The sequence below is a fragment of the Salvia miltiorrhiza genome, chromosome 4 (genome assembly GCF_028751815.1).
Source record: "Salvia miltiorrhiza cultivar Shanhuang (shh) chromosome 4, IMPLAD_Smil_shh, whole genome shotgun sequence".
Classification (NCBI taxonomy): Eukaryota; Viridiplantae; Streptophyta; class Magnoliopsida; order Lamiales; family Lamiaceae; genus Salvia; species Salvia miltiorrhiza.
Genome location: NC_080390.1, coordinates 46,631,583 through 46,687,744, shown reverse-complemented (window position 1 = coordinate 46,687,744; position 56,162 = coordinate 46,631,583). Strand labels below are relative to the sequence as shown.

General features: G+C 34.0%; 3 protein-coding genes, 1 long non-coding RNA gene and 1 other non-coding gene across 5 annotated transcripts; 3 read left to right on the top strand and 2 right to left on the bottom strand.

The window, feature by feature from the left end:
* Window positions 1-1,204: 1,204 nt before the first annotated feature.
* On the top strand, window positions 1,205-1,311 carry LOC131023989 (small nucleolar RNA R71). Its single transcript, XR_009101587.1, has one exon. It is a non-coding gene; the product is annotated as a small nucleolar RNA R71 (small nucleolar RNA).
* A 13,458-nt stretch (window positions 1,312-14,769) lies between these two features.
* On the top strand, window positions 14,770-15,194 carry LOC131023829 (non-specific lipid-transfer protein 2-like). Its single transcript, XM_057953438.1, has one exon. The coding sequence runs from the start codon at window positions 14,818-14,820 to the stop codon at window positions 15,094-15,096; it is 279 nt and encodes a 92-aa protein (XP_057809421.1). The 5' UTR covers window positions 14,770-14,817; the 3' UTR covers window positions 15,097-15,194.
* Window positions 15,195-26,457: 11,263 nt separating this feature from the next.
* Window positions 26,458-26,969, bottom strand: LOC131023828 (non-specific lipid-transfer protein 2-like). Its single transcript, XM_057953437.1, has one exon. It carries the CDS (start codon window positions 26,854-26,856, stop codon window positions 26,578-26,580), a length of 279 nt encoding a protein of 92 aa, XP_057809420.1. The 5' UTR covers window positions 26,857-26,969; the 3' UTR covers window positions 26,458-26,577.
* A 5,180-nt stretch (window positions 26,970-32,149) lies between these two features.
* On the top strand, window positions 32,150-32,604 carry LOC131023827 (uncharacterized). The gene is made up of 2 exons (XR_009101534.1): window positions 32,150-32,300; window positions 32,399-32,604. It is a non-coding gene; the product is annotated as an uncharacterized LOC131023827 (long non-coding RNA).
* A 9,727-nt stretch (window positions 32,605-42,331) lies between these two features.
* Window positions 42,332-42,842, bottom strand: LOC131023826 (non-specific lipid-transfer protein 2-like). The gene has a single exon (XM_057953436.1). The coding sequence runs from the start codon at window positions 42,766-42,768 to the stop codon at window positions 42,487-42,489; it is 282 nt and encodes a 93-aa protein (XP_057809419.1). The 5' UTR covers window positions 42,769-42,842; the 3' UTR covers window positions 42,332-42,486.
* Between the last annotated feature and the right edge of the window lie 13,320 nt (window positions 42,843-56,162).

Below are 56,162 nucleotides of genomic sequence, written 5' to 3'. Positions count from 1 at the left end.
TGCTCCCAAATCACACAAGGCCTTTCCAAAACGACCATTTCCAACATCACATGGGATAGTAAAGCTCCCGGGATCCTTGATCTTGATAGGTAGCTTCTTTTGAAGAACGGCACAACATTCTTCGGTGAGGTTGACCGTTTCAAATTCTTCCAATTTCTTCTTCTTGGATAGAACTTCCTTGAGAAATTTTGCATACTTGGGCATTTGTTGCAAAGCTTCAACAAGGGGGATGTTGACATTCACCTTCCGAAAGATTTCAAGAAATTTGGAGAACTCACTCTCCACATTCTTCTTGGGAAGCCTTTGAGGAAAGGGGATTGGTGGGCAATAAGGAGGTGGAGCTTTGTACACTTCCTTCTTCTTTTCTTTATCATTTTGCATTTTTGAAGAAATGCCTCCATCATTGCTCTTCTCTATTTCAACCATGTCCTCCTCTCCCAAGCACATCTTGGACTCTTCAAAGGTTGTCTCACCTAGTATGTTAATAGCTTTGCAATGCTCCTTAGGGTTTACAATTGTGTTGCTTGGAAATTGCCCTTGTTGGCGTTGATTGCTTAAAGATTCGGCAATTTGTCCCACTTTCATCTCAAGCATTTTCAATTGGGTCGCTTGAGACTCCAACCTTTCATCGGTTCTCGTCATGTGGGCTTGAGTGGCCGTCATGAATTTCATTAAAATTTCTTCAAGGTTGAGTTTCTTCTCTTCCTTGATCATACCATCGCTTACCGCAGATCCGGGTGGTGGTTGCAAGAAGTTGTTGGGATTACCATAGGCAAGATTTGGGTGGCGATTTGTTTGAAATCCTTGATTGTATTGCCCTTGCCCTTGATACCCTCCTTGGTGTTGAGGATGAAAGTTTCCAAAGCCTCGATTATTGTTAATGTAGTTCACATCCTCAATATTGGTTCGTTCCTCCACTATAGGCTCCGGCTTTGATGTGGACATAGCATCAATTTTGCTATTCATAGCGGTCAATTGAGCCGTCAAAAGAGCTATCGGATCCGAGCTTGTTGTAGCCGCCACCTTCTTCAAAATAGTCCTCTCCCCCGAAAATTGGTAGCTATTTGCAGCTAAATTTTCAATGATGTGGGCGGCCTCCTCGTGGCTCTTCTCCAACAATGCTCCATTGGCCGATGCATTCATGTCTCTTTGCATCTCACCACTACACCCGGTATAGAATGAGCAAATAATGGTGTTTTGATCCAAACCATGGTTAGGACACTTCCTTATCATCTCTTTGAATCTCTCCCAAGCTTCATAGAAGGTCTCTCCATCGAATTGATGAAATTGGACAATGTCCTTCATCTTCATTGTCTTACTTGGAGGGAAGAACTTGATAAGGAACTTTTGAGCCATTTTCTCCCATGTAGTGATGGAACCAATCTCCAAAGATTGATACCATGTCTTGGCTATGCCCCTTAGTGAGAAGGGAAAGAGTCGGAGTCGAATGGCATCCTCCGGGACTCCATTTATCTTGATAGTATCGCATATCTCCAAGAAATTGCCGAGATGTCCATTCGGGTCATCTTGAGAAAGACCGGCAAATTGATTTTGTTGCACCATGTTGATGAGACTCGCCTTGAGTTCAAAATTGTTGGCATTGATTCTTGGGGCATGCACTCCCCCTTGTTGGACCACGGGTTGGAACATATTGCTAATAGGTGGTGGTGGTGGTGCATTCCTTCGAGCCTCTTGCTCATTGATACGCCCTTGCATAGCCTCCAATTGTCTTTGGAGTTGGAGGATCAATTTTTGATTTTCCATCATGTTTCCCTCCATTTCTTTCTCTCTTCTTGCTCTTGCTTTGTTGTGTCGGCAAAATGCTTCAACCTCAAGGTCAATGGGTATAAGAGGTGCACCCTTAGACCTTGTGTTCATACACTACCTACCAACCAAAAAGAAACAAAGAGTCAAGACACAATCTTAAAATTGAAAATAAAAATAAAGGAAGTAAAATGTCCAAAGTAGTTAAGCACAATGATTCAAAATATCACAAGTAATCAAACTAAACTAATCCCCGGCAACGGCGCCAAAAACTTGTTCGCTATTATTTTTACCACGCCGCAAGTATACGGTGTAGTTGCAACATAGGGAAGCAAGGTCGTATTCCACAAGGATTAGTAGTCAAATTCTAGGGATTACCTTAAGTCATTATGCTAGAGCTATTTAGACTAAACAATGAGGTGAGTGGTTTGATTAACTAACAAATTCAAAGACAAAATAAGAACAATCTAACAAAGTGGATTAATTAAGTGATGAAGGTGGTTTAGGGATTAGGCAACGATGGATTAGCAATGGACTTCAATTTAGCTCAATATTAGTCTTGATACTCCTATTTATCTAGAGTGATCTCCCAACTAGTTCTAGCCCCCTCCCGGACGACTAAAACGGTAGATTACGGGTCATAGTTGCCGTCCCCGGTCAACTTCTAACCTATAACTCCCAAAAGCACAATAAGATCGATAAACTCTCACCCAACTCTCAACCTCCCGATTTATTGAGTCAATATGTTTCAAGCTCCTAATCTATTATGATTATCCTCTCCCGATTCAAATCACAAATGAGAAATGCATAGAAAATGGCCAACAATCCATACAAGAAAGAATACTAGGGCTTGCAAAGATAATGACAAGGAAGTAATTAAGACATATATTAAGCATAATAATCAATCCATTACATCATCCATGAGCCTAACCCCCAAACCAATGGGGGATTTAGCCTATCATGCTTACAATCAAAATACTTAATTCAATGAAATTCATAAATGAAAGAGAGAGAGAGAGTAAAAGGTGACAAATCCTATTTAATTAGCTTCCTTCAATCTTATCTCTTCTTCAATGTCCTTCCAATCTTGGTGGTTGAGTGTAGTTATGGAGGCTAGGGCTTGGGTATGGAGGTAGGAGAGTGTGTTTTTTGTTGGGGGAAGATGAAAGATATGAGAAAAAAGGGGGAAAAGGGGGTTTTGGGGCAAAAATCACGTCTGGGCCCACCAAAGGGGGCAATCCCGCCTTTTTCCCGCGACCACGGCATGAACCGCGGTCAAGAACGCGGCCAAAATGAGAGGAGACCGCGGTCGAGGCCCGCGGCCGCGGCTCTGACCGCGGGTGATTGCCAAAAACGTTCTGGACTGCTCTGGAGCAGAGGCCCACGGTCGTGCTCGCGGCCGCGGCTTACTGGTTAATTTTGGAGCAAAGGCCCGCGGTCGGGCCCGTGGCCGCGGCCCGGACCGAAGAGTCCTGGGCTTTATGCGCAGTCCGCTTGTTCGGCTCCGTTCTCCCTCGTCCGGACTCGGATTTGGTCGCCGTTTGCGCTCACGGATTCCTCTCGAGACGTACTTCAATCTCATGTCTTCAAAATCGTCCAATTAATCTTTTATTTTTCCTGAAATCACTCCAAAAGATACACCAAGCATCAAAACTCAACAAAACTCAAAATTGGGATACAAACACATATTAGCAATCAAAATATGAAGGGAAATGACAACAAATCATGTGGAATTGAGGTACGAAAACCATGTTTGTCAGCAGCGGACCAGAGAAATCTCAAGAAATTGAGAAAACTCAACAAAAGATCTCCATTGATGTGCGACAACATCGATCTTCCAACCGAGATTAGAGCCGAGTTGCTGTATCAAAGGAAGAGCAGAAAGAAACATAGGTATCAACCCTATGAAAGAAAATCAAGAAAGAGTTCTTGGAAGCCAAGAACCATGTGGACAAGACAGAAGGCACGCTCCTACAAATCAGGCCAACGGAGCGGACCATCAAGGAGCCGGTTTTCATCCCAAAAGCGAATCCCGGCAAGAAAAACTTTCAGGCGAACCCAAGCCAAAACAAATTAAAGTTTTAAAGATTGCAACTGCTGGACGTGCGGTGCAAAAGGGCATATTTCAACCAATTGCCCAGACAACCAGATGAAAAGATTCGAATCCACACCGGATATCGAAGACGCTATCTATCACCAGGAATTGATACCCGTGTATCAGTTCGAAGATATATCCTCTGACGAGAGTATATACGAACAAGAAGAAGTCTTTAGTTCTGAAGATTCAGGTTCAGATTGGACCAATGGATCAACCGGGATTGAGTCAGACTAAAGAGGAGAACGAGGTTTTCCACACCCAGACGGAGGATCAGAAAGGGTTTACCAGCCATTTTCTGATTCCACAAGAAGAGGTGGTGAAAAAGCTCGTGAAGAAACTCAAGAAGGAAACCGAGGAGGTACAAACATACCAAGGGTTTTCTAGTGGAAGAATGAACCAAGTTTTACATAGCTTGAGTCCATTCAAAAGGAGGCATCATGTTTATTTCGGTGTTACCAACCGAGAAATGGCGCTTCCAATTGAGATTACAAGTAACCAAGTGGAAATCCAACTTGTTCCAGCCGAAGATATACGGAGGGATCTCAAAAGAATGAAGCCAGAAGTCGCCAGTACGATGAAATGGATTCATATTGGAGCAATTCAGTTGGTAATCAAATCTGCCCTTTCACCCGGGACAGATCAACCGATTGATGTTGCACTCTGCGACAAAAGAATTAGGGATGCCAAAGAATCAGTTCTTGGAGCTTTTTCAGGCAATCTCTATGCCAAAAAGATTATAACCGAGATGTATCCACAAATCGCTTATAATCTACAGGATTCATCCTTCAGTCGAGCCCTGACTCTCTACCAGGACTACAAAAAGAAGGAGCTTATGACGGGAGAAAATAGGCCACACTCACTGACTTATCAAGTCTCGTATGCCTTATCAAATTCCCATCATACAAAATTATTTCTGGGAAAGGAATTTATTGAAATTCCAGAAATATTCAAGGAGGTAGCCAAGGCAGTCAATCCAAACCGAGTGGAGATTCCTCAAATCGGGGAAATCGACATCGACGTAGGAGACAAGCAGGTGCTAAGCCACAATCAGAGTCTCAGATTGGGAGCACCAAGGCTATCATTTCAGGGAAATAGGCTAACTTTCGGGCCTATAACAAGGAGCTTCTCTCATTCGTATGAAAGAAGGGCAATTCAGGAAACACCAGTCCAGGACATGAGAATTAAGCTCAAATGTCCCGAAGGATGGAGAAGGGTCTCCACAAGATTTGATACAATCAAAAGGGAAAACCAGTTTCCTTGTAGCACGTTTTATTATTTGGCAAATCCAGAAAGCAACTGATATATCGAAATTCTGGAAGTCGGAGGCTTTGAAATCCAAGCTGAAGGCCAAGCCGGACAAGAAGCTGACGTCCTGATCTTAGGACGAGATTTCCTTGACAAATATCAGCCATGGTCATGGAAAGCAGGTGGAATGGAGATCACAATCGGACGCAAAAGATTGATGATCCAATGACAAGTCCATTCTCGATATACATCTCTGTAGGGATGTTATACGAGAAATTCAAAGCAGAATATTTTGCTGCTTATGTGGATTCAGGAGCAGGAATCTGTACAGCAAAACGAGGAGTCTTTCCAGCAGAAGTTGAAGAGGAACTGCCTCGAATTGCGGGAAGGGATTTCTCCAAAAAGATTTTGCTCATCTCAAAGGGAGTAAAACAGACGGAAATATTGATTGGCGGTGCAGGACAGACACCTTGGTACAAGGTCAAGACTCCACCAATATATTTCCATGATACCAGAGCAGATATATTATTCGGAAATAATTTTCTGCAAACATTCAAGCGGTATACACAGGACAATGAGGCCAGGAGGCTGGTGTTCACAACCTATTGTGACCACAAGATCATTGTGCAAAGGCTCGAAGGAGCTTTTAATCGCTCGATGCCATTGAAATTCCGCAGCAAGCGTGGTGATGATGGCAGACTCCGGAGACCACAAATGAAAGATCAACGGAGATTCAGAGATGTTCTGCTCAAATGCAGAATCGAGGGATTCCCAGATCTCTCCGAGAAAGAAACTCAAATCCTCAAAGTATCCCTGATATCACACAAAGATATCAAGGAAGAAGAACATGTGTCCATAGCCGACGTCAAAAGGAGAATCCAAAAGTGTTACCACGAGGATCCTTTGGCATGGTGAGACAAGAACCAGCTCAAAGCTACCTTGAAAGTTAAAACTGGAAAGGAGCATGAGTTCGTAAGGTTCAGACCTATCCTGATGAACACTCAAGATCAACAGGATATGAGGAGTATAATCAAGGAACACCTTGATTTGAAGCTGATTGAACCAGGGAATTCGCCTTACAGCAGTCCTGGATTTCTAGTGAGGAATCATGGGGAGATCAAACGAGGAAAGCCAAGATTGGTCATTAATTACAAAGGAATTAATGATATTCTTGAGTTTGACGGATACTTCATCCCGAGCAGAGAACACCTTATCAACTGCATCAGAAGTGCAAGGGTATTCTCAAAGTTCGATTGCAAATCCAGATTTTACCAGATTCGCATGGAGGAAGGGAGTAAGAAGTCAACTCCACAAGGACATTATGTCTGGAATGTCATGCCAATGGGGTTAGCCAACGCGCCTCAGATATTCCAAAGAAAGATGGATAATCTCTTCAAGGATTATTCTTCGTTTATGTTTGTTTATATTGATGACATTCTTATTGCATCAAAAAACATTCATGAACATGTCAGGCATCTGGAAATCTTTGCGGATGTTTGTCAACAAGAAGGACTAGTGCTGTCTGAAAAGAAGGCAGTTATAGCCACCCAGAAGATGGAGTTTCTGGGAATTGAGATCGATGAATCTGGAATAATTCTACAAGACCATATTGTGGAAAAAGTCCAGAATTTCCCGGAGGATCTCAAGGAAAAGAAGCAGCTCCAAAGTTTTCTCGGAGTTGTCAACTTTGCAGGGATTAAAAACCTTGCAGAACAGAGAAAAGTCTTCAGTCCACTACTGAAGAAAGATGTTCCATTCATATGGAAGGAGGAGCATCGGGAGGATTTCTTAACAAGGGATGGAGCCAACTGAGGTTGACTCTATCATGGAGAACCAGAGGCAGCTCCTGGACAACCTGGAGATGCTACAACAAGAATGGCAAGAGTGTTTACTCCATGCCAAACAAGCGGGAAGGATACAAATGGATGATGAATCCAAAGTAACCAACCGAATACGAGAATGTATCAAAAAGATGTTAAATCTTAATGATGCAACCCACAAGCCGCTCCTGCGCGGGATCATGGCTCCCATGATTGAAGCAGGCATTACCGTACAGGCCGGATTACCTGTAGCAGGGGAATCAAATACCCCTAGCACAAGTTCTGAGGCTAAGGTGTCAAAGCCGGATCCTCAAGAAAAAGATGTTGCTAAGGCTTCACCGCCCGAACCAACATGTCAACCCTCCACTTTTGGGGTAAAAGAGGGAGAGATCAGTCTTAGGCCATTGACGGGCAAATCTAAGATTGATATTAACATTATTGAAATTTCTCCTGTTTGGCAGATGTACCAATCTAGGTGGGAGAAACTCAATACCAGAAAGGGACTCAATCCGAATTATTGTCGGGTTGATATCAAAGGAAAATATCCTCGTGTTTGGATGACCACCGGAGCCAATCCACAGGAGGTTAAGGAGTGGTATGAATTTGGGGCGCTAGCCTCAGTTTATACTATTTCGCCAGCATTCAACGAAATCAAGGGTCTACCAAGGTGGATCCAAGAAACAGTTTATGATGCTTGGTCGAACAATCCATCTCTAAACAGGGGAGACGTCCTGGAGTTATATTTTCTTAGTGCAGCTCCAGAACCAGCAGGCAAAGGGAATCATGAAGCTTTCCATTTTATTAAGCTTCGGAGACCCGACACGGAGGCCTTAAATAGAATTAAGGCACCAGATCACGAGATCTCCATCGTCACAACTTTCACGGAGGAACAAATCTCCATAAGACGTGCATGGGGACTATGGGTCTGTCTCACAGAGATGGACAAAGTAAAGTATCAATTCAAGTTCTCTCAAAATGCAGGACTTGGATCTTTCTTGTTAAATTCAATGACAGGAAAAACTACAAGCTTCGCGGAGAAGGCATTCGAAGAAAAAAGGCAGACACTCTGGCGAAACAAAATAGCGGGAAGCAAAGAAACCCGTCACAATTAAGTTCTGCAACATGGCTCATCTAGGCCATTGGGTAGACCATATCTGCGCGGAGTGTCCCACGCAGAAGGAACCGGAGTTCGGAAAAGGCTTCTTTCCAAAGCCTAACAAGAAGAAGTTCCGGTCCGACGAATATGAGGAGCACAAGACTCCACATGGACGAGCACCGCGGGCACCAAAAAAATAAGATGCCCGACAAAGAAAAGGGAGTCATGTGACTCAGGACAAGAAGGCCACTCACTAAAAAAGAAACGACAAAAGTGGGTGAAAGATAAGACGGATCAACTACCCACTAGCAAAAGTGGGTAATTCTACAGAAAATCCACTCATCAAAAGAAGACAAAGGATGGTGGAAAAGTTGCAGGCTGGCCCCTCACAACATTATGGAGCATGGGACCAGAAAAGCACCACTCACCGAAAGCAGGAGACAAAGTTGGGTGGAAGATAAAGTAGCTGGACCTCACCATCCATTATCACAAAAGGATAAAGGGAGGTTCAACTCCATGTGAAGGCATTAACTAGTGTCGGCAATAATGACCGACAAAAGTAGGTGGCTGTCAACATCCAAGTTAGCTGGCCACGAAGAAGGAATCCAAGGCCAACTACCGAGCAATTATAGAGGGGAACAAACCTCTATATAAACCCAAGCTCTGGAGAGGAAGAGTTCATCGAAAATTCTCCACACTTCTCACACACCACACTCTCTCTCTAGAAAACTATCTTCGTAATTTTAATTTATGTATTCAAAGTTTTTCAAATTTTAGTTTTAGTTTCTTTTTATTTTATGTATACAAGAATTAGCTACCAATGAATAGCTAAACAAGTTAGTCTCCTCCCTACGGGAGATATTATGAAATAAATTATATATTTTATAATTCCTCTTTTAAAGATTTGTTTTGTTCCAACTTTCCGGATTAGTAAAAATTATATTTCATTTTTCAACAAAAATATTTGACGTTGGCACTTAGTGAAGGAGGAAGGTTGCAACCATCTCTTGCGAGTGCGTGGTTGGACGAAGCCTGGAGGGCGGACGGTCCGTAAAACGCAACGAGAACCGACTCCTGAAGAAGACCAGTCGACGAAATGTATAATGTTGATTTATGTTTAGATTTATTTTGAAGTGTTACGGAAGCATGTTGGACCCTTTTTAAATTGCATTATAATTTTGGGTAATTTTGCCTTGAATGGTTGCATGTTGGGGTTCCTTGTTGATGCTTAGTTGATGTGGGGGGTCTTTTTTATAATTTGTCTGAATGTTGGGTAGATTTGTAATTATCTTGAAGATGAATGTGGGGAGAATGGACAACCTTGAAAGTATTTGATATTTTGTGGATTTTTTAAAGATGATGGGGGATATGGATTTTCTTCAAAGTTGGTGATATTATATGCAATTATCCCTTTTTTTGGGGGACATTCCATTCATTTTAGGCATTTTCTATTAAAAGACAAGCATAATAGTGATAATAATGTATAATATTTTTATAGATTATATAAATTTAAATAACACAAGTATCCTTAAATTAATTATAAATGGAAGAATATAACAAGCTAGTCAACTTATGTAAAACAAATTTCTTTTATAATATAAACATATAATAATAATAATAATAATAATAATAATAATAATAATAATAATAATAATAATAATAATAAACTCAAAATTTGGGAGGGGGCTTCAGCCCCCCCTCGCCCCCCCCCCCCCCCCCCCCCCCCGGGCTACGCCCCTGTATATATATATGAATTCATTTTTTTTTTGTGTCATATGGGATTAGAATGCAAGATTATGAATTTATTCAATAAAGTCATGAATTCTGAATTCACCATATCTAAATTTTTATGATCTAAAAATTAAAAATGATTCCTAAAAATGATTCCTAATGTATATTTTAAAATCGATATTTATTTAGCACATTGCTCTGGCTTTATACATGAGCTGGAAAGTTCACTTTTTATTTCCTTCAAATTACATTATTTCATTACATTCACGTTCTTCACTTAGATAATTAAATACTAGTACTTACTAGCAACGCGTGGGAGATAGTATAGTACACATTATACATGAACTGGAAATTTCACCAACTGTCGCGTTTCATTAGATAATTAAATACTTACGAGCAACGCGTGGGAGAAAGTATATAGTACACATTAGTTTTAATATCTCTAAATAACAATTTTTCTTAACAAAAAGTTAATTATAGTCATAAAATTAAAAATATAATTACTAACTAAATTAAAATAAGAAAATGGAATTTTAGTAAGAATATTTATAATTAATGGAGTATATTTTTATTTTTGAGATTGCTATTAACTTGTATTTAAGCAAAAATTTTGGTTCCGTCCAAATTATGCTTTGTGAAATAAAGCGTGCGACTATTATGGGAAGTAAAAGCAAAATTATAATATGATTGCTCTTCAGTCAAAGAGCAGTTCCAAAGTTGTGTTGCACATTAAAGATATTTTAAGTGCTAGTTTAGGTAGCATAAGAATTAAAATGCATACTTTTGACATACAAATACGTAGCCCTTGAGGTGAAGGAAGGGGCAAACGAAATAACGCCCCAAATTTTCGGACCACCGCGGCGTGATTTCTCGTGGATTGTAGAAAACCGACGTATGAAGCCAAATTTTCGTGCCACTGCGTGATTTCTCATGGATTGCAGAAAACCGACGTATAAAGACAAATTTTCGTGCCACTGAGTGATTTCTCGTGGATTACATAAAACCGACGTCAGCTACTACACCATATCTTTGTTGTGTTCATGCATTGCATACTATTATCTGTTAATATTTTCGCACGTCGTATTTATCACCAAAATAATAGAAAGGGGAAACATAAATTATACTCCTTCTGTCCCAGCGAATGTGAAGCGTTTATTTTCAGCATGGGATTTAACAAACTAATGTTTATTGAAAAGTAAAATGAAAAAGTGAATGAAAAAGTGAAATGAAAGAGAATGAATGAAGTGATTTATTCCAAAAAAGGGAAACGACTCAACTTTGTTGGGACGACCCAAAAAAAATACGACTCAATTTCGTTGGGACGGAGGAAGTATATAATCTCATCATGCTTAATCTACTGCATGTCTTTTTAGCACTCTTCATTTGAATGTCCCATTTTAATTTGTCACTTCCTAAAATGGAAATTAATGCATCGTATATATATTATTGTAATCCACACAGTCCACACATAATTATCTCTATTTTCATTTTAAAAAAATATCTTAATTTCTCTCTTTTGGATAATTATATATATCCTCATAAAAAAATAATTTATCGCTCATGTTTATTATAGTAAATTATTTATTTCTTAATATTTATATCCAATTTTGTGGGTTATTAAATTGGGACGGGGGAATAAGTGTTAATATCAACGTTGATAGAATTTTGAGGGTTAGTAAGATAAAATAAAGGGTAATGGTAGTCTTTATCCTATTTGAAAGACAAAACTAAAAATATACCCACTATAAATTAAATGTATAAAATATACCCATTTTGAGGTTAAAAGGACTAAGATACCCTTAAGACAAAAAGAAAATACCAAATAAATCCCCTTGCTCGCCACGCTCGACATCTCCGCCTTGCTCGACAGTTCAATGCTCGACGCTCAACTCTTTCGCTTCGCTCGACATGCGACGCTCGAGGTGTCGAGCAATAGTTCAACGCGTTGCTCAACAGTTCAATGTTCAACGCTCGACGCCTCCGCCTCGCTCGACAGTTCTCAGTTGCTCAACACGCGATGTTCGACGCTCGATACTTGAGGTGTCGAGCAATAGTTCAATTTGTACCTATTACTCGACACATCGATATTCGACAGTTGACACTTAAGTGCTCGACGCTTCAGTGTCGAGTAATGCGCGAATTACACATAAGGATAAAAATATCCTAAATGGATAGATTTTATTGTTTTAAAAAAAATAGGTATATTTTATATTTCATCTTTTAAAAATAGTGTATTCCATTTTGCCTCTAAAATAAGTATTTATCGTGGAGTCATCGTTTGATGACCATCAACTTGAATTCTACATATTGGTTTTGTCTATCTTACTGTACAACGTGTCATTATGTGACGGAGTTTGTAAGTTAGATTGTGATAAAAGTAGTAAAATGATATAAAGCTATGGCAGACTTCTTAATTATACATCTTAAATTTTTTAGTTATACCCTTCATCATGTAATTATAGTATTTAATAATTTATTAATTTGCATCATGTGTTCTCTTTAATAATTATCCTACTGGTTTAATAATTATATTAGAGTTCTGCACATATTGATTTCAAATCTTACATATTCACATGCACAAAATTGGTAATGGATCACTTTTTGCGGTAGTTAAAAAATTTGTGGCTTGCAACTACTGTACATTAATATATATAAATATATAGGGAGGAGTTCAAATAAGAACCACTAATAAAATAAGAACGGAGAACCATTTTAAGCCATTCGATCATCAAGATCTACGGTGGATGCATCATCTTGGTGGATGGATGCAGGTGCTGGGTTCGAATCCTGAAGGGAGCAAAAAAATTATTTTTTTCGGATGCATTAAATTTAATAGCGGATGCATTAATTTGTATAGTAGATGCAGTAATTTTATTGGTTCTTATGTTCTCACGATAATTGTGGTTCTCACTATAACCGCACCCTATATATATATATATATATATATATATATATATATATAATTTGAATAATACTAGACATGAATATTGTGTATTTATTTGGTGCGCACCGAAAAAAAAAAATAATGGCAGATTTTTCCTAAAGTACCCCAAAAAAAATGTAGAGTAGTTTACAAAATAGCCCCCTAAGAAGATCTTATAAAATAGAAGTACGTTGAGTTTGAAGATCTCTAAAAAATAATAATTGAAGTTGAAAAAATTTATTCTTAAGTAATTATAAGTTATTGAAATTTATTTTTACAAATTATAAATTATTAAAATACTTATTTATAAATTTATAAATAATTTTTAAATTATTTTAAATTATTTTAAATTATAAACTCAGCTAAACAATCTCTCAAGAAAATTCAACTCTGGTCTTGGTACGCCTCATTCTCCTTTCAAGATGAGAATGGGTTTGAAGTTGTAGACACCTCAAATCCAAATAATGGGACTAAAATAAAGTTTGACATCAATTAAAAAAAATCAAGTTTATTGTTTGTCGAATGTGTCGAATATGGCAAAAAAAAAAAAAAAAATGATTTCATAAAACAATAGGCGTTACTTTATTTTCATCGTAGAACCATCTATTCCCATAAATCACTCTCTCGATATATGTGTATACTTGTTGTTTTCCGGTGTAGGCTCCTCTTGTTCGAATGGGATCTAACTAGGTCTCATTGGTTTGAGAACTCACTAAAAAGTGCTATTTATTATGCTTTTTTTTAATGAAGTGAATACATAAAAATATTTATGCTCCCTTCGTTATATTAATAATGACTTGATATTTGTTTTATAAAATTAAATCATATTCTCTCACAAAAAATTGTGCGATTCACCACTTTCTATGACTTTTATCTTTTAATCACTCTTTTTCTTAATAACTGTGCCGGATAATAATGAATCATTATCAGTTATACCTTATACTATCTTCACTCTTAAATCGCTATGTCCAAAATTGATATTTTCATTCTTAAATTAGTATGGATAAGGGATTTCTCTTTATTTTCTTTATACATTAATCCTTGCTTTAAATTGATATCAGAGCGGATTTTTATTGAAAAATTATATTATATTTAATTTATTTAGTAATTAACCCTACGAGGGAAGAGACTCCAAGTAAAATATGAATTTGTACAATTGTCCGAAATACAATGCACATATTTTATCTCCAGAATTTGAAAAATGGGCACCTGCAATGAAAATTAGATAGAAACCATAGATTATGATAAACTTGAGTTTTTGAGGCAAGCTTTGTTGAAATGACAAAATAGTTTTAGGATTACACCAATATACAAAAAAAGAATGAATTGTTTGTTCAAGAATCTTCCTTGAAGATTATAACGGCGACAACAAATATTATTAAGATACACTTCTTTGGATCCAAATATTTTGAAATTAGATCAGAAGATGAGAAGCGAAGAAAATACAGTTAGGTGTGCTTTATAGTCACTCTCAGTGCCTGATTGTATTGGAGCTAATGGCTCTTAATTAATGAATTCTTACTCCTTTATGTCCTATATTTTACGTATGAGGTTGGTCGATGTGAAGTAACCTTTATATTTTGACACTCACCTTTACCAATTAATGCGTACTTGGAACACTAAATATTAATCCCACTGCTTATCCTCTGCAAAATGTATAATTGTAAATTGATTTAGTAAATGATAACTAGACATCTTTAAAATTTTGAGAAAATTTAATCAACTTTTATAAAAATTTTGTAATTTTAAATCCATTACTTCACGCTTCTCCATTGGTAGCATCCTGCAACTTAACAAAGACAAATTTTGCTGTATGACAGTTCATTAGGCAAGAGCAAACATATAGATGAATGATGTAATTAATTAGACGGTAATCTTAGAAATTAGCGTACAGATTAGGAAGTTAGTTGATTAATTAAAATGAGTAGATGTACACATCATAAATGTGCAGCTCAGCATCTATACGCGAGTAATCCCAGAGGTGAAATCATCACTCCATAAACGTGAACCCAATCCCGTCCACAGTCTCAAAAACAGCGACACTTTTAGCGCAAACTAACCTAGCTCCACTCCTATAAATACCACCATCATCAAAACACACAATATATACATACACTCTTGCTAGCTAGTGTGAATTAAGATGAAGAAGGGTGTTGCAGCCTTGTTTGTGGTGGTTGTGATGGCGGCGCTGGCGCATGAGACGGCGGCCGTGTCGTGCATCCCTACGGAGCTCCTACCGTGCCTGGCGGCGATATCCTCGGGAGGGGCTCCGTCGGCAGAATGCTGCAGTAAGCTCAAGGAGCAGCAGCCGTGCTTCTGCCAGTACATCAAGAACCCTCAGTACAGGCCCTACATCGACACTCCCAACGCCAAGAAAGTTGCTGCCGCCTGCGACGTCACCATTCCGACGACTTGCTGATTCTACTTTCCATATATATTTTCTTATGCTGTTTCATCATCAAGGTTGATGATCCTTGATGTTATGTCACCTTCTTCAAATAAAATAGAGATTTAATATATCATGTGCTTCTTCGAATAAAATATATGATTTTCTGCAATGTTGATTAAATTTGATTAAATTTAACAATTAATCTATGTATATACATAATAGGTAATACATCTAAGGGAAAATGTGCAAATTGACCCCCGAAGTAGTAGCCCCTATAGCGTATAATCCCTCTTACTGTGTGTGCAACTAAACCCCCAAACTCAACAAAACCGTGCAGATTACCCCCTCTGACCTAACGCCGTTTACGACCGTTAGTAGGGATGTCAAAAAAGCCCGAAACCGACGGGTCGACCCGAATAGACCGATAAAAAAGGTGGGTTAAGGCTGAAAATTTTTAGCCCGAAAAAAAATTAGCCCGAATGGCCCGAACTGAAAATAGCCCGAGCCCGATAGGGTTGGCCCGAAAATCGAGTGGGTTGGCTTGATTAACCTTCTTAATAATTGATTTCTAAACTTTAATACTTTACTTTTTAATTTGATAATAACATTTTGATGCTTGTATAATATGTTTTGATTTTTTCTAACGATTAATAATAAATATTTATGATATAAAAGGTCAAAGAAATATAGAAATTTATGTTATATCTATATACAATTTTTATCGGAAACAAAGTTAAAATTAGATATTATGTAAATTTACATTAAAATAACACTAATTTTTGCATTTAAATAAGGCGAAATGTTTTGATTTAAAAAGCACGACATATTTTTATTACAATAATATGATTATCCATATAAAAAAATTATACATATAAAAAAATCATAAATTTGTGGGCTCGAACGGGCTAGCCCAAAACCGAGTAGGTTAGGGTTAGAGTCGAAAAATTTTAGCCCGAAAAATAAAAAAATCGACTAGCCCGAACCAAAAATAACCCGAAACCGAATGGGCTGGCCCGAAACCGAGTGGGTTGGCCCGATTGAGATCCCTAGCCGTTAGTGAACTCTTTTTTTTTTTCTCATTTCTCTCGCTCAGCTCTCTCTCTCTCTCGGCCACTCCACCGCGGTCGCCACCTTCCACCACCATTGCCACCAGCCGCTCCTCCACGACGTAACGGCAACAGCAAAGCAGCCGAACAGAAGCAGCAGCGCACGAACTTGGCCGCGCCGCCCTCGTCGTGCCGCCGCCTCGCGAGGGTTCACGGCGTCGTTGTCACAAGCGGAAAAGACTACAGAGGCAGCGACGAGAGCTTTTAATCACGCACAGCCGTGAGAGAGATCGAGAACGAGAGGAAACGGTGTTGAGATTGTTCTTCGACGTTGCTTCGCCGGAGGATATTGCGGCAGTTGGTTCGGGAGATGTAGAGAGTTTTTGAGCTTTTCGACTCTTGTCGGTGCTAGCCTGAAGATGGGTGAACAGCTACGCGTTGCCGGTTCGTGGCCTAGTGGCAGATCGGTTACGAAATAAACCTGTGAAGAGAGCCCACTTGAGCTCTTGTTCAAGTTTCAGGCGAGAGGGCAGGGAGCTTTTCTAGCGTCTCCCTTGCGATTCCACAGCCTCCTTGGCTGGTTTTGCGAGAGGGCACGGGGGTTTTTCAGATTGGTTTTGCGATTCTAACTTGACCAGCCGTTAGACAACAAGAAACATAATACCTTTCTACATTATAAAGTTCACAAGTTTCATAATCACAATTAAAGCAGCATTACTATCTAAAAGGCAGCAGCTTGAAGTTTCAGCTCGATTAAACTCTAAATACGAAGTTATGTAAGGAAAAGAATAAATTGCAGACCGATTCCTTCAAAATAAAAAATAAAAATTGCAGAACGATTTCATCAAGCTCGAGAATAACAAGTAATAATCTCTACTTTAACCCAGGCTTTTCAATCACTAGTTTCATGTAAGCTTCGCTCAATTCATTTTTAAAAAATGAACAAAAAACAAAATAAAACCTTATATAAATACTGAGCTTGGACCGAAGGCGCGATTGATTCCAAAAACCTCTCCAGATTACACAGAGATGAGGATTCAGCCGCCAGCGCCGGAGACTCCGGCACGGACTTCTCCTGCGGCAATTGATCATGGTTGCGTTGTGGAGGAGCGGCTGGTGGTGATGGTAGTAGAAGGTGGCGGCAGTGGTGGAGTGGCCGAGAGAGAGAGAGCTGAGCGAGAGAAATGAGAAATAACAAAAAAAAAAAAAAAAGAGTTGATTAACGGCCGTAAACGGCGTTAGGTCAGAGGGGGTAATCTGCACTATTTTTTGAGTTCGGGGGTTTAGTTGCACACACAGTGAGTAAGAGGGGTTATACGCTATAGGGGTTACTACTTCGGGGGCCAATCTGCACCTTTTCCCTACATCTAAAATGGATGGATAATATTATTCATCCTTGAAGTGAAAAAAAATAAAAAAGGAAAAATGATAAACTTCTCCTTTGTGTAAAATGTGGGAAAATAAATGAGACATTTAAAGACATAAATTTTTATTATCCTCATTTTTCATTGATAAATTTATCCATCAAAATAAACGCACCCTAAAAGTTAAACCGGTTTGATCCGCGATTTACTCAGATTTAATTATTAATATTTTTTTTATTATGACTTTTCTATCCTAATACAATATTTATGGTAAGTAACTATTTTCATCCAAATCTTATATTTCTACATATACATCAATTTAATCTACCATTTTAAGAGAGCATCTAAATCTAAGTGGATTATTTCCGTCATTCATTTTGATCATAAACACGGCAAAATGTGTTTTAAGCAGAAAATGTAATAACACATGTAATGAAGATATTTTTCTTTTCTCTTCAAAAAAACAAAAGATACATGACTCAACTAGAAACACCTCTAAGTTGACTTGCAATAGAACAAGGACATCCTAGTGATGGTAAGTTGACCCAGTGTCATCTCTCAAGAAAAGTCTTTAAGGGCTTTTAGTAGTATCGTAGGAAAAAGCAATAAAAGAAAGCAGTAAAGAATTTGATTTTAAAAACTTAAACTTAAACTTAAACTTAAATTAAACTTGACTTGAATTTAAACTTAACCTAGGCAAGAATTTAAGCAACTCAAATTAAACCTAACTTAAGAAATTAAATACTTGTAAATTAAAAACCAACTAATCTAGGCGTGAAACTAAAGTGCATAATTTAAATTGCATAATTAAAAAGAAAGCATAAACATGAACGAAAAATGTAAACATGATTAAACGAAAATAAATTGAATTGAAATACGAAAATACCGTAAAATCCTTGAACGTGTAATTGTGTCACTCAATCACAATCCAAGAATTAAAACTAAACAAAACTAAATTGAAACCTAATTAAAAACAATAAAATTCGAAACTATGAAAGCAAGTAAATCCTAAGCTTCGGATGCCAACAGATCTCAAAGATGGCGTCTAAAACTAGGGCAAAGTATGATATTTTACAATGAAAAGTATGGCCCACTACTACAAAAGTTTACATACATAACAGTTCATACATAACGGTTTTTTTTTAAAACCGTTATGTATGAGCGCACTTTTAGGAATAGACAACGGTTTGGCAAAAATCCGTTAAATGATAAAATTAAATTTTTATTATTTTTAAATCGTTCTTTATTCCTGTTGTCACTCTTCTGCCGACACCATATCCACAAGGCTTAGATATTATTTTTGAAATATTCTAAGGGTATGTATGAATGAGACTTTATATTGAGAGTATAAATGAATTGATGGGTGCTTAATTTATCAACAATATGTATCTTTTTATACTGGTGACTACTCGAAAGAAACTTCAAGGTTAATCGTGTTTGACTTATAACACTTCGGAAAATTTACCTAGACGTATGCGATTGAATTCAAAATACGTTAGAAATACTTATAGGATAAAAAGCTAGGTTGCTACAATTGAAAATGAGTTCTTTTGCTGTTTTTTTTTTAACGATCAAATTTTCGGTCGTTCAAAATTAAAATTCGATCATCGATATTTATCACGACTAAATTTATGGTCGTTAAAATTAACAAACAAAATTTTGATCGTTAATTTTTGAAACGCCATGCAAAATTGCAAATAATGACCGATCGAATCGATCGTTAAGACAATTAACGATCATAATCATTTTAACGACCATCTTTTCATTTCTGACGGCCAAATTTTCTGTCATTAAAGCCATATTTTCTAGTAGTGATATTTGTAATACATCATTTTTTATGTAAGGTACAAAGCTATCATTTAAAAGATTGTCTCCCATAGAATTGTGAGCAACACTATTGATGATCTTCATTGCTGAAAAGGATCATCTAATTGTAGCACTGACAACTGGTAAAGACAATGATAACTTATTTAACAAATACACTAATGAAAAAATGTCATATTTTATAGTAGAAATCATCTTCTCGACAAGATCTCAAATCCCTAATAGGTCTAAGAACTTTTCATCCATGCACACATCAACAATAAAATTTTCTTAAACTGACTTTCAAGATCCATACAACATAGAAAATTTAGACGAATAAAAATTTGCAAGATAATTAAAGTACCTTTTCAATATCATTTCAAATAATGAATCTTTAGAATGCAAGCATGACATACATAAAATTAGTTTTATATACGTTGAACTTCATGAAAATGTTGATTCACAGTGTAAAATATATAGCTCAACTGGATAACGGTGAAAATTTGTCTTTTTCTTTTCTCAACTCTACACATTCCTCTTCCTAAGTAATCTTTGATTTAAGTGAAATAATTTTGGATTATCTTTCACCTCCCTTGTTTGTTGGTCTTGGAATTTTAAATACTTTGATTTTCTGGGAATGAACTCAAATGATAAATATCTTTAGAGTTTTCGGACCGGTTAATTAGAAGAAGAGTTTACTAGAAGCAGAAGTGGTAGAAAGGAGTGTCATAGTCACATTTTAGAATAATAACTTCAACATACCTCCCTGAGATCCCTCGATATGCAATTGGGTCAACGTGGCTTGAAGTGTTGCTTGATGTTTTTCATGAGTAAGTGGTGGTAAGATTTGAACATTAGGACACTTTCTACGGTGTGAATTTGATAGCATGTCGAACGGATACCTCATCTTAAAGTTTAAGTTCGTAGAGAGGAGTATCGTTTCTCATTTAATCAATATCATGAGCAATATTAGGTGCATTTGTTATATTCATCTGATCTCTTATTTGTTGTTGGCTGTAGAATATCACGGAAGATGAAGAAGCTGGAAGTCATCCTTATTAACTGTAGCAGAGAATCTGTGATTGATGAAGCTGTTTTTGTCGACCACTTGAGAGCTAATCCTATGTTTCGAGTTGGTCTTGATGTCTTTGATGGCTATGAATAGTTATTTTGATGATACAATAATGTTTGAATGATTAAGTATTTATATAATATGTTTTGATTGTAGTATTTGTTGTGTTTGAGAATATTGTATATTATATAATTTGTTTTTAGGAAATTATAAAAACAAGCAAAAAAAATGCTTGAATTTCTGCATTTAAGAATACATAACGGAAATGATCGTTATGTAAAATACAAAAAAAACGTTATGTATAACGACAACAAAGTGTATAAAAAATACATTTTATAACATAAGAAATAAGTTTTATAACGGTAAAAAGCTGTTATGTATGCTAACATAAGAAAACGGTAATCAACCGTTATGTAAAATATAAAAAACCATTATGTATAGTTACAATACATAACGGAAAAAATATATTTTATAACAGATTTTATCGTTATGTATTACATTAATACAAAACGGTAATCAATGTGTTATGTATACCTCATTTACAATTATGTATACATAGTATAGGTAACGGTATATTACCGTTATGTATGAGCGCCGTCATACATAACTAACTATATAAGACGCTTTTTTTGGTATATAGATAACGAAAAATTACCGTTATGTATGAACTTTTTTTTTAGCAGTGCCTATTCATCTTTCATATATGATATTTCTATCTCATTTCTACTACAAAATTTAGAAATGTCATCAATTAACACATCATCTTCCAACCTTTATATCTGGTATTTTTATCTCATAATTCTCATTTTTATCCCAGAAGGTCAAATAACCCCACTGCCCCGGCTTTGTTCCTTGTAGAACACTTACAATATATCAATAGATATATCGATGATATTTTACCATAACCTTTAGGGTGTGTTTGTTTTTTATCCCTCTAAAAAGAGGGATACCAAATTTTTATGCCTTTAAATGTTATTCCACATTTTACACAAAAGAGAAGTTCATCATTTTTTCTTCCTTATTTTCACTTCAAGGAGGGATAATATTATCCCTCTTTGAAGTGAAAATAAGGAAGAAAAAATGGTGAATTTTTCTTTTGTGTAAAATGTGAAATAAGAAATGAGACATTTAAAAGTATAAATTTTTATTATTCCTCATCTTTCCATCCATCAAAGTGAACGCACCCTTAGAGGAAATCATTTTACGTGATGACTCCAGAAAGGGGAAATATTATAAAATCTTCGGATATCTAAATATTGCTTGTTATTAGGGTTGGCAAAAGTTGACTTCGATAGCTGTTAATGTTAGAATTAGTTCCTAAAGAGTTAAACACTGCTTGTTTGTTAGGTAGGGTTGGCCAACCTTGATTCCGTACGTATTCTTATAGGGTATGGATGCATGGATATCCATCCTTTTTAGAGAATGGAGAATTAATATTCACCCTTTGATATAGAAGATCGGACGGATACAGTAATTTTTGTTAATTAAATTCGAATATTATAAAAAGGATAAGTTGGCAATTGGGTTTTTTATAGTAACCGTCACATATTTAAAACAAACAATTGACCGAATCTTGATAATTTAGGTAGATAAATTTCATATCCGTTTTTTAGTTCTTTTTTTATTATTTGCCGTTTTTAAATCCCATAATTAAATTTCGGTCCTAATTTGTGTTAAATTAACTAATAGATTGTATTATTTAATAAATTTTTAAATCAGCTAAATATTCCTTTTGTAGTCTACCAGGTGACCGAATTTTTCCTTTCATATACATACAAATGTGAGTTTTTGTAAAAACTAGTATGACCATTCCTGCTATGCACGACGAAAATCGAAACTAAATTATATATTTAAGTAAACAAATAAATATAAATATTAAACAAAATCAAAATATAAATTTTCAATTTTGTATAAAGCGTAATGATAATTATTTCTATTAAATAAGTTTAAAAATTATTTGATAATGAAAATTAGCATTACGTATTGTTTTTTTTTTTTTTTTTAAATTTGTTACAACCAAAGAAAGGAAAAAACCCACTCACACTCTAGCTCCTAAGGTGACTCGAACCCCCGACCTATTGGTTGGAGGGGAAGCACGCATTGTTATTATAGAGTATTATGCATCATAATAAATAAATAAATATTTTCATATACAAATATAATTAAGAAGTTGTAAAGTTTTAATGAAAAAAGAGAAAATAAAATATTTTAAAATTTTCATAAATTATTGATTTTTGATGATTTTTAGACTATATTAAATTTACTATGTATATAGAATATTTTTTCATGAACCAAATTTGACAATATTTACAAAAGAATTAAAATATAAAAAATAAAAAGAAAAAAATAGTGAAAAAATTGGTGGAAGGAGAGGGAAAAAAACTCCTCTTTTATATATTATATAGATACTTGGATTATCTCATAATCACGATCTCATCATCACACAGACAATTTCGTTTTCTTTTCTTTTTTTAAAAAAAAAACTGAACTGGAAAGATTTATTCACATCTGAATATTTTATTTAGATGTTCGCTATTTTTTAACGCTTATTCATATTGTTTTATGTTAAATATTCGTAACACGAACATCTAAGTAATTTCGAACAAATCGTAAAAAAATTACGAATATCTAAATAAAATATTTGAATTTTTCTTAGTCACATAAAATATTTAACATTAAATATTTTGAACAAGCATAAAAAAATTACGAACACCTGAAAAAATTATTCGAATTTTTTTTTGATGACGTGAATTATTTAACATAGAATTTTCTGAATAATCGTAATAAAATTACGAACATCTAAATAAAATAATCAAATTTCTTTGTTAACATAAGATATTTAACACAAAACAATACGAATAAATGTAAAAAAATAGCGAACATCTAACTTATTATGTGATAAAATAAAACCATAACATTAAACTAAAAAAAAACGTCCTACATTTGTCAAATATATGATTAAAAAATTATTCACTAAAAAAATTGAAATAATACATGTATTCGTATTAATTAGTGAATGGATGATTAAAAGATTTGGTCAAACACTTAAAAATCATGAAATATTTTTTTTTTTAAAACGAAGAAGAGCTATATTAATTCAAATCGGAAAGAGCAATATTCGAAAGCCAAGTAGGAAAACCTGACTTCCAAATCACTACATCAGATAAAGACAAAGCTAGTCTAGCAAGTTCATGAGCAGCTCTATTAGCCTCCCTTCGAACATGTAAAAAGTCCAACACCACCGTCTCAAGAGCATGAACAAAAGCCTCATGCAAATCGTCACACAAAGAATCAGAACCATGGTGAGTATCATGAAGCAAATGGATCGCCAAGAGTGAGTCCGAGAAGAGCACCACGGGACCCAAATCTAACGAGAAACTCACTCCCACTGCGATAAGCATAGCATGCAGCTCGCCAAGCAGCACCGTTTCAGTAAAACCAATAGGCTGAGCTCCCGCCGCAACAATCTCCCCTCTATCGTTCCGGAAAATGAAACCCACTCCCAACCGGCAACCATCCTCCTTGTACGCCACATCAACATCCAGCCGTAGACGTTCCTCGGCGGAGGATACCAAAAATCCAATCCCTCAATAGTTAACTTCTCTTTTGTTTTCTGATAATACTCCAGCTGCCTGCTGCTCTCCCTCACGTCCACCACCCCACCATCTTTCTTATCTCCATGTTTTTCACAACAAAGCAGCCTCCAAATCATCCAAAGCTTGAAGAACCATTCTGCCAGACGCTCACCACCACCCTTATCCAACACCAGCTGGCTGAGATCAGCAAGGGAAAGAAACTTGAATTTCCTGATCCATTCCCAAAACACAGACTCCCTCCAAAACCCTCTAACTTTCACGCACCACACCAAGGTATGCACGGTACTCCCCCAATCTTGTTGACACCACGAGCACAAGCCAGTAACCGGAACATGATGAGCTGCCAGATTCCCATTCGAAGCGATGAAATCATGGAGAGCTTTCCATGCAAAATGCTTAACTTTAGGAGGAACGTTGAGCGCCCATACATTCTTCCACCATGGAGCTTCGGAAAAAGAGGAAGTAGACGCACTTGGCTCGAAAAAATTTGTGCCACATAAATAGCCCGATTTAACCGAATATCTTCCTCGCTCATCGAAACCCCAATATCGTCTGTCTTCCATCACTTTTGAATCCAAAGGAATAGAGCATATACTCTCAGCCACAGCGTCAGGGAAGCAAGCTAATACAAAATCCTTGTCCCAAGAGCGATCGCTAGTCATCAAATCAGCCACTCTGAGACTATCCGTTGCTTCTTCATCCCATCGCCCAAAACCCGGAATCCACCTGTCCCGATAAGCCTTTATAGATGCTCCATTACCAATCTTCCATCTCAATCCCTTAGCGAGCAAATCTCTCCCCCAAAAAAAAAATCATGAAATATTGAAAACACAAATATTGAATACTATCAACACATTAAAAATAAAAGGAAGAAGAATAAAAAAAAAATCAATCATATCGATTTAATAACTTACGAAAATAAAGATAAAGAGATTTGTTTTGAATTGAGCACTATGTATACGGTTACAAAAAACAATAAGAATTTACATAATTAGCCTTAACATAATTAATCGCATAATTAAACAAATTATTAATGACATAAATGACGGAAATGATATAACCCGCTAGATCTAATAAATCCACATGCTAAGATTCATTCTTTATTATCAAAATATATGTAATTTTCTATGGATCCATTCTCTTCATATATATTGGAAAAAGTTATACTAAGAATGCTATTTTTTATGAGAAATGAGAATGATTGAATAAATCAGTACATAATGTTGAATAAGCTGCTTATAATTACTGAATAATGAAAATCAATTAATTAGATAAAAGTTTCGCTCTCTCCTGGATTCGAACCCAGGTAAAAAATTTAGAGTGCGTTTATTTTGATGGATAAATTTATCATGGAAAAAATGAGGAATAACAAAAATTTAGTCTTTAAATATCTCATTTCATTTCCCATATTTTATACAAAAGAGAAGTTCACCATTTTTCCTTTCTTATTTTCACTTCAAGGATGGATAATATTATCACACGAAAAATGGAGGGATAATATTATTCATCTTTAGAAATAAGGAAGGAAAAATGGTGAACTTCTCTTTTCTATAAAATGTGAGAAAATAAAAAAGACATTTAAAGGTATAAATTTTTGTTATCTCTCATTTTTCCATGATAAATTTATCCATCAAAGTAAATGCACCCTTATTAAAAAAATAATGGATAAGAAAAAAAAGAGAAAATATTACATTTTTCTCTTTTTTATTAGTGTATGTTTACTATAGATGAAAACATAAGAAAATGTTGAAAAATATTTTCACTCCACTACTATTAAACATTGGAAAGAAAATGAGTGAGAAGGATATGCCCCAGAAAATATTCCACGCACCTTGCTTGGAGAATTTTTTTTTTTTTTATCATAATAAACATGTGAAAATGGTGAAAATACATATTTTATCATCTTTTTCATCAAAGTAAACACACCCATAAAGAGAAAAATGTTATACTACATATTTCATGTGAACACCGCTCATGTTTAGCCCTCGTTAATTAGAGCTATCTCTTTTGTTTTAGACATTTATTGTTATTTTAATATTTTATAAATTATTGTTGAGATCATTAATTTTATAAATTACATAAAAATTAGAGATCGATTTGCTCATATTCCTTTTAACTTTAAATAATTAATAAAAAGAATAAATCGGACTTTTATTTTAGGGATTGTTACGTGTGTGTGTGTGTATATATATATATATATATAGTTTATATATTAGGGGCCGGGTCTAGCTCTCACCATCATTATTATTATTATCATTATTAGCAATAATAATAGTAGTAGCTAGCGTAGTAATTATAAAGGATTTAGAGGAAATGTGATTTCCATCGTGACGATGTTGATTATTTTCTCTCTTTTTTGTTTCCTTTTCTTGATTCTCTTCCCTCTCCCGCAAGTTGAACCAAAAACGGCTCCTGCAGTACACTCTATTTCCCACACAAAGTTAAGGCGACATTAATTAACTTCAAATAATGCACTCGCACACAACTCTAATTAAATATAACCAAAAATATACATAAAATTATATTTTATTCGTAGAAGCATAAAGCTCCATTTTATTTGAAGAAGGTGAGATAACATTAAGGATCAACCTTGATGATGAACAGCATATATATATATATAGTAATTTTCATCAGCAATCGGTGGGAATGGTGACTTTGCAGGTGGCAGCAAGCTTCTTGGCGTTGGCAGAGTCGATGTAGTCCTTGAACTCAGGGTCATTCTTGTACTGGCAGAAGCACGGCTGCTGCGCCTTGAGATTGGTGCAGCATTGCGTTGTCGGAGCCGCCCCCGTCGTTATCGGCCCGAAGCACGGCATGAGCTCCATAGGGTTGCACGTCACGGCCACCGTCTCATGCGCCAGCGCCGCCATCACAACCACCACAAACAAGGCCGCAACACCCTTCTTCATCTTAATTAATTCACACTAGCTAGCTTGCAACCAATTAAGAGTGTATATATATAATATATTGTGTGTGCAGAGAAAGGGTGGTACTGGTATTTATAGGAGTGGAGGAGCTAGGCTGTTTCATTTTGTGGATGGGATTGGGTTCACGTATATATTTCACCTCTGCCGTTGAATGGGATTACTAGCTTGTAGATGCTGAGCTACTCATTTTTATTTGTTCGCTAATTTCTAAGATTACCGTCTAATTAATTACATCCATCTATATGTTTGCTTTTCCTAACTAATCTCTCAAATTTTTCGACTAAGTACACCAAAATTTCTCTGCTCCTTTTTTAAGTAGCAGGATGCTACCTATGGCGAAGCGTGCAGTAACGGATTTAAATTTATATTTGTATAAAAGTTGATTAAAATTGCTCAAATTTATATGTCTGACGCATATATTTTAGATAGTTTGTAATTTATATATTAAGAAGTGCTTATACCCTAGTCCTCCCTTATTATATATATATATAGCGGTGGGCTACCATAAAAATACTTTTAAGTGTACAAAATAGGAACAAATCTTGTCCATTAGATCATAGTGAATTAATGGTCCATATCAAATTATATGGAGATTCAAAATTCGTAACTGTCATACGTTTTCCTTATTACGAATTGAAAGTATTTTTGTTACCAATTATATTCTAGGCACGAATTTGAAGTTCTTTTGTTACGAATTAATGTTCTTATTAGGCAAATTTTAATCCACAAGATCAACCAAGATCTAATGGACATGATTTGTTCCTATTTTATACACTTAAAAGTGTTCTTATTTTAGCCCACCCCTAAATATATATGTGTGAGATAAAATAAAAACACCTTTTAGAATATAAAATGGGAACTATTTTCAGCCCTTAGATCATCAAGATCTACGGTTGATTCATCACCTTTTTGGATGAATTCATGGTCCTGAGTTCGAATCTCATAGGTAGCGAAAATTTTATTTTTCGCAATCCATAATTACATTGTGAATTCATACGTGTTCTACATAAAATTCATACATTTTAGTTGGTTCGTATTTTAAATTTTAAGAAATGTGTGTACTAGCTAGATTGTAGGAGTAGAAGTTGTAATATATGTAAGGATTAAAGGTAGGTTGTAAAAGTGGAATGTGATGAATAAAACTCTTCTGACTTGGTAAATCTGTATCTGAAATATAGATTCGAGTTGTACTAAAGTATTGCCTTTTTGAATAACTGATTTCTTGTCTTGCTAAGATTGTGTCTCATTTACTAACTCTAAATTAAATTCATAGATTTAATTTGCTTCACAAGCCGTCCAATATCTAAATTAAATCTGTATATTTAATTTGTTTAACAAGCTTAAATAAGTCGACAACTTAAGTAATAAAAATAATAGATAGAATTACTATTCTTATGATCCTATCAAAATAAATAAATAACATGACTTTGTTAAGTTAGTGCAAATATGAAAATAATAATTATTGATTGGCTCAATAATTCTGCTGAAATAGAAATTTCATTAAAGAAAAAAAGGATCCAGAGATAAAACAAAAACAAGCGAAAGCACCCGCGAGAAACCACGGGTAATCGAAAAAGAAACCAAGACTAAGAGAACATTTTTAGAGGGCTCTAATCTTCATCTTCATTGTCCAACATATCTCCCCATTTTTTCTTTTTTGTAGAGGCCACAACCGACATAGATCGGACTGCGTCGGTAGAGGTAGAGGAATTAATCACAAAGTTTTGCAGAATCGCTCCTCCAGACTGAGCATGATGCACTTTATTCAAGAACACCACAGGCGATGAAGTGTCGAGAACTGCACCCTGCAAAACGGCACCAGCAGCACGGCCTGCTGCGTTTTGGAAATCCGAAGACATGCCATTTTTTATTATACGACAGAGTCGGTGCTTGATAGAAGAATCAGAAACTCTCCCCTTCTTGTTGGTGGTAGCCCCTTTCGGATGCCCTCGGCTGCGAGATATGATCATCGTTTTTCCTAGCGTCGCAGTCAAAGCTAGATCTGTGCTGCTACCATGCGTCGGGTTGACGTCATCTTCATCCACGTCTTCCACAACCCCCTCACCAATCTGAGAACGGTCTGCGCCGGCAAGGTTGGGGACGACAGGCATAACAGCAAGCGACTGAACTACCGGAAGTTGGCCCGCAGCAACAGAGCCGCTAGACCTTGTTATCTCATGCGCAGCAACAGAAGACTGGCTCAATAATTCATATGGTTGTTATCTCACGCGAAGCTAATAGGCATAATTAAATAATAACTCTGCAATTCTGCCTTTAAGAACATATAATTCAGAATCATAAGCCGAATTCAAGTATAGATAATTAATGGGTCTCATTTTCTGAAAGCAATAAATCGAGACACAGATTTACGTGGCTCGGTCATTAAGACCTACATCCACGGGAGGTTCTTCGTCGTTTTTTCTATACTTTGAAAGAGTTACATTTTACAAGTGAAGAGCTGGAATATGAATAATAAGATAGCCTCTAACTCACTACTAAGCTTCTATTTATAAGCATGAAAATAAGCCCTAGGGCCTCAAGCCCATTCACTAAGATAATTGGGCTTAAGCCCCTTTCATACATTGACCTTGGTCTGAGTCGCCTGTGCTGGCTTGACTGCGCCGGTAGCTCTGTTATTTCCTTTATTATCCCAAGTCTTCAATTAAACCTGCGCTGGTTAGCTTTATTTAATAATAATAATAATAATAATAATAATAATAATCGTAAGCATAAATAAAAATGTTCCCGTTATGTAGTGCACAGTGCTGATGCATATTTTACTCCTCATAAATTATCGCATTACGAGTTCTTAATACAATTAAAAGAGCGGCCGGTTATTACACTTTAAGTGTCACCATTGGGTGATTTCGAGGCATACCATGAAGGTAGCTTTAAATGTCAAAATAGGATGACTTTGAGGCATATCACGAAGGTAGCTTTAAGTGTCACCGATGGGTGACTTCGAGGCATACCACAAAGATAGCTTTATGTGTCATCATTGGATGACTTGGAGGCATACCACGAAGTTAGCTTTAAGTGTCATCGTTGGATGATTTTGTTTCCTGCAGTCAAATGACTTTTCATTTGTGATTGGAGATTTTTACCGATTTAACATGGTTTTTTGTGATTATTTGTCCAATATAATTGAACGTTACAAAGTTATATTGTAACGCTCGGAGCAGAAGTAATGAGTACGTATACTACAAGAAATTGAAGTTTTACCCACACATAATCACCCACACATGATAATGTGTGGTAATTTAGCCACACATAATTTAAAAATGTGTAGGTAAATCAATTAAAAAATTTCATTAGTTATTGACATTTAAAATGTGTAGCAAAAACATTTTAGTGACATTTATTATTTGACGGCAATTTTTTAAATTTTATTTATGCAACGAAATTTATTTTTAAATTTGTTGTGCCAACGTGGCAAACTAATAAAAGTTATTAACCACACATAATTATAAGTTATTTATGTGTGGCTAATGAATTTTTATAATTATTAATTATTGACAAATAATAAATGTGAGAAAATATATTTTGCCACATTTATATTTTGACCTTAATTAATTTATTTTAAAAATTTTAATTGAAGTTTTACCCACACTTTATCACCAACACATTTTTTAAAAATGTGTAGATGAATAAATTCGAAGTTTCAATTATTTATTGACATTTAAAATGTGTATATAATTTTTTTTAGTAACATTTATTATTAGAAAATAATTTTACTTTTAAATTTTGTTTATTTTTAAAATTTGTTGTGCACACATGGCAAACTAATAAAAAATATTTAACCACACATAATTATCAATTATATATGTGCGGGTAATGAATTTGTATAGCGTTTTTTTTTGGCAAATTAAAGTAAATTCAAGGTAAAACTTTTTTTAATACAAATTAAATTTAAAGCTTATATTGCATATTCCTTTTCACTTATATTAATATTCTATGCCTATATCGATACAACCCTATTATAACATTGATATTCCAACAAGATTGACCGGAAAAGAATAGAAATTTGTATTAATTTTAATATAAATTTAAAAATAAATAATTATATATCCATAAAAGAAAAGTTCTTATATGATCTAAATTTATCTAATTTTAATATAAGCATATCCGCATTAGTTTTGTACGGATTTAAATATTGGATTAATTTGTATGGATTAATTATATAAGCATATCCGCACTAGTATTTATATAAGCACTAGCATTTGCACTCGTGCAACGCACGAAAAGTATTTCTACATTTTATTATATATAAACTTGATTATTATTTTATTATTATATAAAAACTCTAAATATAATTAAAAATACTATAATTTAAGATAAATATATTTTAGTTTAATATAAAAATAATAAAGAATAAAAAATGATATTGTTAAAAAAGAAAACAATATAAGTTAATAGATTATTGAAAAAAATAGATTTATTCAATAAAAGAGGAGAGAGGAGAGAGAATTTTATTAAGTTTTAATCTTTAAATAAATATAATTTTTATATTTTAAATCCAATATTTACATAATATATATCAAATTAAAGCTCTTGTCATAAACTTTAATTTGATATGCATATCAAATATTTTATAATTAGTCGAATTTCACAATTTTAAAAAAGAAATAAAATAGAAAAATAAGAAGTTAAAGAAAAAAAAAATGTACAGCTTATAAATAAACCTTCAATTTTATTCTAACTTCAAAATTGCCACTCAATTTTGAAATTGATTTAAAATCAATTTGAAATTGAAAACTTCATTTTTAATATAGTATAGATATCCACGCTAGTTTTTAAGTTAATCTCTTTAATTAGCTAATCTTCCGTGACAAGAATTAAAAATTTAGTAAAAAAAATAAAAAAAATACCAAATAAATACACGTAATCACTTATTTGTAGAATATAGTATTTAGTTTTTTAAGATCTCTAATCAATTACTACCGTGACAAGAATTAAAAAGGGATAAAAAGAACTATAAAAAATTCAAAATAAATCTGTTAGTCAGTTACAAGATTTTAGGATTGCACGATCCCTTAAATATTTATCTATTTGAAAAATAATAGAAACGAAAGAAAGGAAATACACATAAAAGCTGGCAATATTTTTATTCTCAATTCTAAATTAAAGTGCCAAAGGGTTACGCGTAAAATTTTTCATTATCCCGCCATAAACTGCCTCCAAAATTTTGTCAAAAATAAGTCCCTCCAAAAGTCATGAAATGAATCTACAAAACGGTTTTTTCATTCATATTTTCAATTCACAAAGTAGAGATAGCAGGATCTCTTCTCCCTTCGAACCCCTTCCAATTTCTATTCTTTCTAAAGCAAGTAAGCAACACTACATCTTGTCAGACGTGCGGCTGCACATAACGAGGGAATGTTGTGTCAAGCTTGGGGATGTCTGGATACGATGGCTTGTGTTTCAAGGTCTTGTGTTCTTCCAAATTAATTGTATATTGTGTTCTTGTAAAACTGTTTCTCACTATTAATTTGGATACATGTGTTTGTTGGGGTTCTGTATGCAGAGCTAATGATCGAGAAGAAATCTTGATTACCAAAGCTGATTCAGTACAATGGTGTCGAAGGGGGACTTCCTTAGCTTTTTCAACAGATCAGGACAACAGATTAGGAAATTGAGATACAATTTGTTTGATTTTGTTATGTATATTGGTGTTTTATGTTGATATATGTCATTTTTTTTGGTGAAATATATGTCATCTTTTTATTCTTGTTTTTAAGCTTGAAATTTTGGGCAACAATTCTACTTTGGTTAAAAATTAATACTACCAGATTGTGAAATAAATATACAAAAAATAAATAAAAACTTAAAATACATTTTATCCATAATTAAATTTATTTATGACATAAATAAATATTATTTTTCCTAATATTTAAATATTAATTTTTTATTAAAATTTATTACCCACACATATGATATATCAATTACCTACACATATAAATTGTCACCTGTAAATATCAAATGCCACGTCACCATCCACGTAATTTCCACATCAGCATTATATTATGACAAAAACCTATTTAACTACACATAAAAAACACTTTCGGCGACATATATATGTGTAGGTAATATTGACAGATTTATCCACACATAAATATATGTGTGGGTAAAAATCTTTCTCTACACTTTTATTGTGACACATGTTGACATTTGCATTATGTGTGGGTAAACATCTATACCTACACATAACCTTATCTTTACCCACACTTACGTGTGTGGGTGAAAACTCAAATTCTTGTACATAAGGCATGGACAAAGAGTGGCTCCTATAAGTGTTTCAAAGCCGAGGGGTACATGAACGAACTGAAACACACCAGAAAGTGAGGGATTTTGAGAATATGCAGGTATGAGACTGCATATTCAAGGAGAGTTTAAATGATTTGATTGGTGTTACTCATACTAACAAGATGCATCTTCTTTTCAGGTGACCACATGGAAGAAACTGCAAGTTTAAGTGTGCTTGACTTTGAGCAATTTTGGGATGGGTGACACCTTGAGAAGTTTCTCAGGGAGTGTGCTAGTGAGGACAAAACACGCTAGAAAAGACTCGTGTTGGTATGTGGGGACAACTGTCAAGTTTGTAGTCGGACTGTTATAGGTGGCATCAGAGCCGAACTTCTCGCAGTATGGTGTGCTTCGGGGATGAACCAAGCGGAAGCTGGTGGGCATGTAACGCCTGGGGCAGGAGTAAGGAGTGATCGTCGGTGCACAAGGCACGGACAAAAAGCGGCTCCTATAAATGCTTCGAAGCGAAGGGATACATGAACGAAGCGAAACACAACAAAAAAGGAGGGATTATGAGAATATGCAGGTATATAAGACTGCATATTCGAGTAGAGTTTAAATGATTTGATTAGTGCTACTCATACTAACAAGATGCATCTTCTTTTCAGGTGATCGCATGGAAGAAACTCCAAAGTTAAGCGTGTTTGGCTTGGAGCAATTTCAAGACGGATAACTCCCCTGGATAGTTTTTCGGGAAGCGTGCAAATGAGAGTAAATCACGCTAGAAAAGACTCGTGTTGATCTGCGAAGACAATCATTAAATCTAGAATCGGGTTGTTACACACACACACACACACACATATATATATATATATAGGGGCGCGCTCCAATGAGACCCCCTATTTTTCGTGTAACATGAGGACAATGAATAAGACATATAATACTAATGAACAAGACGTATATCTAACGAACAAGATGTATATAATGATGAAAAATAAACTTTAAAAAATTGGTAATGAATAAGACATATATACTGATGAACAAGACAGTATATACTGATGAACAATGCAATATATACTGATGAATAACAAAATTTAAAATATTCTGTTCCCTCCAGGATTCGAACCATGGGAAAAAAAATCACCCTCCAGATATAATATCAGCCATAGGATTGATGAAATAAACGCACCAGATCGTGCCCTAGATCTCACTAAAATTAGGGGGTCTCATTGGAGCGGCCCCTATATATATATATATATATATATATATATATATATATATATATATATATATATAGGGAAGGGATCAATGAAGAATGCTAAATGTAGAAGGAAACAACGAAGGCTGAATAACTCAATACATTTACTGAATAAATCACGCGAGTGCATGAACGAAAAATGTACATGTTTATTCAGTAAAATAACTATTCATGCGGTCGCGTGATTTATTCGGTAAATTTATTGACTTATTCAGAACGAAATATAGTTACTTCTGTTGGAATATAAAAATAAACTTGATTTTTTGAGTGAAGACATTTTAAAGAAAAATATAGAGAATTCTAGAAAAAGTAAGTGAAGATATTTGCATTAGAAATATCTAGAATTAAGATATTTTAAGTAGAAAAATCTAGATAGAAAAAAATCAAGAGAATTCTAGAATTCTCACTTGATTACTATATATATGTGGAGGTTGTATCAATTGTAGAATGAAGTGAATTGAAGAAAGATTGTGTTAGCAAACTACAATCCTCCCATTCAAATTCCTAAGCACACACGTCCACAACCAATTTCTCCAAATTTCCTTCTACCAATTAAATAAATCCTCCATTATATATACTTATATTCCAACAAAGTGGTATCAGAGCCATAAAATCCTACCTGTGGAATGGCCAACCTACAATCGTTTCAAGTCCCCATGCTCAACAAGAGCAACTTCGACAATTGGAGCATCAAGATGAAGGCGCTATTGGGAGCCCACGACGTTTGGGAGATCGTGGAGAACGGCTACGAGGAGCCACGGGACGAGGCCGCACTATCCCAACAACAAAAGGATAGATTGCGAGACGCGCGAAAGAGAGACAAGAAGGCTCTCTGTCTCATTTATCAAGCGCTTGGGGACGATGATTTCGAGAAAATCTCGAACGCGAGCACCGCCAAAGAAGCGTGGGAGAAGCTCCAGAACGCGTGCAAAGGAGCGGAGCAAGTAAAAAAGGTACGACTTCAAACTTTAAGAGGAGAGTTTGAGTCTTTGCATATGAAAGAGTCCGAGTCAATTTCGGATTATTTTTCAAGAGTCTTGGCGGTGTCTAATCAAATGAAAAGAAATGGTGAAAAATTGGAGGATGTTAGAATTATGGAGAAAATATTACGCTCACTAACTCCAAGATTTGAGCATATAGTAATCACAATTGAAGAAACTAAAAATTTGGAGGAGATGACGATCGATCTTTTGTTGGGGTCGTTGCAAGCATATGAGGAGAAGCAAAAGAAGAAGCAAGAGATTTCAGAGCAACTTTTAAAGTTGCAAGTAAGCCCGAAAGAGAAAGAAGAAGGTCCGAGCAATGGCCATGGACAATTCGGGAGAGGACGTGGTCAAGGTCAAGATCGAGGAAGAGGTCGTGGACGTGGACGAGGACGAGGAGGCTTCGTCAATAGTAGTGAAAGAAAGGAGTTTACAAATGGTCGGGGGAGGAGCAACCCGCAGTCGAGGTACGATAAATCCTCAATAAAGTGTTATAATTGCCATAAATTTGGGCACTATGCTTCCGAGTGCAGAAGTGAAAAAATAAGGATTGAAGAGAAGGCCAATTACGCCGAAAGTACAAATCAAGATATTGGTAGTGTGCTTCTGGCATATAAAGGAGAAGCTGGAAGACAAGATGACACGTGGTACCTCGACACTGGTGCTAGCAATCACATGTGCGGGAAGAGAAACATGTTCGTGGAGCTCGATGAATCAGTAAGTGGCAATGTCTCCTTTGGTGATGAATCTAAAATTCCAGTTAAAGGAAAAGGGACAATTTTAATCCGCTTGAAGAATGGAAGTCATGAATTTATTTCCAATGTTTATTATGTGCCCAATATGAAAAATAATATCTTGAGTTTGGGACAACTCTTAGAGAAAGGTTATGATATTCACATGAGAGATTATAACATTTCAATAAGAGATGGCAAAAATAATCTTATTGCCAAGGTGCCAATGTCTGAAAATAGAATGTTCTTATTGAATATTCGAAATGACATGGCAAAATGCCTGAAAGCGTGTTACCAAGATAAGTCTTGGTTGTGGCATCTTCGGTTTGGGCACTTAAATTTTGGCGGTTTGGAGTTGCTGTCAAAGAAGGAGATGGTAAGAGGTTTACCATCCATCAAGCATCCCGATCAACTCTGCGAAGGTTGTCTACTCGGGAAGCAGTTCAGAAAGCCATTTCCAAAGGAGTCAAGCTCAAGAGCTCAAAAGCCATTGGAGTTGATTCATGCTGACGTGTGTGGGCCGATAAATCCAAGCTCCCTCGGTAAAAATAATTATTTTCTGCTCTTCATTGATGATTTTTCTAGAAAAACGTGGGTATATTTCTTGAAGCAGAAGTCAGAAGTATTTGATGCATTCAAGAAATTCAAAGCTGTCGTCGAGAAGGAGAGCGGACGACAAATCAAGGCCATGAGGTCCGATCGAGGCGGAGAATTCACGTCAAGAGAGTTTCTAGAATTTTGCGAAGCAAATGGAATTCGGCGGCCCCTGACAGTTCCGAGATCCCCCCAACAAAACGGAGTGGCGGAAAGAAAAAACAGAACAATCATGGAGATGGCAAGGAGTATGCTAAAGACGAAGAATCTGCCTAAAGAGTTTTGGGCCGAAGCAGTGGCGTGCGCGGTGTACCTATCCAACCGATCGCCGACAAGGAGCGTGTGGGGAATGACTCCACAAGAAGCCTGGAGCGGGAGAAAGCCAGGAATTTCCCACCTAAAGGTATTTGGGAGCAAAGTCTACGTGCACGTACCAGATGAGAGAAGGAAGAAGCTCGACGATAAAAGTGAAGCATTCATCTTTATCGGGTACGACTCTAACTCTAAAGGCTATAAGTTATATAATCCAAATACCAAGAAAACAGTGATAAGTCGAGACGTGGAGTTCGACGAAGAAGGAGTCTGGGATTTCAGCTCCAGCGGTGACTTCACCTACATCCCACAGTTAGAAGAACAAAGAGCAGAAGAGCAAGTTGGAGAAGTACAACAAGAGCCAGTGACTCCACCAGCTTCACCAGTGCCAGTCACTGAAGACTCGCCACCATCTTTCTTAAATGAAAGAGTCACACCACGAGCAAGGAATTTGGATGAGATATATGAAGACACTGAAAGGTTAGAAGATCTCACCTTGTTTTGCCTATCTGCTGATTATGAACCTGAAGCAGCAAATAGTGAAAATTGGCGAGTTGCAATGGACGAAGAAATCAAAGCTATAAATAAGAATGATACGTGTGAGCTCGTGACACTACCGGAAAGGCACAAGGCCATTGGAGTCAAGTGGGTGCATAAGGTTAAGAAGAATTCCAAAGGTGAAGTTGAAAGATATAAAGCAAGGCACGTCGTGAAAGGATTTCGCCAAATTCAGAAGTTTGCTCGGAATGAAAAATCAAGTTTAAGGGGGAGTGTTGGAATATAAAAATAAACTTGATTTTTTGAGTGAAGATATTTTAAAGAAAAATATAGAGAATTCTAGAAAAAGTAAGTGAAGATATTTGTATTAGAAATATCTAGAATTAAGATATTTTAAGTAGAAAAATCTAGATAGAAAAAAATCAAGAGAATTCTAGAATTCTCACTTGATTACTATATATATGTGGAGGTTGTATCAATTGTAGAATGAAGTGAATTGAAGAAAGATTGTGTTAGCAAACTACAATCCTCCCATTCAAATTCCTAAGCACACACGTCCACAACCAATTTCTCCAAATTTCCTTCTACCAATTAAATAAATCCTCCATTATATATACTTATATTCCAACAACTTCTTCATAGATCCCAACCCTATATATATATATATATATATATATATATATATATATATATATATATAGGGGCGCGCTCCAGTGAGACCCCCTATTTTTCGTGAAACACTAGGACAATGAATAAGACATATAATATTAATGAACAAAACGTATATCTAATGAACAAGATGTATATACTGATGAAAAATAAAATTTAAAAAATTCGTAATGAATAAGACATATATACTGATGAACAGAGCCGTATATGCTGATGAACAATGCAGTATATACTGATGAATAACAAAATTTAAAATATTATGCTCCCTCCAGGATTCGAACCATGCGAAAAAAAATCACCCTCCAGATACAATATCAGCCATAGGATTGATAAAATAAACACACCAGATCGTGCCCTAGATCTCACTAAAATAGAGGGTCTCATTGGAGCGGCCCCCTATATATATATATATATATGCTAAAGTTCAATGAAGAAGGCCTAAATGTAAGAAAGAAGAGAGAAGTAATTTAATCCGTTGATCTTATCTAATCTAACGGACATGATTTATTCACGCTATGTTCAACGGATTTTTTCGTTGAACATATGGGGGTTCGAAACCCAGAACCCCCAAAAATATTGTATATGTTCATGAATGTTCAACGAAAAAATCCGTTGAACATGACGTGAATAAACCATGTCCGTTAGATTAGATAAGATCAACGGATGAGATTACTTCTTTCTTCTTTCTTACATTTAGGCCTTTTTCGTTGAACCCAACCTCATATATATATATATATATATATATATATATATATATATATATATATATATATATGTATATGTAATAAATGTGTGTGTAATAGCATCACATCACAATTAGAGTTAGGTGATAAATATTTATAAATAATATGTAAAAGTATTAATTGATTTATATTTTTGTAGCATCTTTATTAATTGATTGATTAATAAATATTAATGTTAATTGTGATATTTCATTTATAATTATAGTTATAAATGTGATTCCTATTGTGATGTTGAACTAACAAATCGAAAAATTGAGAATGATTATTTTCTTTCTCTTTAATTTTTTCTTTCCCTTTTCTCGGTTCTTCCCAAGTTGAACCAAAATAAACCCATGTAGTGTTTAGTGACGGAGCCAGACTTTCGACTTAGGGGTCCAATTTTTTTTAATAAAATTAATCATTAAATAATAATAAATTAAATTAAATAATAACCATTAACACAATTATAATGTTATTTAAATTACAAAAAGTACATTCTAAACTGATTTTCAAGTTCATACAGATTAATTTAAAAAAATTAAGACGGATAAAACTTTACAAGTTAAGTTAAATTTCAATATCAAATTTAAATAACTTCAAATAATGCACTGGCACACAACTCTAATTAAATTTAACCAAAAATACAGAAAATTATATTTTATTTGAAGAAGCATATTAAAGCTCCATTTTATTTGAAGAAGGTGACATAACATCAAGGATCAACGTTACATATAGTAATTTCCATGAGCAATTGGTGGGAATGGTGAGTTTGCAGGCGGCAGCAAGTTTCTTGGCGTTGGGAGAGTCGATGTAGGGCTTGTACTGAGGGTTACGGCTGCTGCTCCTTGAGCTTACTACAGCATGCCGCCGACGGAGCCTCCCCAGAGCACGGTAGGAGTGCACGTCACGGCCACCGTCTCATGCGCCAGTGCCGCCATCACAACCACCACAAACAAGGCCGCAACACCCTTCTGCATCTTTATTAATTCACACTAACTAGCTACCAATTAAGAGTGCAGAGAAAGGGTGGTATTTATAGGAGTGGAGCTAGGTCGCAGTTTTTGTGAGGTGATTCCATTTTGTAGACGGAATTGGGTTCACGTATTTCACCTCTGCCGATGATGGGATTACTCACTCCGCCACTCGTAAATGTTGAGCTGCACGCATCTACTCATTTTTATACAACTAACTTCCTAATTTCTACGCTAATTTCTAAGATTACCGGCTAATTAATTACACCAATCTATATGTTTGCTTTTCCTAACTAACCTGTCAAATTTTTCGACTAAGTACACCAAAATTTGTCTGCTCCTTTTTTGAGTAGCATGATGCTACCTATGGCGAAGCGTAAAGTAATGGATTTAAATTTATATATATTTGTAGAAAAGTTGATTAAATTTTCTCAAAATTTATAAGATGACTAGTACTTATCATTTACTATATCATTAACCATATTATACACATTATACATTTTGCGGAGGATAAGTAGTGGGATTAATATTTACCGTTTCAAGTACGAATTAGTAATGCGGGTGTCGAAATATAATGGTTCCTTCCGTCCACAAAAAATAGTCTTTTTTTTGTCATTTTGTGATGTACACAAAAATTAGTTCCTTTTCTATTTTTGGAAACTATTTATCACATGGTAGGCATCATTCTCCACTCACAATACAATTAATTATTACTATTACTTTTAAGTGGGCATCTTACTCCACTCACAGTACAATAACTATTTTTATTAAAACTCGTGTCGTCCAACTTTAAGACTATTTTTGGTGGACGGAGGGAGTACTTGTTTTGTCCTTGTGTGGAAGTCATTTTCATGACGAATACAGTAATTATGAAAGTCAATTTAGTATTCTCAATTCTTATTTTAAATTGTGGTATTCTCAATAACCAAGCCCCCCCCCCCCCCCCCACATATATATAGAGAGAGAGATTCAATTGAAAAATGTAAATATTTGTAGAATTGATGAAAATTAATCCTAGCCATCTATTTTATGTAATCTAATAGCCATTAATTATCTCAATATCTTGTGTCCAAATTAGAAGAAAGGCGATAGGATTGCCAAATACTCATCAAGATTATACGCTAAATGACATAATTAATCTTAATCAAATCAAAATAGCTTAGGAAGATTTGAAGAGAGATACATTTTTTATTAATCTGCAATTATTTACCTAATATATTATTGACTTTACATTTCTTCTTCTCACAAAATTATATAATGAATGTTATCCAATTTTATAGCGCGTGTATCACAAAGTAACGAACAACTCGATCAGTTGTTTGTTATATTTTTCAATACGTTCGTTAGAATTATATAATGAACGTTATCTAATTTTTAGTGAACATGTATCACAAAATAACGAACAACTCCATTTGTTCGTTATATTTTTTAATACGCTCATTAGAATTATATAATGAACGTTATTTGATTTTTATTGAACTGTATCACAAAGTGACGAACGATTCGTGATTTGAGTTGATGATTTTTGAACATCATCAAAAGTGATCAACCTTCATTTCGTTAAGTGTATAAGAAGACGATCATAAGAAAATGTCAATATGAAGGTTGAGTGACATAATATTTATTGAGCACGAGAATACCCAATATAAATATTTATCAAGTATGAACTACATGCTCTGTTGTTGAGCGCGTGAGAATACAAATGCTTTGATAGAGAATACCCCGACCCTTATTAAGCTCTGTAGGGTAAAGATAGTCCACAAAAAGTATCATCGTTGGATGTTCCAGCCCTGTCCACAAAAAGTATCATCGTTGGATGTTCCAGCCATGTTTATCAATGGAGTTTGTCTATTCCTATCTATTTATGATTTTCCATTCAACCTTGTAGCCCTCATTTAGTTTATCTTTGCATGTTCCAGCCCTGTTTAAATTTGTAATTGCCCTTAAAAACTTCTTTTGACATTCCTCCCTTTGATAGTTCTTCCCTCTGATTTTTCTCCCTTTGAGAATTTTGAGGCATACCATGAAAATAGCTTTAATTTTCATCATTGTTTAATTGTGTGGCATACCACCAATATAGCTTTAATTGTAATTTTTTAATTACGATTAACACCCACAAATCATATAATAGCATTACGTCACAATTAGAGTTAAGTAATAAATATTTATAATTAATAATATATAAATATAATAATTGATTTATATTTTTATAACATCTTTATTAATTGCTTGATTAATAATTAATATTAATTGTGATATATCATTTATAATTTATAATTATAATTATAATTATAAATGGGATTCCTATTGTGATGTTGAACCAAAGAAACTGAAAATTTGAGAAATATTATTTTCTCTCTTTTTTATTCTCTTGCCTTTCCCGCAGGTCATGCTATTTCCTCGACAAAGTTAAGGACATTAAATAACTTCAAATAATGCACTCCCACACAACTCTAATAGTAAAATTTAACCAAAATTACGGAAAGTTATATTTTATTCGAAGAAGCATGGTAAAGCTCCATTTTATTTGAAGAAGGGTGACATAACATCAAGGATCAACCTTGATGATGAACAGCATGCATAAGAAAACATATATATATATATATATATATATATATATAGTAATTTCCATCAGCAATTGGTGGGAATGGTGACTTTGCAGGCGTCAGCAAGTTTCTTGGCGTTGGGAGAGTCGAAGTAGGGCTTGTACTGAGGGTTATTGATGTACTGGCAGAAGCAGGGCTGCTGCTCCTTGAGCTTAGCGCAGCATTCTGCCGACGGAGCCTCCCCCGTGGTTATCGGCCCCAAGCACGATATGAGCTCCGTAGCGGTGCACGTCACGGCCACCGTCTCATGCGCCAGCGCCGCCATCACAACCACCACAAACAAGGCCGCCGCAACACCCTTCTTCATCTTAATTAATTCACACACTAGCTAGCTACCAAGAGTGTCTATATGTATATATTGTGTGTGCAGAGAAATGCTGGTATTTATAGGAATGGATGGGATTGGGGTTCACGTCTGAATGAGATTACTCGTAGATGCACATGTACGATGTCTACATCTACTCATTTTTATACAACTAACTTCCTAATTTCTACGCTATATTTCTAAGATTAATTGCCGTCTAATTAATTACCTCAACTATATTTTTGCTATACAGCAAAATTTGTCTGCTCCTTTTTTAAGTAGCAAGATGCTACCTATGGCGAAGCGTGAAGTAATGGATTTAAATGTATATTTGTATAAAAGTTTATTAAATTTTCTCAAGATGTATAAGATGACTATCATTTACTAAATCAATTTACAATTATTATACACATTATACATTTGGCGGAGGATAAGTAGTGCGCGATTAATATTTTTACTGTTTCAAATAAGAACTAGTACGTCCATCCGTGCGATGCACGGTGAAATCGAAATTAAACGATATAATAATAATAATAATAATAATAATAATAATAATAATAATAATAATAATAATAATAATAATAATAATAATAATAATAATAATAATAAATACTTTCATACACAAACATAAATAAAAAGTTGTAAAATTTTAACAAAGAGAGATAAAATAAAATATTTTAAATTTTAATAAACCTATTCGTTTGATTCATTTTTTATGATTTTTATACCATATTAAAGATATTCTGACGAACTTAAACTTATGGTGCACATTGAATATTTTTCATAAATTAAATTTGATGATGTTTAGAAAAGAATTAAAATTATAAATAAAAAAAGAGAAAAAAAAATAAAAATAAGAAAATTAATGAGAGAAGAGAGAGAGAGAAAAATATAAAGAGAGAAAACTCCTCTTTTACATAGGTTGGTAATTTGGTAATGCGCGCGAGTATCAAAATATAATGGTTACTTTTTATATATTTAGGTAAAATAAGTACTCCCTCCGTCCACGAAAAAGTGCCCCATTTGGGTGCTGGCACGGGTTTTAAGAAAACTGAAAAATGTGGTGTAAAGGTGGTGTAAAAGACTAAAAGGGTAGTGTTAATGTATTGTGGTTACTTTTACTAATCTTGCACTAACTATTTGGCATTATTTTATTAGGTGAAAATTCAGAAAATAAATATATAAATAAAATGGAAAACAAATAAACTGGAAATAAATAAATAAATAAATAAATAAATAAGTAAATAAACTGGAAATAAATAAACTGAAAATAAATAAACTGAAAATTCAAAAATAAATAAATAAATAAACTTGAAATTCAGAAAATAAATAAATAAATAAACTGAAAATTCAGAAAATAAATATATAAAAAAATGGAAAATTAATAAACTGGAAATAAATAAATAAACTGAAAATTCAGAAAATAAATAAATAAATTGGAAATAAATAAATAAATAAATAAAATGGAAATAAATAAACTAAAAATTCTAAAATAAATAAATAAATAAACTGAAAATTGAGAAAATAAATAAATAAACTGGAAATAAATAAATAAATAAGTAAATAAACTGGAAAATAAATAAACTGAAAATTCAAAAATAAATAAATAACTAAACTTGAAATTCAGAAAATAAATAAATAAATAAACAGAAAATTCAGAAAATAAATAAATAAATAAACTGGAAAATAAATAAACTAGAAATAAATAAATAAGTAAATAAACTGAAAATAAATAAACTGGAAAATAAATAAACTGAAAATTCAAAAATAAATAAATAAATAAACTTGAAATTCAGAAAATAAATAAATAAATAAACTGAAAATTCAGAAAATAAATATATAAATAAACTGAAAATTCAGAAAATAAATATATAAATAAAATGGAAAATAAATAAACTGGAAATAAATAAATAAATAAATAAATAAACTGAAAATTCAGAAAATAAATAAATAAGCTGGAAATAAATAAATAAATAAACTGGAAATAAATAAACTAAAAATTCAAAAATAAATAAATAAATAAACTTGAAATTCAGAAAATAAATAAATAAATAAACTGAAAATTAAGAAAATAAATAAATAAACTGAAAATTAAGAAAATAAATAAATAAACTGAAAATTAAGAAAATAAATAAATAAATGGGATTAATTGTGTGGGTTAATTGCATAGATTAAATAAAAGTGTGGATTTATTAATGACATAAGTTGTAAATAAATTGAAAAGTAAAGGGTATAAATGTACAAAAAGGTAAATAGGGCACTTTTTCGTGGAAAAAAAAAAGAGGTAAGTAGGGCACTTTTTCGTGGACAGAGGGAGTATTTGTTAAAGGAAAATTTCTTATACTTGTTTTGTCTTGCGCCGGATTTTTATGTATAAGGTTTTGATGAGGCTGATCCATTCCACGTATTTTGAGTATAATTGTTTTGACATATTTTTTTTTACAAGTTTTAGTGGTATTATTTTGCTCTTCCACCTTATTATGGTACGTACAAATTTGGCTGTTTAGATCTTTTTGAAACATTGAAATCTACTTTAAAAAAAAAATGTAAATTTAGAACGACTTTTGTTTTCTCTTTAAACTTTAGAGATTTTTTGGGGGGAGTCTTTTTTTATTGAAAACTTGATGAGATTATTTACATAATATATATTAAGGGCTCGTTTGCTATATAGTGGCTTCATGAACAATGTTTGAATGTAATGTTGGTCAAACGATGTTTGAATGAATGTATGAATTTTTACTATTAATAAATATAATTTTAGCTTTTTATTATGAATTTTTTGATTTAATAAAATATTTATTTGAAAAAAAAAACCAGAAAATTTAAATATAATTGCAAAATAAAAATAAAAAATTGAAAAAATTCAACGAATAGACAACGCGCATGTTCGCGTTGTCTATTAGCTGATAGACAACGTGCATGCGCATGTCGTCTATTAGCTAATAGACGACATGCGCATGCGCGTTGTCTATTAGCGCCCCAAATAGACTACACCTACATACATGACATGCGATTTTCAAATAGATGACATGCTTTGCATGTTGTCTATTAGCATTTTTCTTGTAGTGTATGAGATAATACTATATGATATCTTTTGATAAAGATGTCTATTAATTTATTAAATATCATGTTTGATAAAATATAAAAAAAATCTAAATATTTTGTGTTACATATCACTATAAAATTGGAATATAAATTTCACATAATAAATAATGATAGGGAAAAACTCAAATGAGAACGAAAAATCATTTTCAATCATTTGATTATGATGATCTATGACAAGCCGATGCATGCAACACTTGGATTCAAATTATGAAAGGAGTGACAATGTGATATTTTCCCATTTTTTTCCGAATGGAATTAATTTCACGACGAATGCAATAATTTGCACGTCAAGTTAGTGTTCTCATTTTAAATTGTTGTATTCACGATAATCAACCCCTATATATATATATATATATATATATATATATATATATATATATATAGTGTTAGGTTATAGTAAGATTGTTATTCTTCGTGAAATGTGGGACTAATGAATAGACAGTATATAGTGATAAATAAGGTAGTATATAGTGTTAAATAACGATATTTAAAAAAATAATAAAATTTTCGCTCCCTTCAGGATTCGAATCCAGGTAAAAAAATTCACTCTCCAGGTAAATTTCAAGCATAGGATACATTATATCAACACCTACGTACAAATCAATCTAAGATCTCACCATATATGAGCTAGGGATCTCATTGGAACCATTTCCTATATATATATATAGGGTGTGGTTCTAGAGAGAACTATATTATTTGTGAGAACGTGAGAACCATCAAATCTAATGCATTCACTGTAAAAATTAATGCATTCGCTGTTAAAATTAATGCACTCAAAAAAATAAAAAAAAATTGCTCCCTTCAGGATTCGAACCCAGGATCTGCATTAATCCAACAAGATGATACATCCACCGTAGATCTTGATAATCGAATGGCTGAAAATGGTTCTCCGTTCTTTTTTTATTTATGGTTCTTTCTTGAACCTCTCCCTATATATATATATGGTTTCAGTGATATTTCTATTTCTTGTGAGAAATGAGAATAAAGAATAAATTAATTAAACTCACGAATAGTCGTCGGTTAATATGGTGAATATTTCGACCCCTCCAAGATTCAAACTCAAACAAAAATGACTATTCATATATTACATTGATTTACTCGTAAAAATTATTGACTTATTCGCACATTCTCAATTCTTAATGGTTATCTGTCGCAATGCATATTTGAACATCACAATAAATTAATCATAAATACCGTCATCTCATTTATAATTATTCGCACATTCTCAACTCTTAATGGTTATCTGTCGCAATGCATATTTGAACATCACAATAAATTAATCATAAATACCGTCATCTCATTTATAATGGCAAAATAGAAATGGGCGCAGAGATTAAGAAGAAAGTATTAAGAGTGTAAAGTGGGTAGAGACCACTTATTTTATATGTGCAAGGACCACACATAAATGAGACAAACTAAAAAAAAGTGTGTCATTATAAATGGGACGGAGGGGGTATAAATAACAATAGATTAAAAATTACAGAAAATTCTATGTAAAAATGATGATAATTGTTTAGATCAGTCTAGAACATCGTAGCTATAAATAATACTCCCTCCGTCCATAAAGAGTGTGGTAGAGTGGAGGGCACGGGTTTTAATAAAATAATTGGAATGTGTGTTTTAGTGTTGAAGGGTTCCACAAAGGGTAATATTGGGTCCACCAATTGTAAAAGTATAAGAGGCACTCTCTCGTGCAACTGGTTTCTAAATGACGATATTTGTATGTTGAAGTAGTGTTATTCGAAAATGTTCAAGTGTCATTTCCCAAATGAAGTAGTGTCATTCTGGAAACCAGTTGCACAGTGCAACTGGTTGCACATGAGTATTTGTGAAAGTCTAAAGGGTGATATTTTGTAAATATTGAGTGTGAATTATGTTTAAAGTATAAATGGGGTTTCTAAAAAAGAAAACATACAATCTTTGTGAACGAATGAAAATAGTATTAAACACACAATAGTTGTGGATGGGGAGAGTATAAATAACAACATAATAACAAAATAGAGAATATTCCATTTGAACGTGTCGATAAATATTTAGACCTATCTAGAAAGTGTATACTCATATTCGTCCAAATTTAACTAACCAAACATATTTTAATTTATAAATATAATGATTGATTATTTGTCTCAATATAATTGAATGTTACAATGTTATATACATTAAAAATAAATACTGTAAATAATAGTAAAAAATTTAAAAAAAAAGGAAAAAATTCAACATAGGCATGTCAACTAATAATCGGACACCTTTAAAATTAATTAATTTGTACATGTCCTAACTCGATTAAAAGTTGATTTTACCACTCTTCTATTTCTGAACTCAATGAAATCTTTTCAATTTTCATTAGCACCGCAATAAACACAAACGGGCGCGCGCGCGCGCGCACACACACACACACACATATATATATATATATATATATATATATATATATATATATATATATATATTATTTATTAATAATAATTTTTAATTACAATTAACACCCACAAATCATGTAATAATATCACATCACAATTAGAGTTAGGTGATAAATATTTATAAATATTATTAATTGATTTATGCTTTTATGACGTCTTTATTAATTGATTGATTAATAAATATTAATGTTAATTGTGATATGTCATTTATAATTAAGAATCATTATATAATACGATTTGAAATTCTTGTCCTCTCCTTAATTCATGGTCTACGTGGATTAATGAGATATTTTTGTTTTGTTTTTCTGCAATTCTATATTTATTTTGTTTAATAAATAATTTATTATTCATTTATATTTTTTCAATAATAATTCTCTCTCTCAAAATGAAAATTTTTCATAATTAATAGTTGAATTTTTTTAATTTCTTTTTTCTCTTTTATTTTTTGTTCACGTTTTTGCCTTTCTTTTTTTCCTAAAAACATGCATTTTGGTAAATGATAAAATATTTGATATACATATCAAATTAAAGATTGTGACAGAAGCTTCAATTTGATATATTATATGTATATAACTGATTTTAAATAAAAAAAGTTATACAAGTCAGAAGTTTTTAAAAAATATATTCTTCCCTCTCATCTCTCTTATTTTAAACAATAAAGTTTTTATTGCATTTGACAATATATTAAATATACATGTAATTATTTGATTTTTTAAATTGTATTTTTTTAGAATGAAAAACACAACGTCATTCTATCCATTTTATTTTGAATCTCATATTGATTTTTTTATGAAACTTCATCACTTCAAAATATATATAAAAGGACAAATTTTGTACAATCACATCAATTTTTTAATAGACTTCGTTAATTCAAAATTTAAATAAAATGGTACACATCCATTTTTAATTAGATTTCACTATCAAATGATACATCAAATTTGTACAATTCATTTTAAAATGATAATCGGATTTACGTTAACGGGTATTATTATATAGATTTGAGACTGAAATACTAATAAACAAGTATGTTAGGTCCGGAGGGTCTCGAATAGGTGTATGGGGGGGGAATACACCTATAGGCTATTTTTAAAATCAAGATCTCAATATAGAGATCAGAACGAAACTTTAAACACAAACTCAGACACCTGTTTACTGAAAAAAGATTTGACCAAAACAGGGTTGAAGATTGATACTGAAAGACTCTTCAGTAAGGAGTTATCAGTTAAGTCACAAGTACATAACTGATGCACGTAAGGCTTCAGTCGAGTTTGATAAACAGAGATGTTATAAATCATACTGACTATCAGAAGGTAGATCAGTCAGACTGATAACACACGCAGCGGAAATCTTTTGTTTCGCAATAGCCTTTTGGGTTGAGCACGTTGTTAGTATTAAGTTTCTCTAAGTTTCTCTTTGCTGTTAATCAGTTTTCAGTTTATGAAAGGAAGAGCACAAGTAACAATTTAAATACTGAAAGCTGCAAATAACACAGAGATTTTTACGTGGTTCGGAAAACACTTCCTACATCCACAGTCGGTTGATCAGACCAACAACTTCACTCTGCAAGTGCTTACGGGTGCACTGCAAACCGATGCTTGTGCTTACGGGTGCACAGCAAACCGAACCGTGTGCTTGCGGGTGCACACAATCGAAACAACTTAAGATCCAATCTTCAGTACCAACACACCTTGTTGGATTTCTCACTCCTAGCACGAACTGGCACTAGGATCTCACGGAGTTAGAGTACCTTTCTGAACTCATTTGCAACTCAAACACTCGATTCTATCGGTCGAAGGAAGGTTTGATATCTTGCCAACTAAACTTCAAAGAACAAGTTCTTTGGAGTTAGTTTGACCTAGGCTTTGGATAATCAAGGTTTGCCTAAGGTCTAAGAGAATTTATGTAATCAGCAGTGACTGATTTTTGGCTTTGGAATTCTCTTCTTCGATTCAAGCTTTGGGGAATTTGAGCTTTGGCTGAGACGCAATTTTGGTAGAGCTTCAGCTTATATTGTTGAATCGGTGAAGATTGAAGTGATCCTCGAGCGCTACTTATAGGAGAAGTCTTGAATAGATCCGTTGGCAGAGAAGGTCTTCAAGATTTCTTCCGTTAGAGAGTAATTTGAACTTGGGTTGAGGCTTCAATCTTCGAGGTTCCTTGTTTGGCGAGAACGGCTATGTTGAAGAGCAGGAGATGCGACGCCTATGATAAAATAGTCACCAAATAGGAATGACCTCTGCAGAGAAAGGACGATCCTGAGATCTCTGCATTTAATGCGGCTGTACTTCTGGAGTATGTGGCTTCCTTTGAACGTTGGAAGTTCAGTCCGAGGAAGAATGTTTAATTGATACTTGACTTTAGTATCAGTCCGCTAATTTCACGTGGCTCGCATTAAGTAATCAGTTCAAGACTGATTCTTCGACTGATACTTCAACCGGCAACTTCAGTCTTCAGTCTTCAGTCCTTCGTTCTTCAGACTTCAGTCTTCAGAACAACAACTAAACTAGAAAAAGAACTCTAACACTTGAGTTCGAGCAGTTCTAGTCTATTACAATTTACAAATGAAACCTATGGATTTTGGTATCATCAAAACAAGGATTATGATATTCCATTAATTTCCCAACAAAGTATTTATATTATTTGTTATGAATGTTTACTCTATAATGTCCAGATTTTATTAACACAAATAATCAATTAATATAAGAATTTATATTTAGTTATATAGATATATTGTAAATGAGTTTTGATAACTAAAGAGTATTACTATACGAGTTTGGGATGAGAACAAATTGTAAAATTATTTTATAAAATATAATTTGAGATATGTACGAGTATATAAATCATAAATTGGTCCTAACATCGATCAATATGCCTACATGGTATTTTATCTATTCTTTAATCGTTTGTTATTTAGTCTATTCTTTAGGGGGGGAGGAAGGAGGTTATTAAGTTTCTTTTATATTAATGTTTACTTTGTAATGTTGATTTTATAATTGTAACATATAATCAATTATTGTAACAACATATATTTATAAATTCAAATAAGTTAAGGTAATTACCAGTATATTAGACAAGTTTGAGATAAAAATAAGTTGTAAAATTACTTTTAGTGGTTTGGGATGGGAATGTGTGTGTGTGTGTGTGTGTGTGTGTGTATAGTATTTATATATAGGAGTGGGCTAAAATAAAAAACTTCTTAAATTATAAAATATGAACCATTTTCAGCCCTTAGATCATAAAGATCTACGGTTGATTAATCACCTTGTTGGATGAATTCAACGAAATGACTGTTACGAACGTTTAACGTTCAAGGGGAAATACTGGCATATTCAATGTTCTCTGTTCTTTGAATATTTAGTATTCTTCATTGAACTCTTCCCTATATATATATATATATATATATATATATATATATATATATATATATATAGGGGAGGGCTACAGTAAAAACACTTTTTAAAATATAAATATAAACGTTTTTTAATGTACGAATTTTATCCAACAGGGTTACGAATTCATCCAACATGGTTACGAATTGTGAAAAATAAATTTTTGCTACCTTTGGGATTCGAACCCAGGACCACGAATTCATCCCAAATGGTTACGAATCAACCGTAGATCTTGATGATCTAAGGGCTTAAAATCATTTATATTTCATACACTTAAGAGTGTTTTTATTCTAGCCCTCCCCTATATATATATATATATATATAGGGGTGGACTAAACACATCTAAAAATATAAAATAGGAACCATTTTCAGCCCTTAGATCATCAAGATCTACGGTTAATTCATCACCTTGTTGGATGAATTCATGATCCTGAGTTCGAATCCCATAGGTAACAAAAAAAATTATTCTTCACAATTCATACCTTTATACAACGAATTCATACTTATTCTACATAAAATTCATACATTTTTGCTGGTTCGTAGTTTTTATTTTAAGAGTTGTTTTTACCGTAGCTCCTCCCTATATATATATATATATATATATATATATATATATATATATATATGTTGGGTCCTGGAGGGTCTCTGAAACTAGTGTATGGGAGGGGGAATACACTAGGAGGCTATTTTGTGGTTTTTAAAACATGTAAGGAATTCTTTGAAAAACACACTCTCATAAATGTAAGAACTCCTGACTAATGGTGAGCGAATGACGACACAAAATTTCAGTCAAGGAGTTTCAAGTTGAGTGTGAACACTAAACTGAAATTAAGAAGGTTCAGTTCAAGACACAGATCAATACACAATTGATCTTATTTTAGACTTCAGTCAAGTGAGTTAAAGCAGATAGGTGTTACGGATCTCACTGTTAGATCAAGGATTAGTCAGTTCGATCAGTAACACACGCAGCAGAAAAACAATCTTTTACAAAATAGCCTTTTTGAAGGTTGGGTTATCAGTTTACAGAATTCTCTCTTTACTTATATTATTTTCAGTTGAAATAGAGATCAAGCACAAAAGAAAACTGTCAACTGAAAGCAATAAAGAACACATAAAATTTTACGTGGTTCGGATAGACATCCTACATCCACGGTCAGCTGGTTAGACTGACAACCACTAGGCTTATGCTTACGGGTGTACAGCAAACCTTACAACTGAAACAACCGTTTCAGTGCCAACACACTGGGTTGGACTTCTCGTATCTTTTCTCAATCTGACAAGCTCGCTAAGACTTCACTCGTCTTGCTTGCGGGGACTGAGAACTCTTGAGTTTAGACAACCGTCTAAAACTCCAACTCCCAAACACTCTTTTCACTTGGTTGAAAATGGAGTTTGTACTACCAACTAGATTACAGAGAACAAGCTCTCTGTAATTTACATCTAGGCTTAAGATTTACAAGGGAATGCCTAGAGGTTCTAAGAGAATATATGTAATCAGGTAACTGATTTTTAGCTCGGTTTATTCTCTTCTTCGATTCAAACTAAGGAATAGAATGAGTAGGCTGAACAACAAGTTTGATAGAGGTTCAGCAAGATGTGGTTGAATCGATGAAGATTGAACTTGGACGTTGAGCTGCCTATCTATAGGCAAAGTCTTGAATAGATTCGTTGATGGAGACTGTCTTCAGGATCTTGCCGTTGTGAGATATCTTTCAATTTGGGCTCAGGTCTTCAATCTTCTGATCTCCTTGAGTCTAAAAGACGTAAAGTCTTCTATCTTGGAGATGGTGTTGCAGGCCGATGTGACACAGCATGAGAGGCTTTGTGTCAGGAATGACGATCTCAAATCTTAGGGAATTACTGCTTTTGTCTTTAGCATTAATTGTGCAAAGTACATCGGTTGACTACTTTAGGTTCTTGAGGAATGGTCTGATGCTTTTCCAAAGTATCAGTCATGGTATATGTAGTCTTCAGTATCGTTCCTTTAGTCGGCTCTGCTGATCATGTGTCTTCGTTCTTCTGCTTCAGTTAAGCATCCTTCTCTCTTAAATCCGGTGCCTTCAGTTAAGATCTTCAGTCTTTGCCGCTTCAGTCTAAACTAGTGAGGACTAAAACACTTAAGTCCATAAGAGAGAGACAAACTAGTACAGCTTTCTAATAATTTTGGTATCATCAAAACCAGGAGGTTGGATATATCTTTTTGTGTCCCAACAATATATATAGGAGAAAGTTCAATAGAAACACAAATATTTTCAGAGAAAGGAGATCAAATCTCATGCGTTGAACTTATCTAATCTAACTGTTAGCGTTCGTTCGTTATACGTTCAATGAGAATTGTGTTGAACATATACAAGGTTCGAACCCCAAAAATCCCAAACGTTCAACAAAATTATTGGTATGTTCAACCGCATTTACTGACATGTTCAATATTTCTCCATTCTCTACTTGTATATCTGTTTCTATGGAACTTAACCATATATAGGGTTGGGTTATACTAAAAATGCTATCTTTCATAAGAAATAAGAATACTGCATAAGTTAGTATATAGCATTGCATAAGGTGCTTATAATGACTGCATAACGAAATTCAATTAATTGATAAAAAATTTGCCCCCTCCAGGATTCGAACCCAAGTAAAAATTCTCCCCTCTAGATAAATATTAGCCATAGGATTTGAAAATTCAACGTTACAGATTCATTCTCATTTCTATTCACATTTGTCCATTCTAGTTTGATCTTCTCCATATATATATATATATATATATATATATATATATGTGTGTGTGTGTGTATAGAGAGAGAGAGAGAAGGGTTCAACAGAGAAGCTAAATATTGTGGAGAATAGAGAATTCGTAAAATAAAAACGAACAGATCTATAATTTTAATGAACAGATCAATGTACCACATGAACAACAATTTGCCAAGGGTTCGAATCCTGCTGGTGGCGACTTTTTCTTTATTTTTACTAAATACGACTGTTCATTACTTATGTTGATTTGTTCGTAAAATGAATAGATTTGTTCATAATGAATAAAAAGATAATTCTCTATTGAACTCAACCTTATATATATATATATATATATATATATAGGGGCGCGCTCCAGTGAGACCCCTTATTTTTCGTGTAACATGAGTACAATGAATAAGACATATAATACTAATAAACAAAACGTATATCTAATGAACAAGATGTATATACTAATGAAAAATAAAATTTAAAAAATTCGTAATGAATAAGACATATATACTGATGAACAGGGCCGTATATACTGATGAACAATGCAGTATATACTGATGAATAACAAAATTTAAAATATTATGCTCCCTTCAGGATTCGAACCCTGCGAAAAAAAAATCACCCTCCAGATACAATATCAGCCATAGAATTGATAAAATAAACGCATCAGATCGTGCCCTAGATCTCACTAAAATTAGGGGGTCTCATTGGAGGGGCCCCCTATATATATATATATATATATATATATATATATATATATATATATATATATATATATATATATATGGAGAGGTTCAAATAAGAACCACTAATAAAATAAGAACGGAGAACCATTTTAAGCCATTCGATCATCAAGATCTACGGTGGATGCACCATCTTGGTGGATGGATGCAGGTGCTGGGTTCGAATCCTGAAGGGAGCAAAAAAATTATTTTTTTCGGATGCATTAAATTTAATAGCGGATGCATTAATTTGTATAGCAGATGCAGTAATTTTATTGGTTCTTATGTTCTCACGATAATTGTGGTTCTCACTATAACCGCACCCTATATATATATATATATATATATATATATATATATATATATATATATGTGTGTGTGTGTGTGTGTGTGTGTGTGTTGGGAACTTAGAGAAATATCATATTCCTTGTTTTGATGATACCAAAATCAATAGGTTTCTTTTGTAATAGACTAGAATTGCTTGAACTCAAGTGTTAGAGTTATTTTTCTAGTTTAGTTGTTGTTCTGAAGACTGAAGACTGAAGAACGAAGGACTGAAGACTGAAGTTGTCGACTAAAGCATCAGTCGAAGAATCAGTTTTGACTGATTACTTAATGCGAGCCACGTGGAATCAGCGAACTGATACTAAAGTCAAAGTATCAGTTAAACATTCTTCCTCGGACTGAACCTCCAACGTTCAAAGAAAGCCACGCACTCCAGAAGTACAGCCGCATTAAATGCAGAGATCTCAGGATCGTCCTTTCTCTACAGAGGCCATTCCTCTTTGGTGATTACCTTTTCAGATATGTCGCATCTCCTACTCTTCAAAGTAGCCGTTCTCACCAAACAAGGAACCTCGAAGATTGAAGCTGTAATACCCCGTTCCCCCGAGCTAAATTTAGAATTTATTTTTGAACTTAGATTTAAGATGATTCACGCCGGAATGAGAAAAAAAAAATTACTTTAATTCCAACAAAAGTGATTTACAAAATTATTTGTAAATTTAGTTATTTAAATTCTTATG

Excerpts from the sequence above, each read along its gene's own strand:
- LOC131023828 (XM_057953437.1), bottom strand. The coding sequence starts at position 26,856 with ATGAAGAAGGGTGTTGCGGCCTTGTTTGTGGTGGTTGTGATGGCGGCG.
- LOC131023829 (XM_057953438.1), top strand. The coding sequence starts at position 14,818 with ATGAAGAAGGGTGTTGCAGCCTTGTTTGTGGTGGTTGTGATGGCGGCG.
- LOC131023826 (XM_057953436.1), bottom strand. The coding sequence starts at position 42,768 with ATGAAGAAGGGTGTTGCGGCGGCCTTGTTTGTGGTGGTTGTGATGGCG.